Source organism: Equus caballus, chromosome 19 (genome assembly GCF_041296265.1).
Source record: "Equus caballus isolate H_3958 breed thoroughbred chromosome 19, TB-T2T, whole genome shotgun sequence".
In the NCBI taxonomy this organism is placed as follows: domain Eukaryota; kingdom Metazoa; phylum Chordata; class Mammalia; order Perissodactyla; family Equidae; genus Equus; species Equus caballus.
The window spans coordinates 68,913,910-68,985,998 of NC_091702.1; the positions used below are offsets into that span (position 1 = coordinate 68,913,910).

Consider the following 72,089-nt stretch of genomic DNA (forward strand, 5'->3'; position numbering starts at 1 on the left):
ACATAAACAAGGGTAATGCTAGGAATTAATGAATTATTACCCACACAACAAATGAAGAACAGGTCTAAGGAGCCAAGACTTTCTTTTCCATCTTTGGTACATGATTGTTTGCTGCTTGATTAAAAAAAACTCCAGTTTCACAATCCTTATTCCCCAAATATTAATAAGCATTTTGATTAAACTATATAACAGTGGAACTGAAATATAAGTTTTAGGATGAAGATATGAGCAGGTTGTTTGGTAACGTAAATGGAGGATGTGGTATAAAAATGAGCTTCATTTCATAATATGTTTTTATTCTGTATGAGATTAGATGGTTCAATGCCTTTATAAAATCATTATTATGGTAGAGATGTGGTAGTTCTTTTTGGAGCAACTTTGGCTGGAGATGGAGCACTGAGGTAGAGACCCCAGCAGGGAGGGTATAGACATTGATTCAGAGTTATCTAGGAGATAAAAGGAAGCTGGACAGTTATCCTGTCTCTTAATCTCCAAGGCATGGCCAAATAAATTAACTTCTCAATTACAAGATCTTCATAATAATTACAATGGGAGAATAATGCTGGCAACTGAGCTCCTTTTCTTGCTCTCAAAGGAGGGTTCCCTTGCGGCCTAGGCGTGTTCATCTGTAGAGATGTGGAGAACGACAGATGAGAGGTGTGATTTATCTTTGTTTATGCCTCGTTTACTGCTGGGCTTCAGATTTCAGTTAATCTTTCAAGGAAGAAATCAAGTGTGGCAAAATGACCACCCTAATATGGTGTCTGCACTAATTATGTTGGTTTTGTTGCTACTGGTAAACTTCAATAATTAAAGATAAATGAGGAGCACTACCTCTTCTCCTGCGATATCACTACCAGGTAATGCATTAAAAGGAAAGCAAATATAAGACCTTTTTTTAAATGAATTTAACCATTTATTAAAAAGCAGTTGAGACGCGTGCACACGCGCATGCAAACACACACGCACGTATTCACCAGCCCTTCGGTCTCATCTAGAAGCTCCTTGTGGTCACATATTCTGTCCTTGTAGACACTGCCAAGCATCTAGCAAGAAACAGAAGGTTTTGTTTAAGCAAAAGAATGATGTTTTAGTGGTGAAATTTAGTGAAACTTTATTAGAATCAGATCACAGTCTCTGAGTATGGGATGCCCCCGGAGGGAAGGCCCATTTTAGACCAAGGTAGTTCCCAGGGCGGGACTCAGCCGTGTGCTCTCAGCAGCTGGGGCATGGGGGCCTCTGTCCTGAAGGGAAATCGAGGTGAAACACAACAATATTCACTCCCAGCCTACGCGCTGTACCCTTAAACCCACTTCTACAGAACAACAAGTTCAGTGCAGCTGGGAAGGCAGCTCCAGGCATTTTGCCTAGTTTCTGCAAACCTGCAGTTCTCACCACCATAGCTGATTTCAAGATGCTCCTTATCTCCCTCCTCCAGTATCGCATTGAAATCCCCAATGCTAATCTCTCACCTCTGCTGAGTTGAGTGCTCACCTGGTGGAGCAGCCAGGCTCTCATCCCTCTGGTGTCTGACCACCAACCCTCCTCACACAGTGGCTGCTGCACCAGGTGATTTGAAATGAAAGTTGGTCACAGGAGTACCAGGAGGTGGCCCAGAAGCTCGCCCAGATGAATGACGTGCTGGCAAATGCTTAACAATTAGCTCTCTGGAAAGGAAGAAAATAATAGCCCTGCTTTAAAGCTTTGGCTGATTTCTGAAGTACTCCAACCATGACTGGCTTAAAGCTACCAGTATTGCATGACTGAACGAGGAGTTGGGAAGAGAGGGGCACAGCACGCTCTGATGAGCAGGCTGGGGAGCCTACACGGGCACACCACCGCCTCAATGCCAGGCACATTCCCAGCTGCCCCACTGTGTACCAGCTGCTGTACTTGCTCCTGATCATGAGAGTCAAAAATCTGCCAGTCTGATGTCTTCTCTCCCTGCCTGCTGGTCCCTTGGCACAGAGTCCAGATAATTGGGTGGCAGCCATAGAGTAGTTTAATTCTAGCTCTGTCCACTGATGGAAGAGATCCCCTAGGGAAAACTTTAAATCTTCTCAGCCCAGACAGCAAAGATAGGAAACAAGAATCCCGCAATGCATCATAGGGAACGGTGGTAAGCAGAACCTCTCCCACCTGAATCCCTCACTCACAGACCTTGTGTTCTACCTGCACTACTGTACAGTTGCCATTGAGGTAGCAGCTGATCCTCTCAAGGAATCATCTCCAAGCAGGCACCACGGCAATGTCTTCAAAAGGCTCTTCTGTTGTTCTCTCAGAATGGCAGCTTCTCAGAGATCAGCATGTGATAGTCGTGTGTTCAATACTATACCTCCCTTGAAAGAATAGTTTCCTTGCTCTATAGTTATGTTATGCAAGATGCCTTGTCAGTAGATCAAATACTCAGTAAGCTCTCAAATTGTGGTACTGTCAGAACTGTGGGAAGGAAAGTCAAATCCATATCTAGATATGTGTTAATTTTAGTCGAAATGAATCAATGCCCCTTCCAGTGTGGAAAGGATCCAGTATAATTAACTCATCAGCAAATGGCATCTTGATCTGAGAAACTGAATTGGGAGTTTACCAATTCTGTTGCTGGCAAGTTTGACATTAGACAGCAGTATTAGTTAGATCAAACTTGGTGACTAGGCTGTTAGGACCATGCATATCCTCCACCTCTGCCCCCAGAGCTACTGTATTCATGAACCGATGTAACCAGCTGGAGTGGTCAATGACACATGGCTGATGTCGACTAGCTGAGTCATTCTGTTTACTTGGTTTTTATCTGGCTCTTATGTGGTAGATGTTCTCTGGTGGGTGATAACATATGATAAAAAGATTGTCACATTTTGTTTAAAGAAACTCAAGTGCAAACATATTCCTATGTTGAAAAAACTAATAGTCTAGCTCTTTTTAAGACTTCATAGTTCAGAGTTACTAATGATACTGGCTCAACCCAAGGTTGGCATAAGGGAAGCCATATTGTAGAAAAGTGACCATATTGTAACTTTGAACACCTCGGACTAACTAACCCAGCTGGATATGCACCCTCCAGGAGATCCACCTGCTCTGTAGATGTTATGATCCCTGCTTGTGCATGTACCTTCCAGCTGCGATAAGACATTAACTTTGTTCTTTTGAGTTCCCTAGGAATGTGATGACTCCCAGACAGAGATTCTACGCTGATATCCATGATAACTGAAAAATCTGATGTGGTGACTCCCAGTCTGCAACACCAGAGGGTCAACATTCCTAAGCTCCTTCCCTATAACCCACTGACCTATATAACTGCTTCAAGATTCTGTGCCCCCTTACGATGGTTCTTTAAGACGCTAGTCCACCATCTTCCAATTTGCCAGCTTATCAATTAATAAATGCCCTTTCTCTGCCACCGTCTTGCCTCTTGAAGATTGGCTTTCGTCCTACAGTGAGCAAATCCTGCCCTTTGCATGGTAACACTAACAATTGGGTGTGTTCCTCCATAGTAGTCATACAAAATGAATCTATGTTACAAATTAAGGATATTTCTGCCAGAAAATATTAAAATTATTTTTATAATTTTGCTCCAGAAATTATTTAACTACGAGTAAGATTATAGGCAGAGTTGGTTAACTTTTTGGCCACCATCTGGAGATTTAGAAATTGTTTCAAAGCAGGAAAGATAAAATTAAAATTGGTTTTCGAATACACCAATATGATTAAAAAATTAAACAAGTAATGCTTTTTACATCATGTTAATTTTTGTAGACCGTTTACGCTTTAAAGTATTTTTCTTATTAAGCTACCTTTTCTTATATTCTGGAGAACGTAATTTATTTTTCAAGTCCCAAAGTTTTTCATTTCTTTGCTTCTTTGTTTCTCTAGAAGGGCATGAGTAGCTCGGCGTCCCTGTGCCTTGTGTGACTAGCGGGTAAATCGTCTTGTTTGCAGTGATCATGACCTTCTCTTCAGTTTATTCTTTTCTTCTCACTAGCTATCCACACTTTATTTTATTCATAACAAAAGTTTCCGTATCATTTAACTTTTCAGGCTTTTTATTTTCTGTATACCATTAAAGATATTGTAATGCAAGCTTGTTGAATTGGCAAATTCACAAAACCTAAATTTCTTCTTTATAACAATTTCCTTATAAATTCCAAAATATGATCTCTAAAATATGTACTTGGAGAATAATTCATTGCAGTGTATTACTGTTTTCTGAAATCGGTCACCCTTATTTACTAATCTGGAGATTACTCTATTTGTGAGAATAAATGTACTCAAAAGTAGGAAGATTTGCTGCAAAAATAGAGTGGGTCTGCTCCCAATTTTTTCTTTCTTTGACTTGTCATTTGTTGGTGTTTCTGTGATGCAGGTTCGTTGGTGGGATTCATCCGGACGACCTACAGCGTATGTGAAGAATTTCACATATATTATAAAACTCTCCACAAAACTGTCTCAAAAACTATAAGTCACATATTACTCATGTTCTGAAAATGCAAAGATGAATAGGACTGTTATATAGGAGGGGTTTACTTTGGGGATCAATAGCAATGACAAAAGTATAAGATGAACAACACGAGTGCACTTCCAATAGAGGTTTCTAGAGTTAATTCAGCAACAGCAAAATATAGAAATTAAATCATTGGGAATTATTACTGTATTATGTCCTGGCCATGGCCATATACAATCATATATATATATGATTTATATCATATACGTGTATACATATATATACGTGTACACACAGTATGTATACATATACATATATACATACATATATATATATATACACACAGATATAAGTATATATATATATATATATATATATATATATACCCCTCCTCCCCTGTAGGGTTTTTTATGGTGTTTATAATGACTAGAATAAGGAGACATGCTCTTTTGAAGACTAAACTTATTTGGCTATGATTAGACTCTTCATTCTTTTATGACAAAGAGAAGGTTTTTGTTTTCCAACTGTTTGGATCCTAAAAGGTAAAAAGGTGAAAAATGGGGTAAACCGGTAATGGAAACAGTTAGTGTTTTAACCTAACAAGATTCACTCCATGGGTGACTAAGAAAGGCTTGTCCTTAACTACCATACCATGTCAATGCCGTGGAAAACTGCTAGCATTAGAAAGTTGCACTGAAAACAGAAGATTGTATTGGGTATAGCCAGCTCGAAACTGAAACTTTCCATGTACATTGCTGTGGAATTTTGCAGTTATAAAGTAACATTTACTACATGCAACATACTACAGATTATTTAAAAGCTTCTCTCATAGAAATATGACCTTTGTGTAATTCATGTTATATCCATCAGACTATTTAAAATTCTAGGTAATTACTTTAAATAATATATTTCAACTAATGTTGACAAATTATTTTTATCAGAACAACATTGCTTTGCTATTTATTCATTTATTTCTTCCACATTCAAAATAGTTTGTAAAAATACTTATTAGGTGCCTTTCATATACATATGCAAAACAGTGGATTGTATTCTTGGAGGGCTACGTAAGTGGATAAACTCAGTCCCATCTCCTGTAATGCTTATGATAGAGTGGCAATTAAACAGTAGACTCTGAACTGATAGTAACACAGGTCAGAGTGTGGTGTATGTCATGCGTGAAAAACTGTAAGTAGTTGGAAAGGAAGACTCTCTCAGGAATGAGGTAAATAAGAAAGCTGTAAATGAAGAAAAGGGAATTTAATCTTTTCACTAAATAGTGGGATCACTTTTCAACTATAAAGCTGTCCTAGGACAACAGCCCCTGAGCAAATACGTGAAGATGGTAAACTTTACTGTGTTAGAAATAACCAGTTTTTCAATTTGGCTAGATTCTAAGTAATGGGCCAATTAAAAAAAAAAAACTAAATAATGGTTGAACTCTGACCACAGGTGAGAGGGAGGAGAAATTTTACTAGTAAGCTAAGGATTTATCTTTATTAGACTTTAGAAAGTCAGTGAAATATTTGAAGATAAAAGAAATATCCCTTTACAGTCCACAAATATTTATTGAAAAACTATCATATTATTAATTCTATGAAGTTTTTCAGAAGCTGGGGGGTTGGGCAAAGTAGGCAAAATATCTCCTTCCCTGTAAGAAAATCTTGCTATGGAGGGAAGGCTAAGACATCTCACAGACAACTGTAATCCATGACAGATGACAGGAAGTCCACAGAAAAGTGCAAATTCACCAGAGGAAGATTCTGGATGCTTCCTGAAGCACATGTACTTGAGATTCACCTTGAGGGTTTTGGGAGGTGTGGCAGGTGGTACACCCCAGGTTCAGGCAATCATTTGCACAGAGCAGTGGGGGTAAACTTGTAGAATGACCTTGGGGATAGTTCAGGGTTCGAGGTGTGAGCAGAGGTGTGGGCAGAGCAGCAGCTGGCAGAAGACTGCCCATGTTGGGTGGGCCATGTTGTAGGTGTACACAGGGGGGAATTTGGATTTAATTCAGCTTCTGTGACATGGGAAATCACGTATAGTTTGGCAGCGACAAAATTTAATCTGTAGTCATAAAAGTTTAGTGATCAAAGAATAAGTTAGTTTGCAGAATTCTCGTTGAAAATGGTGTCCTAAAGCTGAATCACGATGATCCCTCTTCCCAAACCAAATGCACTGATGAAAGCAGTCATACCACTGTGCTAGCAGTTGCTGTGAACATTCACCTGAATTTTTACAGAATTTGTATTATTTCATAAAAACAATAAACAAAAAAGAAGAGAAGACAGCCTGCAGGTATGAAGGCTAATTAGGAAGCTATTATTAATGGCTTGGTGGAAAAAATAACAGCCCACTCTACAAAGAAGACAGTCCACAATTTTAAAAAGTAATGTCAATAAAAAAAATAAACTTCCATTATGGATAAGCGTATCAAGAAATTTTTAGACACAGTAATAAGGAGAATTACTACTATGGAAAATAAAACCTGTGATTGTGGCCAAGTTCTTCCAGAGTGTGGAAGAAAGGGGAGTAAGCATGGAAACAGAAAGGGACCATGTGATAAATATACAGGGAGCCAACACTGCTCAAGCACCTTTTCCTAAAGAATTAAAAGAGGAGACGACAACAAAACAAAATGTTCGACTGGAACAAAAGGAAAAATCAAAGACTTAAATAAAGAAATTTTCCTGACATAAAGGAGAGGCTGAAGTGGGGAGGGACTTAGAAACATCCAGTCTGATTATCTACAAAATATGAACACCTGAGTGGTCATCTAAAAAGACAAAGGGAGAATATTGTTCCCACCAATGGTTTATCATTCAAGTTGTCTTTGTGTGTGCAATCAAGAGAAGGATGTTTCCAAAACACGTGGGGCTTCGGGAAACAGCCTGCACACAGGTAGACAGGTGAGGTCTTTGGGGCTCGGACAGGATCTATCTTATTTATCACGTTATCTGCAGTAATTAGAAAACCAACACAGAAGGGCTCTCCACAAATATTTATTGAATGAATTAAACCTTTTTTAAGGAAAAAATTAATTTGTGTGTGTGTGTTAAAAATATACTTCAGCTGAGATAAATTGAAAGTAAGTTCTGTATTTGTGGATACAGAAATATTATATAAGCATTTCAGGCCTTTTCAGCTTTGCAAAGTCTAACCCATTTAATCCATTACCAGCAAATGAGAGCATCCAGCCACAACCTTCACAATACATCTCAACTGGGAGCCCCACTGTGTCTGAGCACCGCTGACAGCAGTAACTGGTACGAGAATTCAGGCTCCACCAGGGTAAGAATCCTTTTTACATTGCTCACCATGATAGTCACAGCATTGGTTACAGATTTGTCCCAGAGCAGATAATCAATCCATACATAGAGTGACTGATCAAACAAATGAATGTTCCATAAAAGAAATGTTAACACTTGCCAGATAATTTAAATTTTGATAACAATGCCAGGAAAATTCCTAAGAAATTGTATCGATTCAGTCATTCATTTGCTAAATGTTTATTGAATTACAACTGCATGCCAGATATGATTTTTGGCACTAGGTGACAGGAATCGATAAAATAGACAAGTCTATTTGGGCTCATGGAGCTTACCTTCCAGGGCTGAGAAGACAAGGCAATAGACGTGTGATGAGTGATTTGTATTATTGACCCAGATTCTACCCCTTGCAAGGGTCCTATGATCTTGGAGTCCCATAAAGGCAGAGTGTAGGTCCCTGCAGTGTAGACTGCTTGGGAAGAGTAACCTGTGCTATTTCTCAGACTGAGCCTCCAGAGGCCTTGCATATTTGACTTGAGTGTTCTTACACATTTGCCACTCTGCTACACCATCACCTTACAACATGCCCAGGCTAGCCCAGTGGAGGAAGAACCCCATCATCACCTTAGAACACACCCGGGCTAGCCCGATGGAGGATGAGCCCCACCATCACCTTAGACCAACATTCCCAGGCTAGCGGGATGGATGATGGGTCAAGTGGAGCAAAGCCTGGTCAGCTGAGAGGCACCTGGCCACCAGACACCTGAGCAAGTCTGGCAAAGATCTGCAGAACTGCCTAACCAATTCCCGGCTGACCCAGATCCAAGAGCAATATACCCTTTGGTTGAATGAGGTTTTCTGTTGTTTGTGCTGCTTCAGATGGCAATAGATGAGTGATGCAAAGTCAATATATGATGTTTCGGGTGGTGATGACTGCCAGGGAGGAGAATCCAGCAGAGCCAGGGACTGGGGCTGCTGGGAGTTTGTATTTAGCAGAGAGCTGTTAGGGAAGGCGGAACAGGTGAAGCCGCATGTAAGTGGAAACAGGAAGAAGGTGAGAATTCCAGCCACAAAGGCTTTAACTTGCCCTCAGTTTGTCTAAACACAAGACGGGCTTCTTCCTGCCTCCAGCCCCTGAACTCCCTTTTTTAGAACATTTACTTTAGAAAACTCATAATTGTAAATCCCTTCCCTGCCTCTATGAGATGCAATTCGTTTTAAAACCTTCTAGTCAGTTTTACAACCAGGAATGTCTTTCTCAAGGACCCTGGAGCATCTCTTTGAAATGTGATCATCAAGGAAGACAGGGCCCTCCCTCCCAGACTCTGGCGGGGCAGGATCTTAATTTCACAGGCACCTTGTTCCACGTCATAAAACCGCCTCCTTTCATGAAGATACCAGAGAGTTCGTTTACTTTCCAAGGTTCTACCTGATTCGCATATTTAAATTCTTATTTTGGTATTTTGAAATCAGTGACAAATGTAAGTTAATAGTAATTCTTAAAATGCACTATTAATTTCTTAGTGTCAGGAATGTGATATCAGGATGTGAATGTACTTTTCATAGAAGGTTAAGTCTCTGAAATAAGGGCCTTAATATTAGGAAAAGACCCAAATTCAAGTGCAGGCCCCAGAAGTAAGCAGTGTGGTATCAGGACTGTTGGATTGGTTTCTGACCCAACTTTCTCCTCATGTAACTTTATGATTAAAAAAAAATTGTGAAGGGGCCGGCTTGGAGGCCTAGTGGTTAAATTCGTGCACTCGCTTTGGCGGTGCGGGGTTTGCTGGTTCAGATCCTGGGCATGCACCTATGCACTGCTTATCAAGCCACGCTGTGGCAGGCATCCCACATGTAAAGTAGAGGAAGATGGGCATGGATGTTAGCTCAGGGCCAGACTTCCTCGGCAAAAAGAGGAGGACTGGTGGTAGATATTAGTTCAGGGCTAATCTTCCTCAAAGAAAAAAAAACAAAAGTGAAGGTATCTATTGAGATACAGAGAGGGTAAAATATAAAGTAATTTGAGCCTTTCATAGGGTGACTATAGCTAAGTTTTGGTCCAGTTAAAAAGACATATAGCCAGCCCTGGGGCTCTAGGGTTAAGATTCTGTGTTCTCACAACCATGTCCCAGGGTTCCTGTCCTGGACAGGGAACCACAGCCCCCATCTGTCGGTGGTCATACTGTGGTGGCTGGGTGTGGCTGTGATGCTGAAAGCTATGCCAGCAGGATTTCAAACACCAGCAGGGTCACCCATGGTGGACAGGTTTCAGCTGAGCTCCCAGACTCAGACAGACCAGGAAGAAGGACCTGGCCACCCACTGCCAAAACAATCATCCATGGAAACCCTGTGAACAGCAGTCGGAGCATTGTTGGATAGAGCACTGGAAGGGGAGAGGATGGAGAAGAAAGACCTGGGGGGCTCCCTCTGCTGCTCACAGGGGCGCTAGGACTCAGATTCCACTTGGCAGCTCTAACAACAACAAAAGACATATGGGAAAGTGATTTTGGAAGAAAGAGAGAAACTGATATGATTAGAATATGAGATGCTTGTGGAGAAGAGACTGAGAGGGGTTACACGTGAGACATTACGAGTGTGCAAATATCGAGCTCGTGGGAGGTTGAGAGGGTGAAGCACAGGGACGGTGCAACAGGGAGAGCAGAGTCACGAGGAAACTCTCCCACGTGGCCTGTTACAGTTGTTCTGTCAAAACCCCCTACTGTCAATGTAGTGCATGAAGCCAGTCAGCATAGTTACCTTGTCTCCACTGAGGGGGCTCAGGTCAGGCTGCCCCAAAATGTGCAGAGTGGCATATTGATTATTTCGAATTAAAGTTGCTTGAGAAACAAGGGTGCAAGAAGGAAACCTGGCCGTCCTCTCTGCCCCCTGAAGGCAGGGGAGATGTCCCACAGGAGGGACCTCCCCGCAGAGGGGGAGCAAGAATCCTCATCCCCAGAAGGGGATTTAGGGCCCAGCAGCTGTGTAAACAAACTCTGCCTCCTTCCTCCCTATTTAGCACCCCCACCTAAGCTTCTTTGTCTTGTCAGTCCTTCAAAAATGTATTAGTTCTTTGTCTAAAAGGTATAAGAGCTGCCTGCTTTGGTCACTCTCCGAGCCTCATATCTTTGGGGTTCCCACAAGTATGAAATTAGACTTGTTACTCTGTCTTGTGTCAGTCTAATTATTAGACCAGCCGGAAGAGCCAAGATGAGCAGAGAGATTTTCCCTTCCTGACACCACTAACAAACAGCCTATTTGGGAAATACCAATACCCCTCTGCATGGCAGTTCCCTGAATTTCATTTTCTCTAAATTAACTAATTGGTTTTTTCTCATAATACAGGGCATTCATTGTCTCATGTATTTTCAATAATGTGTCATCCCTCCCCTCCCCCGCCAGCACAAGATTACAGGCGCCTTGTAACGATGTGAACAGCATTAGGACATCTTGTAGAACAATGATCTGACCAGACTCAGTCTAGGCCCTTAGTGCCCATGGACTTAGCCTATCTCCCCGCCTAGAGCAACCCTCCTAGAAGAAACCAGACACACCCAGACCAGTGTGTGCTGTGGGGAGGAGGGCCGCGCAGGAGCCTCTTGGAGCAGTTGTTCCCAGTGCGTTTGCGGGGCCAACACGCCTGTCCCGACTGCTGGGAGGAATGGCTCCTAGAGGCTTCTCCTGGCTGCCGCTCTCAGCCGATGGGGACCACCTCACATGAGAACTAACGCCCTCACCCCTCCCAGCACCGCCTACTGCCAAAGACGCACTGATGCATGGGTTCAAAATCTCACTCCTTCCCTCCAGGTCAGGGGCACCTGTGTGCTACTTATGGGTCCCAGCCTTCTCCTTGTGGGTCAGACCAAGGCTCAGATGCCCTCATCTCTCATCTTTCTGCTTCCATAGCCTGCTCCACTCCATAACTTAAAGGCTTACACAGAAAAGCACTCCCTCAGTCCATCTCTTGGACCAGAATTCCTATCCCAGACCCTGTTCTTGGGAACTTCACCCGAAAAGATAATGTTTCCTGTTGCTTGTGCACACAACACATAGTGCTTCACCTCCCGCCTGCAACGGGAGCCTCTCTGCTCTTACTCCCAGATTCCTCTTTTGCTGTTGGGGCACAAGATGCCGCAAGACTCAGTTACCATCTATGAGTGAAAGACTTGGAAGTAAGGAAAGTCTTGTGTGGGAACTAATGCCCCCTAGGTCAGACCTTGACTAACGGGAGAAAGCATGCTACAGGTCACTGTTCCTCCTTCCTGCTCCCTTCCCTTCTCTGCCCGTGGATGGTTGAGAAGTGAAGTCTGCATTTTGCTCCTCTAAATACTTCTCCAAACGCAGTGTGAAATCAAGCAATTAGCTTGTCAAAAAGAGGGCTATCTCAGTAATGTGCTTTCTTGCATTTGTGCTCTCTCTCTCCCTCTCTCCTTTCTCACTCTTCAGTGATGGATACTAGACTAAATCACAATGTATGACAAAATTTGGTTTTGATAAATTTTTGAATATAAAAATCATATTTTGTTCACAACAACCATTGTTCTACAGACAATAAGGAGAGTAGAAGAAGAAAATTCCAGGCAAAGGAAATTTAAAAATTGAAGAGAATTGAAGGAAATCAGGATAGTCAAGAAAGGGACACTCATGGAGAAGAGACACATATCTATCCTATAGAAGAAAAAAGCAAGAGAAACGGTTGCAGTTCTCATGGGTGGAAACCAAATTGCAGGTGAACCAGGTTCAGACGCACGTTAGCATGACTGAGGACAGCTGGCTCACTGGGACTCTGGGGAGAGATGAACTCCTGGGTGAGGACTCGTTTTTGTTGAACGAAGAATTAAAGTGCACATCGGCTGCATCCCATGTGAGAGGGCTGTGCACCTTTCTGAGCACAACATACGCCCATCACCTGACTCACAGAGCGTGCCCAGTCTTGAGAAGACACTTTCTGACACATACGGACCAGGAGCAGGACGTGGCTCTTTTCTGAAGCCTGATGGAGTGCAGGGTCACGGCGAGTTAACGCGTTAACGCGCACTGTCTCTACCTGAGGGTGACAAGTAGGGAAACGGAAAAGGAGAATTGTGAGGCTTGTAACACGGGTCCCGGAGACCCAGGGAAGCAGAGAGGGTGGAATCTCAACACAGTTTAGGGGGAAATGATTGCCACCTTTTGAATGTCAGAGGGAATGACTGGATGATTAATAGCATCTTGAGTTTCTAAGAGGTTATTTAAATATTTTATTCTAGTTGTTTTGCTGTTGTTATTTTCTTATCTGTAGTGAGCATCTTCCCTTCAGAGTGAGCTGTGTGCTAAGAATCCTTGGTCCACATGAGAGGCCTAAGGTGTCCACTAAGAAACAGGAGCCAGCAGCGGAACAGGAGAGACAGAGAGACCGGACAGAGTGATGGGATGTGATGTGTGTCTGCCAAATGCAACAGGAGCGTTTGTACATACAGTCAGACAACTCCCGAGGGTTTCAGCCAAAGAGAACAACGGTGTCCATCACGAGTGGAACTAGTGAAAAAAGGAGAAGGATGCTGTAGGGGAAAAGCCTCTGCTTTGTCACAGAAATCACACTTCTTTATCTGGTCAATTTGAAATTTTCCCTCTGTAATTTTCTAGCACATTTTGCGTCAAAGGAAGAGGATTGGATCTTGACCTAAATGAAGGAGAAGGACTTAATTGATGCGGTCGTCAGGTTTCCGTCGTGGAGTCAGAAACAGGAAACTCAGCATTCCTGTTGATCACAGATACAAACGTGAGGGAGCATGGGACGCAGGACAGCTCCTGTGCAGGACTGCCCGTGAGCAGCTGTGGGAGCTGGAAAAGGGGGCTGCCCAGGCTCGTGAGGCAAACAGAAGAAAGGCAGAACCCATGGAGGGTCCTGAACGCAGCTGCAGCTGCTGCCGTCTTTTCCCACCTGGCCCTCAGCTGCAGGTTGAATTTCTCTCTGCGCAATCTGCCTGCTTCCCTCCAGGGCCTCCTAACACATTCTGCGTCCAGGCCAAGCTGCTATTGATTATTTATTGTGAGCTCCCTGGAACTGACACGATCTGATTTTCTCCTCTTAGTGGGCCCTGAGCTGAATTTACTTGTGTTTGTCAATTCCCAAAGTCCACTCAAGAGCTGTCACACAAAGTTGTAAAAGTCCGTTTTAACTATCAAACACAACATGGCTTGAAACTACACACACACACACGTCATATATTATAAGGGGATGTGACAGACAAGGTGTGAGTTGGAGTTTTGAAGAACAATCAAATAAACATTTCTTTGTCTCTCAGATTTGGAGCAAGTTGAACAGGTGCCATACGGGAGACGAGCCGAGGGCTCCGTTGCTGTTAAAGCTGTTTGGGGACGTGGCCTTCGGTTACAGGCGTGCTCCTCGATGACGTCTGAACTGGAAGGTCTTCCCGTCTTAGTCACTTGCAGAGCTGGACAGTGCGGGTCCTCCTGGGGTTCTTTTTGGCAATTCACTCCAAAGACTGTGTGGTTTCTACAGAGAATGTGAGTAATGATCATATGATATAATAATGATAATAATACTAAGACAATAGGAACAAAATAGATTCTCGCAAGTCCCCTTTGGAGCGTAAAGTGAAGAGGGCCTGGCTGTTCCTCCTACCGTCGGAAAGAAAAGGAGACCAGAGGATTTTACCCTGAAGTAGAAATGCCTCCACCCGGAACCCAGAGGAGAAAGGACTGCCTCCCCTCCCCCCAACACGCAGGCCCCCCCACACAGAGCCAAGGACACGGGTGGTGCCATCCAGCCGGTCCAGGACGCGAGAAAGGACACTTGTACTGGCAGCTTTTCTGCCGGGCTCCCTGTCCTTGGAGTCTGGGGCAGAATGCAGACAAAGCATTGAGCAGGAGTCGCCTTCTTGTCACCTGAGCGCTGTGTCTGGTGGGATGTTTATGTGACCTGAGGAGACAGCGCAGTGATCCTGCCACACACACGTCTCCAGTCTTCCGTTAGCATTTGCTTCATCCACCCTTTGAAAAGACTAGACTTCTAGTTCGCTGGAGGGGACCGGCCAGCACATCTTGTTGCAGGGTTCTTCGTGGGCGCGGTTTCCATCTCAAGTCACGTGAATTTCCTCAGAACTGAAAGCCTCGTACTAAAATGAGTTTAATGACAGAAGCCACCTTGATTTTCCTGGATTACTTTCTTAAATCCCAATGGATGTATCTCTCAGACAAATTACTATAGTCTCTTGTTTCTAACAAGACTCCGTGCTGTTAAATATTTTAAAACATTTTAAATGTCAAATTAGTGGAATTTTTTTTGACACAGTTGCATATGACTAGGAGAATGTGAATTATTTTTCATAAGCCTAATGATTCGGGTGTAGAAAAATATAACACTATTTTTGATATTTCAACTTAAGTTGCAGATTGAGTTTCCATTGCACCTGAAGAAAAACATTGTCAGCTCCAGAAACCTTAGGCGCTTTGGTGCTGATCTGAGCATTTAATTACAGTCAGTAGAGACTTTCCCTTCTCTGCTCTGGTTTCCCAGCCTGGCGTCAGCCGTCAGGAGCTTTGACCATTAGACTTTCTGAACTACCAGTGGTCTGTGGCCGGCTCTGATGCTAAGCCTGTGAGACATCAGCTGCGTCTCTGGTTTTGGCTACAGAGCACATCATTGGTGTCCCCCCTTGAGCTGAAGGTGCCCTCCGTGGTCCACGTATCATCCTCATTTGGTCCTCAAGGCTCATGAGGGTTTGCTGGCCATGTCGCCGCCCTTCATTTTCTCTCCAAAGGATGTTTGAGAATTTTCCAGTATTCCTCTCGGCCTCGCTGGGGCAGCAGGAGACTTGTGGAACTGCCTCAGCTCTCTGCCTAGACTTTTTCACCAATATTTCACTTTTCTGGTGTCCCATACTGTGAACAGAATTTTTCTGACGCTTACTCCCTTCTCGGAAAAGTAGAAGCACAGTTATCTGAGACTACTGCTGACCATTGGGGATTCCCATTTCCCCCCCCTCCAGCAGGGTTTGGGGAGAAGTGGGAAGGGAGAGAGTGGAGAGAGAATAAAGCCCTGGATGAGCACACAACACTCATCAAAAGCCTTACATACCATGTTTAGATCAAACCTCGATTCAGAGATTATTCATGTTCCAAAAACAGACCAACAAGACGATAGGAAAGGAGAGTAGCAGCGAATGTTCAAATAAGCGGAGCAGGGGACGCTGCTTATTTTGCTTATTGAGCAGTGGAAAGAAGGTTCCAGGCCCTGGAGCACCAGGAAGTGAGGCCCAGAGGGGCCAGTGGGATGCGTCCAGAGGGCCATCTACCAGCCTGATCTACAGGAAGTGATGGATGCCCTACTGAGGCTTTGGGTGGGAGAAAAGTAGCATTAAGCTGTTCTTAAAAATGGAAGATTTGAATCTCAAATTTATAAAAGCCTTTTAAAACATAAATTGCTAATAAACCCTTTTAGTTGAGCAAATGTGCCTTGCTTGCTTCAATGAAACCTAGTGTACTTTTAATTTATTATATTTACTTTTTAAAATTACCTCATTTACTTTCAGTGGAGGAAGGTTCTGAAATTTGGTTTGCTTTGTCATTTTATAGCTGAAATCACTCTAATGATGAATTGTAAAGTAGGATATAAAGCAGAATCTTAGATCAAAAAGAAGTAAAATATTTACATCTAATCTGAAACAGGTTAAGTAGCATTTATTATTTTGCTAGTTAAAAAGGAGTACAGCTGAAGGGTACAGACAGCACAGCCAGGAACCTGAAGTTGGGTAAGCCAGCGGGTCCTGTGGCCCAAGGAGCCTTCTCTGGCCTTAGCAGCTCTGACACCATCTCACTCGGCTGAGATGAGCGCCTTTATTCAGATTATCTAGAACAGACGCAGTTCAAATGGACTTCTGGGGGCTAATCTCTTTTCAACATTTCTGTCTTTCTACTTGTGCCTTAATGTAACCCGCCTTTGGTATATGAACAGTTTGCAAACAATCTATACCAAAAAAAAAAAGTTTCTACCAACAATTTTGTAAAGCAAGAATTCAGAATTGCTAGATACCTAGATCAAACTGTGTGATGCTATTAGAATTTTGATTTTTTCTTTATAATTGTGCATAATAGAAGGAAGAAATAAAAACCATTATAAAATGGGTTGGAGAAAATAGCCCAATGGATCAGTCAATCATTTTGCCCTAATTCTTTACCTTTAAAGGAAAGTGAGTTGCGTTAGCCTGTGCTTACTGACAGAGACTGTGATAATCACGGAGAAATTGGATAAATGGTAGGAGCCACGTCATAACCCCAGACTAAGGCGTGATCTGGAGTAGCTGTGACCCGAGTCAGCCGTGTGAGCTAGCGGGCACCCTGCACAGTGCTGAGAAGCCCTTCAGCAGCAGGTGCTGGACCCGTGTCCATCCACCAAGATATTGATAGCCTCGATCGACAGAACACTGTGCTCTGCTGAGACTCGAAGTGGTAACTCAGATGAAGTATCAGAGTGAATGAAACACTGCTGGATGTTGTTATAATTTTCCAGCTTAAAGACATTTCTTAACGAGAGACAAATCAGAACCTGGGGATGGTCCCTTCAGCTGGCACTGCTCTATGTCTTAGCCGTCCCCTTCTTGCTCTCACTTCTGTCCCCAGTGGATTTTTGGTTGAGTGCAAATGCTGAGTTTGCTTTGGTGTGACGTGATTAGAGTAAGAGACAGTCTGAGAGTACTGAGGGGGATCCCAACTGGAAATTATTAGTCTTGGGGTGATGCCCTTGGCTAAATTTTTCTTCCCCCAAAGAAGTAGTGAGCAAGATTCCTGAGACTTTTCCCTCCTAGCCTCTGTGATGTTTGCCTGCCTTTCAGGATACAGCACCTCTGGGCAGCTCCTTGGCTGCTGGATGTCCACACCCATTTATGTTCCTGAGCTTCCAACATAATTAAAGATTATTGAAATTAATAGATTTTCTCTTTTTTTTGGTGAGGAAGATTGGTCCTGAGCTAACATCTGTTGCTAATCTTCCTCTGTTTATGCGGGATGCTGTCACAGCATGGCTTGATGAGTGGTGTGTAGGTCCACGCCCAGGATCTGAACTGGTGAATCCTGGGCTGCTACAACAGAGCGTCCAAACTTAACCACTACGCCACCAGGCCGGCCCCTGAGCTTAATAGACTTTCTGTAAAATAACATCAAACATGCTCATTGTAGATATTTTGAATTTGGAAAATATAAGAAAAATATTAAGTAACCTGGAATCTCAAACCAAATGTGTATGTATTTGTGTTAGTCGGTATCCGTATAACATCCCGGCTTCTTTTTCTCTAACAAAAATGGAAGTGTACTATATATATTGTTTTACAAACTACTTTTTTTATTCAACTGGATATGCAAAAACTTCTTTTCACGTCTACAAGTATATATCCAGGTTATCATTTTAAATGGATTCTTAGCATCCCATTGTATGATTACAGAATTATTTTTTCATATAGTCCTCTGTTTTTGGACATTTTTTTTTCCAATTTGTCCAGCTACTATTCAAGGCTGGAACCATTTTTCTTATAAGGTCTGTATAATTATTGGAGTATTCCCATGAACTATATTCCTAGAAAGACATTGATGGGTCAAAATATATTACCATATTTTTATTACTTCATATCACATTTTTATGGTCCACATCATATATCATTAAATTGTCTAAGTTATACTATTAGCAAATTTTCCTCTGACCTGTTCATCATCATTACTGATTTTTATGAAAGGTAATATATTATTTTATTATAATAAATCAAGAGATCCTTGTATTTTGGTTATTAGGCAGTAGATTTTTCAAGAAGCATAGTTTAACAGCCAAAAATTAGTTTATCACATCGTCCTTTCTGCGTGTACATGGAGAAGTCCACATCCCAGCACGACTGCTGGTCCCCCTGCCTGTTCCTCACTTCAGCTGTCGCTTCCGCATCGTTGCTGAGCCCTGATGACCCAACTTCCTGGATAAACTTCCCTCCACTGGCCCTAGGAGCTCTGCGTCCTTTGACTCCCTGTCTTCCTTCATCTGTTGTGTAATTAAGCCCGTGCTCTGCTTTTGGATGCTAAAGTTGTATTTATTCTAGTATGTTTTTCCTTTCAAGTCTGCTGACTTTGTATCTGTTTTTAGCGCTAATCACTTTGTGATTCTGATATCAAGATTTTATCTCTGTGGAATGGATTGTGAGGTTTCATCTTCTACACTGTCAGGAATTTAATCAACACAATAGTAACCATTTTCTTCATTCTTCACCAGATGATAGATCTCATACATCAAACTGCCCGGTCCAAATCCTTTATTTGTTTGATTATTTTTTGATATATGTTTATTTTTTACATTTATTGGTAAGTTTTGTCCATCTGGATTTTTAATCCAATTTTATATAAAACCATTTAGTTTATATTGATTTTAAACTTACATGAATGTCTACATAATATTAAAAAAATCAGGGGCTGCCCCCGTGGCCGAGTGGTTGAGTTCGTGCCCTCCATTGCAGGCAGCCCAGTGTTTCTTTGGTTCGAATCCCGGGTGCGGACATGGCACTGCTCATCAAACCACGCTGAGGCAGCATCCCACATGCCACAACTAGAAGGACCCACAACAAAGAATACACAACTATGCACCGGGGTGCTTTGGGAAGAAAAAGGAAAAAAAAATCCTATTAGCTACAATGTCACTAAATGCAATGGATAGTGTTCAATAATGTTTGGTCTCCTAGCAGAAATTGATCTCTGTAAGGCACATCCCCCTCTCGGGACACTTCCCTTGACCTTATGATGCCGTTCCTTCATGATTTTCCTGGTTTGTGTGGGAAGGATGATTCTGTGTCTTCTTTGTGGACTTAACCTCCCTTCTCAGTCTTTAACAGGTTGGCATTCTTAGGGTTTAGTACTGGGCCCTTTTTTCTTCTCCCTCTACATTTCGATGATAGGAAATCTTGTCCAGGTCTGCCCTACCCTTGTTGCAACCACCGTCTACACAATGATGAAGGAAGAAGGTGATATTGATGCCAGATTCTCCTTTGCTGCAGACTCCTGTTAGAACTGCTTTCTCAACCCCTTTCTATGAATTTTTCAAGTGTGTCAAAAACTGAAAACATAAAATTGTCCCATTTTTATGCCTCATCTGGGTCTCCAGTGTCCATATCTCAGATAATTACATTACCATCTATCTGTTTGCTCAGTCCTAAAACCTGGGGGTTATCTTTTACATCTCCAGATATTTTATAATTCTGCTATGGCAGGAAGACTATCTAAAAGATTATTGCTAGCTACCTTTCATCTAAGATGTCCATGGAACTAAATTCTGGCTGATTAGCTTTGCACTGGTTGATATTCCTGGGAATGCTTCTGAAAGTGAGCTGACTCAGCACACCTCCACAGTTTGCTTTGTCCTCCATCACTTTCCTCTTTTGGCCTAGAATTGGATTTGGGCATAGTGATTGGGGGACCAACGTATAATTCCACGTGTTGAACTTGAGAATGGAAACTAAACTAAAATGGTGGAATCAAGAGATGAAAGCTTTGATCCCTGATGAAGAATATTGCCGTTCCATCAGTCTGTGCTGCCTACCTACAGATCTGTCTTCATAATAGTTAGAAATAACTGTCTATCTCCTTTTACCATGATATCCTGGGTGCTTTCTGTACACTTGCAGCAAAATCTAATTCAACAAATATATTTGGTGCCAAAACCTAAAAAGGGATCTTGATTTGGTGATCCATGGAGGGAGGTAGGGATCAAAGATTTTGGTAGTGCAAGCAGAAAAGCTTTGACCTAGTGATTTCATGGTAAAATGCTTGTCACACCATTATCCTCTGCACTTTGGAGAACATCATTCAGTTAGAATTCAGATTGTGTGCTGATATACTTTTGAGAAGTCAGCTAAGTCCCAATATGAGAGCTTAATCAGCCTAGAAAATCCCACGTTGCAGCAAGCATGGGAGGGATTGCAAATTTGCTTAAAAGAGGGAGCTTTCTCCTGAGCGTATAGATTTGTAGGAATTTTTATGACAGTTTTTTTTATGTACATACAGTAGAATGCACTCTTTATGGAGTACAGTTGAGGTATTTTGATACATGCATAGGGCCAAGTACCATCATCAGATGTCCATCACTAAAATCAAGACACAGAACAGTGTCATTGCCGGAAGAGCTCCCTCCTGCCAGCTCTTTACAGTCAACGTTTCCCACCATCCCAAAACCCTGACAACTATTAATCTGTTCTCATTTCTACAATTTTGAATTTTATATAATGTTTTACTAGTGGAATCATACAGTTTGTAGACTTTTGAGGCTTGCTTCTTTCATTTCGTACATGTGTTTGAAATTCATCCTGTCTTGTGCACAGTCGACTCCTTTTCATGAGTGGCATTCTGTTGTACAGATACATTGCATTTCCTTTATTTATTCACTGGATGAAGGACATTTGGATTGTTTCCATTTGTTGAAATTATGAATAATGCTTCTGCAAACTTTATGATACAGGTTTCAGTGTGAACATAAGTTTTTACTTCTCAGCATATATAACTAGAAGTGAGATTGCTGAGAATATGATAAGAAAATATTTAATTTCATGAAAAATTGCCAAACTACTTTACAAAGCAGCTATTTCCATTTTGCATCCCCACTAGCAATGTATTAGCTGCACCCTTATCAACACTTAGTGCTGTCGGGTATTCCTTAACACTTCTGATAGGTGTGTGGTGGTGTCTGACTGTCCTCTTAATATGGCTCCCTAAGTTATTTCTTTCCATGTGCTTGTTTACCACCTGAATATCTTTTTTGGTGAAGGGTTTATACAAATATGTTCTCATTTTTTTAATGAAATATTTGCTTTTTATGGCTGAGTTTTGAGATTTCCTCATATATATTACAAATACAATGTTCGTCAGCTATACAATTTGCAAATGTTCTGTGCTTTCAGTGTTATATCTAAGAACTTTCCTCTTAACTCACCATAACAAAGATTTTCTCCTGTGTTTCTATTTAGAGGCTTTGCGTTTTTATGTCTTACGTTTAGATTGATCCATTTTGAGCACATTTTTGTTTCAAGTATGGGATGGGTTAAGGCTTTATAAATATTAATTTTTGCATGTGGATGTCCAAAAACTCCTAACTTTATACCTTTGCCAAAAATCTCTTGAAGTATTTGTGTGGTCTATCACTGAGTTCTTTATTATGCTCCATTGGTCGATGTGTTTATCTGCTTACTGATACTACAAGATCTTCATTAAAATTACTTTTTATTAAATAAATCAGTGTGGATCCTCCAAATTTATCCTTCTTTTGTTTTAACTACTCTGGCATCTTTGCTTTTCCATATAAATTTTAGAATCAGCTTGTCAATATCTACAAAATTTCTGCCAGATTCTTTTTGGAAGCAGGATGAATCTATAGGTCAAATGAGGGCATTGTTTTCGTAATAATTTTGAGATTTTCAACCCATGAACAAAGTGTTTTCTTATTTAGGTCTTTGATTTCCTTCATGAATGTTGTATGATTTTCCATGTGAAGAACCTGCAGATATTTTCTTAGATTTATGACTAAGAATTTCACTTTGTTTTTGCGCTGCCATTACAATTGGTACTGTTTTTAAAATTCAAATTCCAAGATGATTTCTAACATATGAAAATACAATCTATATTTTCATATTCATATGTTTCCTGCAACTTTCCTAGGGTCACTTATTAAATTTAAGAGCTCTTTCTCTTTGCAATTTTGTTGATTCTTTTTACATAGATGATGTCATCTTTAAATAGAGACAGTGAGACGGTTCTTCTCTATTCTAATCTGTTCTCATTTCTTTTTTCATTATTTCTTTTTTTAAATGACATCATGAGAAAGCAATCAGCCACATCCCAAATGTGGAACATTCTTTTTTTTTTTTTTTACAGGGGAAGATTCACCCCATGCTAAGGTCTGCTGCCGCTCTTCCTCCTTCTTTTCCTTTTTTCTCCCCTTGAAAGCCTCAGTACATCGTGGTGTATAGTTGTAATTTCTTCTAGTTCTTCTTTGAGAGCCTCCACCACAGCGTGGCCACGGACAGGTGAGTGGTGTGGTTCCCTACCTGGGAACCGAACGCAGGCGGTGGAAGTAGAGTGCACCCAGGTTTAACCACTAGACCGTCAGGGCTGGCTCTCCTGTTTTCTTTTTCAACTTATTGCCCCAGTGAGGACTTCCAGTGTGATGTTGAATAAGAGTGTTAAGAGAAAATGTCTTTATCTTGTACCAAATAATAGGTGGACTTTATTTAGCCTTGTAACTGTATGTCATTTCCTTTCATTTTATCATGAGTAGATGATAAAGTTTGTTCTGCAACTATGAGAAAATTGTTTTTCTTCTTTAGTCTCTTAATGTGGTGAATTAGAATTTTTTTTTTTGAGGAAGACTGGCCCTGAGCTAACATCCATGCCCATCCTCCTTTCCTTCATATGTGGGACGCCTGCCAGAGCATGGCTTGCCAAGTGGTGCAGAGGTTCTCACTCGGGATCCAAACCAGCAAATGCTGGGCCGCTGAAGCGGAACATGCAAACTTAACTGATAAGCCACCAGGCGGCCCCATGAACTAGATTTTTCAGTGTTGAAACTGCCTTGGTTCATCTGCTTTCTGATGGTATATTATTCTTTTTGTATATTTCTGGATTCTAACGTGCTAATATTTTGTAGATCTTTCTGTCTATCTCCACGAGGGATATTGGTCTGGAGTATTCTTTTGTTTTACTGTCTTTGTCTCTTTTTGTTGTCAGTTAATGGCTTTTGTTCCCTGGGGAGAGGATGGCTAATCTCACACATCTCCAGCGTTGTGACGCGCCTCCCTCAGGCCTGCACTCCCAGACAAGCTTCTCAGGACTGACTCCCGTTTTTATGAGAACGTGATAAAGCTCATGGATGAGAGCCTACAAACAGCTACGCATTCCCCTTCAATTTTGATCCCTGTGCTTCTATATTCTCTTGTTAGCCCACACTTGGCCTGGACCAGTTGTCTTTTCTAGCACGTTCTGGTGGTCTCTCCTTAGATTTCAGGATAACTATTTTTCTTGAAACCTCAGTTTTTGATGGTAACAGAAAAGTTGCGTGTTTTCCGTTTTCCAGCTTTGTTATTGTAAAGGATGGAGCAATGCTCTTTCTGTCTTTCTGTATCCCAGGTGTAGAAAGGAATCCTGTAAAGTGCACCTGTTCGATATTCCCAGCTCTAGCACATGCACCATTGTCGCAGAAGATTCTTAGAACAGAGAAGGTCTAGCGTGGGGAGGAGTCCTGCTCTCCTCTAGCCTGGATCTCAGATGAGCTAAACAGATATCGCCCACCCGCAGCAATACACCCGAAGGGCCCTGCATACTTATTACTACTAGGTGACATCTTTTCAGGAAAATTCTCTTGCTTTCTGCCCTGTTCATAATCACTTCTGATTCTGGAAAGTACATTTAACAGAAGAACCAGTTGGGATTTTGGGGAGAAATTTTGGGAGCATAAAGGGAATATACTCCCTTTTCTGATCGGTAAAGATCTTGTACGTCTGAATAACTATGACCCACAGATTGTCCCTACTGATAAACTCAACCATACACCACATGGAAACCAGAAAAGACTTTCCCGCCATCTTTTAGGGCCTCAGTTCTACTCTACAAAACCAACATAGCACGTGAGTTTAATCAATCTCATACAATCATATTGAAATTCTTCAGATTACATGTTATTGAAATACAGTTTAATTTTTAGTACTATAGTTTTTACCTTAAAAAATATTCACATATGTGTTTTAGAGGGAAATTGGGAAATAATGTTTTGTGAACTGACAGCCAGATGTTATTTTGAATGAGATAAATTTTAAAAAGATATCAAACCAAATTATTATCATGATTCAGTTTTTCTACTATCTTTTTATTCTCCAAATGTCAGAAATGAGATAAAATAAAAGTACTTTTATTAGTATTTATCTCAATTGATGAAACATTTTACATTTTTGTTTGAAATTATGAAAACTATTTTGAAACTTCTGAAATTTCTATAAGTATTATTTATGTATATTGAAAAATTTGAAGTCATTTGAAGCTCAGACATACATGAGGTCATCGCACACTTGGTCATTTGAGACTCAAAGGCGGGCTCCCACTGTAAAGAACGGAGGAGGGTTTCCTAACACCGGAAATAAACAGCACCCACCTCAGTTTCTCTTTCAAGATGCAGCCAGGGATTTTCATACTCACTGAAACTGTTGTAACAATATATTTCGTTTTAAAGGGTTATTGCCAGGTAGTCTTATAAAAATTATTTCTCAGCACAGAAACTGTTTTTTACCATGAAGTCCAGAAAACTGAATATTATATGTCTGTCTACTTATTTGTCTAGCTTATAAAGTTCCACAGAGACTTTGATAATTTTTTTCATGACATATTAATAAAATTTCAAAGTAAGCTTTTAGTGAGGACAATGGATTCTAGTAATATACCATAAAGAACAGGGTAATTGAGCAACCAGATTAGTGAATGCTAAAATATTCAAAGTTTTCACCAAAGTCAATCATTCTGTAGTGAATTGCTAATGTAAATTTGACTTCAATGTGGACCCCCATAAAGGATTCCTTCTTGGAACCATAGGATAATATAGAACATTTGAAATAACCCAGTATAATCTTCCATTCAGGGGAAGAGATAAATGCCCACACATTAAGAGCACAGCGGAATGCTGCACAGTTTGTCTTGGTGGGAGAGGAATGCATGAGACCCTGGAAATTCATCTCCCAAGAGGAAACTTTACAGTGATAAGGACTTAGGCTCTGAAATATATACGTTAATATATGTAGCTACATTCAGGGAATGAATATATTGACTGAACATGCCGGTAAAATCTTTCTAAGATATAATCCAATGCATCACTGGCTATTTCATCTATGACTCAGTGATTAGGATGATTAAAATTAATAACTGCAACACAACTTTTTTCATAGTAAATTGATACTATGAGCTTAATCTACAAGTGATAAGATTTACAATGTTCATAAATTTTGAAGAGTTAATTCAAGTACAAATGTTTTATATTATTACTTAACATTATTCTAAAGTTATTTTTAAGATTTAGGTAATTAAAAATAGTTTTATTCAAAGTTCTAAATATTTTCAAAAATACTTCAAATATTTGTGAATTTATCAATTATTTTTAAAAATAAAGCACAGATAAAAATTTTTCAACTAAATATGTCATCATATTGACATCAGCATGCTTAATATATACTCTAATATATGCAATAATGTGTAGTGTAATAATTACATACCATATAATAATCCATAATAATATACAGAATAATTGAGGGATTTGACTAAGGAATTCCTAACAGTGGTTAAAAAATGAAAGAAATGCTTTCGTTAGTTTACGAGTCTATATATTCACATCCTTAAATGTGTTTTGTTTGTAATTTTTAATTAGAATTTCTATTTTAGTTTAGTTTAGTTTTCCAAAAGATGTGGCAGCCTTTAATATGGTGCTAATTTGTTTGTTCTTTTTTTCAGGATGATTTGTATTTGTCCTTTGATACATTTTATCTCAACTGATAGAATTGTACAAAAAAAAGGGGGAAAAAAAAAAAACCTATTTCCGTGAAGAAATGCATGTATAGTGAGTATGAATCGTTTTCCAGGGCTATCTCATTGGATACCAACTGAAATAGGGAAATCTATCTCTTCGACAGTGTGCGAATGTGTAATGGTGGGACAAGCACTGAAGATGGGGTTGGAGCACCCTTTCAAGAAACACCTGTCACCTCCGTGTGAACTTTGGCGTACCGTGAATTCTTCAATTTAGGGTTAGTTATATAAAAAATGTATATAATGGTGCTGCATTGAGTTCCATGTTGTTGTGATTATTACATGAAATCAAGTATGTGAAAATACTTATAAGCTTAAAATCTAAAACTACATTTGCTATTAGGAGTTTTTCAAACATTAAAATTTATTCATCTATCTATAGATCTATTTATGATATTTGTACACTCTTGGTCACTGAAAATAGAACACAAGTTATATGAAAACAGTCTTCCTGGAAATGGCTGGCTTGATGGTGTTTGCCTCATAAAATAAATGGTACATTTAGACACAAAAAAATTACTGAAGCACGTGGTTGCTTTGAATATTAAGGGAGACAATGTATCTAAATTACTTAAGCCAATACCTTGCATGTATTATGTGCTCAATAAAATGTTACCATCAGAGGCCGGCCCTGTGGTTAAGTTTGCACATTCCACATCGGCAGCCTGGGATTCACCAGTTCAGATCCCAGGTGTGGACCTATGCACTGCTTGTCAAACCATGCTGTGGTAGGCATCCCACATATAAAGGAGAGGAAGATGGGCATGAATGTTAGCTCAGGGCCAGTCTTCCTCAGCAAAAGGAGGAGGATTGGCAGGAGACTTTAGCTCAGGGCTAATCTTCCTTGGAAAAAAAAAAAAAGTTACCATCATGCTAATAAATCCCAATGGAATGGAAAGTTTTTGATGTTTCTAGCATTAGTGCAAACAGGTCAAAATTCAACATTTTCTCCCTTTAATATATAAAGCACTTCTTGCTTAATAAACTTTACCCTTCAGAAAAAAACCTGAATGCTAATTAAACAAGTATGGTTGCATGTGGAAGGCAATTGAAAAATGCCACCAGTGTTTTTTGTTTTCTTTAATAGGAGACAAAAAGCAACACCAAGAATTTAAGTGACACCTGTGACACTGTGAAATTTCTTATCACCCTTGTGTCGTTCCAGAGTTCTTTGGTGATGGTCTTGCAATTTTAAGATTTGCTAGGAAAGTTAATTCTCTTGAAGCTCCTCAAACTTGTTTTTCACCTGAAGTGTGAATTTAGATGGTTGAGTTATATTGCATCATAAAAAATTTAAGAGTACCAGCTGGACCCAAAACCTGATTAGAGTTTTTCCTGAGTCTATGTTCTGTGGTTTACCTAATTATCACCATTTATAAATTCAGTTTATGCAAAATAGAAAGACATTAAAATGAAAGGCAAATAGACTTAACAGTTCTTATTACATTTTTCTCAGTGTTTGCATGCCAGAACCATAGATATTTTAGTATTTGTTAAAGGAAATGTAACATATGAAATTAGATGATATTTTAATAATAAAGTTAATCAGTTAATTTTTGAAATAAAAATGTCTAGTATATGTGAAGCTTACTTTTCTGTGGATGGCTAAGAAAATGACATATTTTAAATTCAAGCAGTATTTGAGGTAAGTATACATAAAATTAGATATGGACAAAAAACCCAGTGGATAGAAACCTCAAGTTATTTTGTCGACAAAGTTTTTCCTGTATTAAAATCGTACTACATGCAGGTTTTTTATTTACACTGTCTTTCAGCCTTTGTTAACTATTTCTACGGGGTTTCTACATATCTGCCCCTCGTGGTGGACACTACTGGCCATATTCTCCTCTCTCGTTACGACACGTACTGCAGTTGGCAGTATAAAACCTGCCATCATGGAATTTTATAGCTCAGAGGGACTTAGAAATTGTTTGATGTTGTTAAATTTTTTATTTGAATGAAAACGTCCATTGATTCAATCACAGGAAAGCAGTATAAGTCTAATTGCTCAGTTGCAACTGGGTGAGAGGTCCAGAATCCAGCCGTCATTGTTCTCTTTCTGTCTGCCTCTTTACCCTCACCAGTGGGGCCTTGGAGGCACTTGCTCCCAGAACTCTGTAGTGGATATGATAAGTCTGAAGCTCAGAGAGGGGAAGTACATGTCGATGGTCACACAGCTGTATAGGGACAATCTGGTTATCTGGTTTGGAATCCAGCTGTCCAGGGTCCAAATGTATTATTCCTGCTTCCTCACTACCCAGTGTGGGCTGGTGACGCTTTATTCTCGCAAATACATAGTTTCCCAGCAGGTGACTGCCTCCTGATGCGAGGCTCTAAGTGGGGGCACGAGCAAAGAGAAACAAGGCAGGGATGGAACGCCACATGTGGTGGAGTTGCTCATGTATTTTCTATAAAATCCCATTTTGCTGCCAAGGCTTGGGCTGGTGGTTGTAAGTTAAGGGTATTTGTGTTGACTTGTTTAGATGTATATGACACGGTTTCCCCATTTGTGTCACACAGGTGGGTTCTGCTTCTCAGGTGTTGTGCTTGAGGCCTTCGTCCATACATCCGCAAACCACGTCCCACAAATGGAACTATTTCCTTCAGTGGCAGACACCGAATTCCTTCCTACTATCTATTATCTATTTTTTCCATCTTCCTCGGTTACAGGATACTTGATTTTTTTTAAATGCCAATTTTTCTAGTAAAAGACTACACTTTCTAGTCTCTCTTAAAGTTAGACGTGACCTGTGACCTAGTTCCAGTCAAATGAAATTCCAACAATAGCTGTTAGCTAGGATGGCCAGGAGGTCTGGCTCAAAAGGAACAGAAATGTGGGGGAGGCACTGGGTCTTCTCGCCTCTGCTCCCACCCCGTGCTGTCTCCTCAGTGTGACTGTCTCTCTGTATAATCTGTCCCCAACACGGCAGCTCTACCGATCTTTCACAAGCGCAAATCCAATGGTCATCTCACTCCCCTGCTTAACCACTTTCAATAGTTCTCAATCACAGTTAGACTAAAATAAAAATCCCTTGGCCTGGCAAAGAAAATGTACGTGTCTACTCCCCTGTATGTCAGAACTCTTACTAGTCTGTCCTTTCCTCGCTCCACTAGGCATTAGAAAATCTCAGGCTTTCGAAGGGGCCCAGATCTTTTCTACTCACTTTGGCAGGAATGGTTTTCCCACTCTGTGTCGCTGGCTCCCTCTGTTCACAATCTCAGCTTAGTCACCTCTGTGAGAGACCTCCCCTAACCCAGTCTAAAGAAACCCCCCAATCCCTCTGTCCTTCACAGGCATTCTTTATGTAGCGGGGTGCTCTCCGTGAGGCACAGTCTCTCTTTATTCACTGTCTCCTCTCCAAGAGCAGAGACCTTGGCCTTCGGTCCTCTGCTGAATCTTCCAACATGGTTGGTGCTCAACAAGCAATTGTCAACACGCTGTTTGAATGAGCATCCATGTGGTTTGACATGGCACTCATCATTTCTACCTGAAGCCAACAGTTAGCCATGTACATGTGTGTCTGACCAATTCTATTAAAGTATAGACTCCAAGCTGGAGCCATGCTCCACGTCTGCTTCATTTTTCAGAGGCCAGTCTTACAGTAACCAATTGTCTTTACTGCAAGAATCACACCACAATGTCTTTGTCAGTTGATATAGGGCATGATCATTCTGTTGCCTTATTTCAATATTTTCCACTTTATACTTAATCCACACTTCCATTTTCTTCACTCTCTTGGGAACTTTTTCCCATATATTAAATACATGTCCTTCCAGTACAGCTCCCAATAGTTATATGTGTATTCTTGAATAAAGAATAGCATGATTTACATAAATTGGACTGTATTAAAAATATCTCCATTCCTTATTTTTGGTACTCAGAGCTGTGCTTGTGAGATCTACTCATGTTGCTTTGTGTGCATCTGGTTAGCGACTTTGTAATGTTCCACAGTATTACACTGTACGCAAATATCACATTATTGTAATTGATTTATCTAGTGATAAAAACTAATGTTTCTCTATTTTCTATCACCATATCTAAAATTTCATATCTAAGACTTTTTATGTAAGTCCCATAATGGACAAATCGTAACAGAAAAAATGATGAATTGACAACATCGAAATTAAAGATTGGTGCTCAATAAAGAACGCTATCAATAAAGTTAATGGACAGGTAACATACTAAAAAAAGATATTTGCAACAGCCACAATCTTCAAGAGAATAGTACTTATAACAGTCAAAAAATTTCTGCACCTCGTGGAAATTCGAATGATAAATGGGTACAGGATATGAACACAGAATTCTCTTGTCTTAGGTTTCCTGTATTCCTTACCTGACACAGTGGCATTCTTGTGTAAACATGTTACATACAACAACACACATACACACTTCACACACAACACACACACATCCCTCAGCAGTAGCAGTAACTGAGTAAAAGGATACATGAACACATTTTTATATATATACAAATGAAGAACACACGGTCTCTTACATATACACAGGTGTGGGTAAGTCAAGTCTCTTATAGGGGACCAGGAATAAATGAACTTTGACTCAACTTAAGCATATTTAAAATCAGATCTAATACATGGAGAAATTAAAAATTAAAATTTTATGATAAAATACCATTCGATTCCACAGGATCATTAACATCATGTCCACTTAGAAATTTCAATGATGTTTATTAAGGAGATCAAAACACATTCTTGAAAAATGCATTTTCAGACAATGAAAACTCATATTAATATATCTGTCTCCTTCATTATACATGGTGCTTTGCATGATCTAACACAGCTTTTATTGGATATGATATTTTAATTTTTTAAAATATTTGGTTCATATTTGATCATTCTTTTTTTCCGTTATTATGTTTATGTCTGTATTCAGCATATTTTCATTTTATTATTGATACTATGTTGTATTTCTTAATCCTCTAAATACCTTTTTTTAAAACAGGACGTCCCTTACTGTTTTCCCCTGCCCTTTGACCTTGGCTCTGCTGAATCCGTCAGTGCTGGATGCACCTGCACAGATGACACAAGACAGTCTCCTGCGGAATGATGGCCTGGGAACAAGTCTCGAAATCACAGAGCTGATTGTAGGTTATTGGACTTTTTTTCAATGTGGAATTTGCTATTAACGAAACCAAGGAAACAAACATTATTCAGTAAAAAAGAAAGAAAAATGGCTTTATCTTCAATCATGGAAAATGCCAATTTTTAAGGGAATGCAGTTATATGAACAAGGATCACAGCATCAATAGGTAATAGGGAACGGAGCAGGCCACTAGCCTTGGGTTCAAACTTGTGTGCCGCTATGAAAGTCAGTTCGTTTTAAAATTATTAACAGTTCATTTTTCTACCAGCCCTCAAAAACTAGACTGCAGGTAAACTTTATAGCATTTTTTAAAGAAAATATATCATGGCTTTAAAAAAGAATCTGGATTCTCAGGTCAGCAGTAAAGAAATTACATCTGAAGTGAGACCCATGTGGAGGTCACTAGCAATTCTCCTAGATGTTTTTCCTAAAATTAAACTACAAATACTATAAATAATCGTTCACAAAACTTGAAGGAAATATTGCTTACCTAATATGTTGACCCCTGAAGTGACATTCTAGATCTAAGTGGCACTTTATTCTCAGAAATAAGACTGAAACATGTTTGTGTTCGAGGAAGAAATAAGGTGCCCTAGAGTCAAGCAGAGCCCACTAAAGGGAACTTAGCAGTAACTGAAAATGTTTACCTACAGCACGGTCAGGTCTTCTTATCCAGCAGGTTACTTTGCATAGCATTACTTTATTATTAATTTTTAAGATTTATTTTTGTTCATTTTGTGAAAAGGTATTAGTACACATAGAACATAATTAAAAATTTCCACAAAAATGTTCACGGAAAATAAATCTCCCTCCCATCCCTTTCTGAAGCCAGTCAGCTCCTCTCTCAGAGGCAATCTCTGTACCACCTTTGTATATCCTTCCAGGGAGTCTATCCCGTATAACAGGACAGGGACATAGGGCGGGAGGAGCTCAGCACCATGCAATCCAGGCACACTAGGCACACCAGGCACACGGGCTGTGGTGGAAACAATGCCCCTCCGGTGGGGCAACGCAGACACTCTGCTGTCAGCAGAAACACATATCTACATAGACAGCAGCATAAAATAGTCCTTCTTCTGCATCTTTTTTGTCCACTTACAATATTTTGGCCATAATTTCATAGCAGTATATACAGTTACATCATTTTTCGGTAGCTACAAGGTCTTCCAGTTTATGAACATATTATAATTTATTTAAGCAACATTTATTAAAGAGGACTTATTTAGTTTCCAAACATTTGATATTTAAAGCAATGCTGCAATAAATATCCTTATACATATTTAATTTTGCACGTACACTGGTATATCTCTACTATAAATTCCAGGGATGAGAATTTCTGTGTCAAAGAATATATACATTTTTAAGTTTGGAAGATATTGCCAAATTGTTCTTAACAGTTTTCACCAATTTCAAGTTCCAATGGCCAACAGTGAAATATTTAGCTTTGATCATCAATCTAATAGTCAAGAAAGTGTATCCCAACAAATTTTTATTTTGCATTTCTCTTAGGTAAAATAAATCAATTGTTTAAGCTTGTATTGTTTTTTATGCAAAATATCTGTTGATAGCTTTTGGACATTTTTTTGCTGAGATGTTAATCTTTTCCTAATTGAAGTACATGGCAAAAAATTTCTCTCATCCCTTATATACTAAGGATAATTGCCTTTGGCCTATAATAGAGTTTCAAATAGTTTGTTTCTCATGGTGTTGTTTTTATTTTGACTTTGTGATGTTTTGTTTTCCAAAATGCTTTAATTTTATGAAGTCATAATTTTAGCTTTTGGTGGTTTTTGAATTTGTGTCACATTTAGAAAGATCTTCGCTAAACTGAGAATATAAAGGAAATATCTTTATTTTTCCAATTTTTTTTAAGATTTTATTTTTTTCCTTTTTCTCCCCAAAAGCCCCTGGTACATAGTTGTGTATTCTTAGTTATGGGTCCTTTTAGTTGTAGCATCTGGGATGCCGCCTCAGCGTGGCTTGATGAGCGGTGTCATGTCCGGGCCCAGGATTCTAACCAACGAAACACTGGGCCTCCTGCAGTGGAGCACGTGAACTTAACCACTAGGCCAGAGGGCCGGTCCCTATTTTTCCAATATTTTTATGACTTATTTTTCACTTTGAAATATTTTCTTCCTTCTGAATTTTGTTTTCAGTAAAGTCTGTTGTAGGGACCCAGTTTTATTATTTTTTTACTTATATCTACCCATTTTGCTCCCCCAAATTCATCAAAATATGTGTCTTTTCCTGACAATTATATACTTTTAAGTATATAATGTTTTAATGCATTTGATACTAGATCTAGAATTTCCGTTGATCTTTTTGTGCATTCATGTGCCGTATAAAAATATTGCCATGAATTTGTGACTTAATGTAGATGACAATGCCCTCCTCTCACTGCTTTTTTTTTTCCAGAGATGTCTTTTTTCCCTGGCATGTTTATTTTTCCATCTGAATTTTATAATTAACTTGCTTACTTCCTTACTCGTCCCAAATCTCATTGTTTTTATTACAAATATGATAACTCAGTGTAATTTAGCAGGACGGGAATCTTTATGATGTCAACACTTTCTGTTCAGAACCCGGTATGACTTTTTTTTTAAAGGAATCTTTTTTTATGATTGGCACCTGAGCTAACATCTGCTGCCAATCTTCTTTTCTTTCCTTCTTCTTCTTCTCCCCAGAACGCCCCAGTATATAGTTGTATATTCTAGTTGCAGGTCGTTCTAGCTGTGCTATGTGGGAGGACGCTTCAGCATGGCTTGATGAGCAGTGTTAGGTCCATGCCCCAGATCCGAACCAGTAAAACCCTGGGCCTCTGAAGCGGAGTGCAAGAACTTAACCACTTGGTCATGGGGCCGGCCCCCATGGCATGACTTTTTTTGTGTATCTCAGCAGCATTAAAAAAACATTTATACAGACCATCCACGTTTCCTGCAAAGTTTATTCCTAGTTATTTTCTTTATTTTTAATCTCTTTTTGTTATTCAAAGGATACCTTTGGATCGCATTGTGTGAACCAGATGCTGTTCAGGGCATCAGTAGGGAGCTGTACTTGAACAGAAGATGGACTTCTCCTAACAGAGGCTGTGCTTCAGCATCCCACGCAGCACCGCCACTCTGATGCTAAGAACAGCAGACTTAGTTATTCCCAGATTGAGAGTGTTTTAGAAGTCATTTAATTCTTTTAAATCATGGAGAAGTCAGCCCTGTTTAGGCGCTCCGCTTCTGTGTCAGCACAGGCCAAGGATGACTGGTTCAGGAGAGGACTTCCCAGAAGGGAACAGCAACAGGGAAGTAGCTTCAACTTGTGAAGGAAGAGAAGGTGAGGAATAGTAAGAAAAACCAAAAACAAGAGAAAGATAACTGACTATCAGACGAGACTTTGCCGTGATATTTTTGAGTATAGGGAGAGAAGAATTAGGAGAAAAATATGCAGTTGTTCCTCAACTCTGTAGATAAGAAAATCAGAATACCAAAAGTAATGTTCATTCCAGCTCAAGCCTAGAAAATGAGGAAGCAAGAATACATACCCTCCTGAAACAAGATGAGATTTACATTCATTTAAAGTACACGGAACATTGCTGAGTTATAATCAGCATGCACAGCATGAGTTACAATGTGCATGCACATCTTACCTCAAATGCTCCTAATAATTCTCTTAAAAAGATGCCTTTAATAGTTTAGGAAACTGAGACTCAAAAGCATTGATTAATGTACCTGAGGACATCCAGTTAAGAGTCCATGAATCAGTCCACCACACCTGGATTGTGCTATTATACTCTAATGTACTTGCTTTATCACATATTTATCCACCTATTCCTCTCTCTATCCATCAATTCATTTATTTAGTGGTGTGCTACAAATTAATTCACAATATCAGTACATGTCTTGCAAAATACTTTGCTGCATATACCCTTATTAGAGATCAATATTTGTTCATGCCTCTTTCTCTTATTTTGAATATACAGTGAAATAACTGTGGCATTTGATGAGTATAACCTTGACCTCCACTAAGATATGGAATATTGTCAGCACCCCAGAAATATCCCTTGCTCTCCTCTCCAGTAAGTCCCTACTCTCAAGGCAATCACTATTCTGATTTTTTTCATCCATGTATTAGCTTTACCTACTCTAGAATTTCACATGAATGAGAGCGTACGCTATGTATTCTGTTGCACAAAGCTTCTTTCATTTAGCATAAGACTTTTAATATTCATGGATGCTGTGGGTGTATCAGTGGGTCCTCTTTTCTTATTGCTGAGTAGTATAAATATACCATCAATTATTTATCCATCCTCCTATAGATGAAAACCTGGAGTGTGTCTAGTTTTATTATGATTAAAGCTGCTATCAACATTTTCATAAACTTCTTTTTGAGGAGAAAATTTTCACTTTCCTTGATAAATATCTAGGATTAGAATTTCTGAGTCACAGTGCAGTCATGAAAGGTTGTACTACGATATACTCTGGCCAATAACAGAGCAGAGCAAACCCAGAGCAGTACAGCATAGAGGAACAATCACAACTGTCATCCTATATGTATAACTTCCAAGTCAAAGCACCCAAATCCATTCTCATCACTCCCTTAGGACTTCCCACCAGCTGTTTGTATCCGCATTCCAACTTCCTCGACGTAAGCGCGCCTGTGGACCTGCCCATGCCCTCACACCATAAGGCCCAAAGAGAGGAAACTGTTTCTTGATGCCTCTTGCCCACTGGTTCTCAACAGTTTGCAATTTCACTCCCCAGGAGACATTTAGCAAAGTCTGGAGATGTGTTTGGCCATCATGCCCATGGGGGAAGGTGCTAAAAGCATCTGTGGGTAGAGGCCATGGATGCTGCTAAACAATAGACGTTGCGTAAGACAGCACTCCTGACTGTCAACAGTGCAGAGCCTGGAAAATCCCACTTTAGCCCAAGGCTTGTTTCTTCATAATTTCCTATCTCAACATGCCCTCTTCTCAGAAAAATTGACGTTGAAAACATCTAGTATTTCAGGGAATCCACCCTCCCCCCTCAAAGTACACACCATCTCACACTGGAGAGAATCCCGATTTGTTCCCCACAAAACAAATAACTTCAGAAACAATTCAACAGTTTGGGGTTGTTCCAAGTTAACATGAGTGATGGCGTGTAGTTCATTTTTAACGTTGTTTTCTCCACTGTGAAATAAAGAATGCCCTTCCATTTCTGTACAGTTCCTTTGTCTTCACTCGTCTTCTACTGGAAACAACTGTTCAAAGAAGAATGTAATCTTGCCAGTGGGAGAATCTTTTCCTATCACAAGATCATCTACATTTGCCTAAAGCCAAGGAATATTTCTCTCTCTTATAGTGTTAAGAACATACTTTTCCCCCAATTCAGCTCCCAAAATGAAAGAATTGGACACAACAATAAACAGACTTTTATAAAACAGTACTGAAGTTCCTCCTTTATGTTAACATAGTGATATCACAGATATTTTTTCCCCAAGAAAAGTAAATCTTGCTTTACAATTCTTTAAATGGACAGATCAAGTGATTTGTATCAGAAAAAAAGATGAGTGCATCTAAAGTGGACTTTGATCGTCTTGCTCTTTCAGACCCACGCTGCTCACAATGGCCTGATAGTCTATGCTGATTCCTGATCTTATTGGGTTTTCTCATCCATCTTTCATTGATGGAAGAGAAGCTTTGACTGGAAAGCAGACATGCCAACAACCCCTGCTGTCAAAGAGACACGCTGGTTAGCCACACTCGTTGTTCTTCCGGAAAACAAGTGCACTGGAGACACGAAAAATAATCTGCATCTCAGAGGCTGGATTCTGAGCTGTTCCCATCAGAAATGCCATTAGGCATCTGATGGCCTGATGCACTCTCCCTTTAGTCTGAAGATCTGTCTCTCTAGTTTACTTAACAATAAATTACTGAGCACTTGCTCTGCAGGGCACTCAACTACGAGTGGAGAATAAAAGTTTTACAGGCTGTACATCTAAAACCTCAGTCCCTAACTTTGACTTCTGATGTTTGTGAAAATTGCTTAATGAAACTAATTTCAGCCTTCTCTGTTCCATATACTGCTGCTCATTTTCTGTGCTCTTTCTTTCTAATTCCAGTTTGACAACTTCCAACTGTTCGTCTTCCGTCTTATTTTGTTTGTTTGATACTTTATCTTGGAATTTCAAACCCTGGTGCATAATCTGTCTTCAATTAACCCTGATTTCACAAAAGAGCCACTAGCATCTTTCCTCTAAGTTGCTAGTTTTATTTTAAAATCGTTTAGAGCATAGGTTTTTGAAGTTACCTCCACAATGGTAATGATCACACAGTATCATGCAAGAAGGAAGAAATTAATATGGGTGTTAATAAATGTACCATAGTCTTCAATGTTTTAGGAAAGTAAGGAGCAAAGGTGTTATTCAGTTTTAGATATTAATTTTGTATTAGATCTAGTTATTTTTAACTTGCTAGGTTCTGCTTGGTTTTATGATGATTCACAATCACTTATCTTAAACTGACAAGGGAAACAGATAATGGATGTGGAAATAAGTACAGATTTTTGTCCTTTACGTGTTTTTCTGAGATTTTGCTTCAGAGAAGACAACATTACCCGTTACCCACCCTACGTTGCTGTCCCCTTGGCGGATGGCAGCGTGATCAGCAGCTCTCAGTCTCCGCTTGTGATTTATGATTTGACAAAAGAGTTAGTGAAAATTAAAAGAAGTGTTGACGACAGATCCCCTTTTACAAAAGAAAAGAATACTTTCCACAGAAAGGAAAATACTAAGACACTAAGTATTTTTAGCAACAGGTAACTACAAGACTTTTCTTTAAAGCAAAAGAATTCCCTGCCCAGACAGGAAAGTAATGAACTTCAGATAGAAGACTCAAGAGAGTCTAAAATTAGCCTCATATAATTCTTGCAGCTGAACTCGATCTCAGCTGTTAATTACTAGAAAGCCAAAGACCTTCAGCAAAGGATATTAGAAAAAGGAACCTAAAAGAGAAATAAAGAACATGTATTTGTAGTCTTCCAAACATACTCCTTGTGCTCTAGACTTTCACTCACAAAGTGACCTTTTATTTCACGTTTAGTGTTCGGTAATTCACCTTGTGGGAACATGAAGTCCAATGTATCTTATGTACCTGGGTCCCGTCATGGTGACATACTCAAAAAACAAATGAGGAGCCTTCTGAAGTACAAATATTAATAATAACAACTAAATAACTAGCAATTACTGATTGCTTACTTCAGGCCTAGCACTATTAAAAATGTTTCATGTGTCTGCTTATTCACTTTTCACCATAAGCCTTGTGATAGGAACAATTACTATATGCATTTTACAGATTAGGACAGTGGGAATCAGAGACACAGGGTGGAATTCTGAGAAATTTTGATGTTGGGCTTGGTCGTTTACACAATGAAAAAGTTAAATTTGGAAAGCCTGTATATTCTAAATGTAAGATGACGATGACGTTGTTTCAGTTATATTGTTTTTTGGTTGTTTGTGCAAATGATTATCCGTCAAAGATTATTTTAAATTACTATTAATTTAATTTACATAACAATAATTGTTCTAATATAAATGTGAAGGAATCAATTTTGAAAATAATATTTCCTATGAATTAAGGTAATATACTACTTTCATAAAGATATTTTATTTCAAGAGTGAGAATCTGACTCTTCACAGATTTAAATTTTAGGAATTGGTAATTAAGATAAACTACAACTGATTGACAGTGATATCTTAGTTTTGGCTCTATTATGTATTTAACAATTTTAAGCAGTAGGTGTGATTTATTTATAGCTGAGACATTTAATATAATTAAAAATTAAAAGAGTTATAGAACAACTTAAATAAAAAGTGTCAGCACATTTCTTTGATTTTGCATTATCTTATATGATTCCTTGTTTTAATATGTTTTACTTTTTTAGTAAACAGATCCTCAGTTGGCCTTTGCCTGATTCGAGTCAGGATCAAGGACACCCCACTCTCTCCTGAGGTCTGGAGACATCCTCTGCTAACCCCCTACAGCTTCTCCTAGTTCTCATCTGCTCCCCTTGCTGAGCATCTGCTGGTTGTCTGCCTCCTGGGGACCTGAAGAAGGGCGGGGATGGAGAGGACTGGATTGGGAGCAGAAGAAGGCAGGGGACCTGCTGGGGAAAGGGGAGGGGATTACTCCTCTGGGCACTGCTCTTGCTTTGATGAGTATCCAACCGCTAGGTAAGAAAGAAACAGGTGCGATAAGCTATTGATGCTACATTGACCTACAGGGGTTTTCTTCATTCCCCTCTAACTCCTCCTACATTTCCCTAAAGGAGGCTTTTCAGGGACTTCACCACCTCTCAGATTCCCTAACTGAGCTCACTGTGCACATATGAGTTACAGACTCGGAGGTGTTCTATTATTTTTAAATTACATATTCCACGCAGACAAAGAAGCACAGGTACCAGTATAAGGAACCCTTGTGCCCACCACAGAGCTTAAGATAGTACAATTCCCGAGTTTACAGCCAGTTGATCCCATTCCTTCCCATTATTACAGTGATAGCTACTGTTGTAACTTTGGTGGCTATCACTATCTTTATGTTTTCGTGCTGTTCAAATATATATATATATATATATATATATAAAACTGTAAAATATTTGATAGTGTTTTGGAAGTTTATAAACTTCATGTAAATGAAAATCTCATATGTATGCATTTTTGCCCCTTGATATTGTCATACAGCATCATTGTATTTTAAGATCATTTTCATGTTGTCACATGTAATTCTAGTCTATTATTTTCTGGATTACATTTAAGAATATATGTCAATACTATATTCATATGATGGACTCTACAGGAATATATCTAACACTGTATTTGCTGGGTTGTCGAGTAGATTCGAGTTTCACACTGTTACTGAATTGCCTCCCAAAGTTCTTTCCCCTATATTTACTTTCACTACTGTCAGCAAGGTTGCTCCACAACCAGTCTGCAATTTCTATTGGTGGACTTTCCGATTTCTGCCGAGAATGATGGATATGAGGTGATATCTCTGGATTACTTCAACGCATATGTCTTGATTATTACTTAAGCTTTACATGTTTTCAAACTTTTATTGGCTATTTAATTTTCTCACAACTTGCCTGGTTTTACCCTTTGTTGTTTGTTATTTAGATTTTAACTAATTTGTAGAGATTAACAATTTATTTTGGATCCTATCCTTTTTTCTTGAGAGGTTTCTATCTTTATATGTATGCATGTCTCTATCAAGCTACTATCTATGTACCTCTCTATCATAAACATTCTCTCAGAAATCTGTTACTTTTCACTTTTGTGTGGTGTTTTGGTAAAGATTTAGATTTTGATTTACTCAATCTCTTCAGAGCTTCTTTCATTTAGTTGTCATTTAGGTATCGGAATGCAGTTTCAAGCACTTCATATCCTAAGGATTATCTGTGTTTTTACAATGATGAAAACACTGGAGTAAATTAAATAAAACTCTTGTCACTTCAGGACTCGGCTGTCAATCTTTCTGGTCCATCCCTTTTTGCACAATAAACTTCATGGGTGCTCCCAGAGTACTTGTTTCCTCATTCAGTCCTTCATTAATTCATTCATTCAGCAAATATAAGGGAAGAGACATGGCTAGGAGAAGGGAGCAAGGAGAAACAGCAACAGATAAATGAAGTGACTTCGAAATCCATTTGGTCTTTCCATATTTTACTTTGCATTATAGAATCAGAAGGATACATCATCATTACAGGTGCGTATTATTGTGAGCTGTAAAAGGTCTCTCTCCTCATAGACCGTCTATTCACTAACTCCCCAGACACTTGTTAGCCTATTACAAGCTTATTGGAGCTCTGGACACTTAATGGGATGATGGCAAAAAACAGCTGGCAATCTAAAATAAGTGAAGAGTTTAAGAGGAAACATCCTAACACCACCTCTGTGCTTAGACACCCCCACAGGTTTTTGAGGGCTCACTACTCTTCAGACACTATTCTTGAGGCTGAGAATACGTGAATATAACCGGTTTCTTCACTTAAAGAATTTAAATCTACTTGCAAGAATAGACTGAAGTATTCAATTACAGTTTTGCGCTTACGTTCTACTGTGGGGTTTTACATGAGGAGCAAATGACGTTTCTAAGCTAGAACAGAAAACGCTTTTGAAAAAGAACCTCAGAAGGTTCTCAGAAGAAATCACCATTGAGCTGAATCTTGAAGGACTAGTGGGGATTCTTTAGAAGTACAAGGTCAAGAATCAAAAGGAGGAAAGACATTTCTAACAGAAGTGAAAACATAAAGAGACATAGTACTTGAGTGGAACATCTTCTCACTTGAGGAGTCAGAGAGAGCCTTTGACAGAGCTCAAAAGAAAACTAAACGAAAAGTCCTGTTTGAAGTTGCATGATAAACCGAAATTAGAGAAAAATTCCATATTCAGAGTCAAGTAAGACAAAATAAAGAAGCCAAAGTGGGATTACAAAATGAATCTAATAAATATCAATAAATCAAAACCAAAGAAATTTCAGCCAGCGGTTATCAAAGGCAGGTTTACAGAGCAAAGAACCTGAACTCTGGACAGCAGAAAGGAGCAACAGCCCCACCTGCGTCTGTGAACCGTGGCGGAGAAGTGAGACGTCTTTTCTGCTCAGTCTCATTGGAGAGGAGTCACAAGGCCGACTGTGTGTGAAGGCACAGGAAAGAGTATCTGGCTAGACAGCTGCCCCCACCAACAGCTCCTCACTTGGGAAGTCGGAACAGGAGCTGTTGGTGGAGATGAATCGTCTCTAGCACGCCACCTGGCTCTGTATTTTATCTTTATTGCTTTGGAGTCTCTCTTCCCTGACAGCATAAGCTTCAAACAGTCAGGAACTCTGCCAATGACTATTTTATTTCCTCTCCGTCCAATCAGATGATTCAACCATAATATTTTTACTTGGTATTTAGCTAGGTCAGACCTATTTCATCACTTCAAAAATGACTACTAATATCTAAAAACATTTCATTCAGAGTAGCAATTTGGTCTTTCTAACAATCGTGTGACGAGAAGTGCACAGCTTCTAAACCATTGTTATTCTAACTGTGTTACGTTGCTTACATGCAAAGGCATTTTAGAGTCACAAGTAAATGCTCTGCAACAAACACAGGGGATTCTAAATGATTCTTATCAGCTGGGCCTTCAAACTCTGGTTCTCACTTTTCTGACTCTAGGGCTCCCTCTGTGGTCTTTTTGGATTTGTCAATTTATAGAAGAGAATTAGTAAAACTTAAATTTTTTATTATACATATTTGCTCCCATCTAACAATTAAACTTATAATTTGACCACTTCAAATCTTTAAGAAGGACTTACAGAAACATTAAATTAAAATTATTTAGATCATTATCATAAAAGAAAGCAAGTCCTTTAATTTATAGGTTGTTTTAATCCAGTCATACTGTCTAGTTGAGGGGAAGACACATTTGCAATTAAAAGCAAAGCAAATGTCTTTCAGACATTAGTGAACCAGGCTACTCATACCAATGAAACCGGACTGAATTTGGGTGCATTTAATTTACTTAAGTTCTATTGTTAATATAATTAAAACAAAATGAAATTAATTTTGCAGAAATAACCAATTGCCTCTGCTTATAAAGTTTACCTTAGGGTTTCTATAAAGAAGAACGTTTGGAGAGAATTGTGTGTTCAAGTTTTCCAGCATTGCTTACTCACTGAAGTACGGTGTACCTAATTTGTCTGAATACAGGAAACCAGTTAAATCATTAAAAAGATATTTTTTAATGAACAATTTTAAAAGAAATTCAGAACCTAAGGGCTTTGAATTTTGAAAGCCATTATTCTTAATGAGGCAAGTAATTTTGTTTTCTGTAAAGTAAGAAAAACTTGCTCTAGTATGCTTTCCTTTTCTTTCTCTGAAATTATTTCTTCTCCTCCAGAAATAAAGTTATATTATTTATAGGCAGAGAGAAAGAAAGCTTTTATGAAATAATCATTTCACCTTCAATATGAGCTTCACTAAGTGACATCATTGTAACCTAGTGGGTATTTTCACACAGGAATAGTTTCCATGTTGCCAAGCAGTGTCTACTAACGCTGAAGGTCACTCGATAGCCTCTTTGTGGGGTTTATGGAAAGAATTGCAAATACATGTTTTGATTATTATTACACTAAATCCCAACTTTCTTACAGTAAATTACATATGTAGTCCCGAGGATACTGTTTAATTATATTTTATAGGACTATTTTCTTCAGAACATTCTTACACTGAAACAATAGAAAGCTCATTTCAATAGTGCCAAACTACCCAGCAAGTGTCAGATGCAACTACCTCCATTTGTGAGCTGCTGTGGGGAATTCCCTCAAGGAAAATATCAATTAGATTATATAGATCTCTGTAGACTTTTCATACAAAAAGGGTTTTCTTCTCATGGTAACTTTCTGTATTTAATCCAAAAGAACGATGAGAATAAAAAGGTGCATCTTTAACAGTACTCTCAGAAGCTAGTATCAGTTTTTGCAAACCTTTGCATATCTCTGATAATCTGCTAGAAGGATGAATGAATGTTTCCATTCTCCACAACATTCAACGTATTTCCGGAAGTAGTTTAGTGATTAATGTAGTTAATTGAAAATTCAAGTAGGAAATAATTCACTCTGCCTGACCTACTACACGTGCTGCAGAACATCTTGTCTTTCCTTCAGCTTCCTATTAAAACCAAAATATAAGATACATTAAGGAATTATTGATAGTACTTTAAAAAGAAAACAGAGATTCCCAGTATATGAATTTCTACAAATTGGTTGTAAACATTAAACTGCTCTAAAATTTAATAATATTTTATCAATTGCACACGAATAATAGAATTTTTTATTAAGGTTATTGGTTTGTTGTATAATATTATAGCAGTGTCAAATTACACAAGTAAACTCTATCCTTCAACAGACACAGAATCGTTTTTTAGTAGTCATTTAAAGGGTTTTGAAAATATGCCCTAAATAAAATTGATACTTATCAGTCAATTTTCTATTAGCCAACACACAAAAGTCACTTCATTTTAAGATATCTTGATTTCTTAAAAGAGAAAACTGTATTTTTTTGAAAAGTAAGTTGAGAAAGATACATTTTAAGATCTTAGCATAACTAATCATTTGTAGTAGCCTCAGGGCACAGGATATGTAGAGTGCAGATAATATGAGTTCATGAATTTTGAGTTAGTTTGTAAGATAAACAGAAAATATGCTCTATCTACAGGATTAAAGGTCTGCGAGAATGCAGTCAGTGGATGGTCCATGACAAGAGAAGTGCAGAAAATGGTAATGTATTAACTCGTATAAGTTGTTTATTAGGGGTTCTCCCCGAAGGGTCCATAATTTGTCAAGAGTGTCTCTCGCTTCATGCTGCTTGTCAATATCTTCAAACGAACGGATGGCATCCCTGAGTGCTGACAGCACAGAAACAGATGAGAAAATCAGAGCATTACAAAGTCTTTCCACAGTTCCTTCCTTTAAAGGAAGCCTTGAAGATTTCCCAGATTACATAACCAATCATTTACTTTAATTTATTCTTTAAAGGTCAGAATAACAAGAAGGAGAATTAGTGACAAACACACCATGTAAGCAACAATAGTTGATATATTTGTCAAATCTCTATCTTCCTTAAATTCTCTCCTCAAAAGAGAAAACAAATAAAAAACAATTTTAAGGGAGTATGTCAAACAAAGGAAACAAAACATATGAAACATGTTCCTAGATATACATATTAAACGAAAGCAAACCATTCTCACCCAATGAGCACTGTCGACTAGAAATTTCTGTGATATGGAAAATCTCTATCTCTGAATGTTGGCTGTGAACACTTGAAATGTGGCTTGTGCAACTGAGGAATTGAGTTTTCAATTTGTTTACTTTTAACTAATTTTAATTTAGATTTAAACAGCCACATGTGGCTGATGGCTACCATATTGGACTGTTCAATGCGCTCCTGTGTAAGCCAATGCCCATCATCCATAATTTTAGAGGCCAGTAAAAGTAACTCAAAATAGCTGTGTTTCTAGGAATCAGGGAGGAATTCCTTGCTGTCGTCCTGGAACTGTCCTCTTTCTTCTTCCGCCTGGGTCACGGCCCTCAGCTTTGTTTTCACGTCATTCACACACCAATCACGTTTCTGTTGAGCATGTTAGTGCTCTCGAAGGCTCAGGCTTGCCTGCTTCCCTCTGGTTCTCTTTAGTCCTGTCTACCTTGGACAGCTCCTGGCACATGATAGAAACAGAGATACAGGTTGAACGTGTGGAAGAATATGAAAGACTGGACATCCTGTTTAAGTTTTAACTTGTTTTTCTAGGGAATTTAAAAGTTTTGTCTAAGATTGATTTAGTTTCTGTAAAATATATATATTTATATATAATTTATATATATGTGTGTATATATATTTATATACATTTAAGTATAGTACACATAAAGTATTAGACATTCAATATTTTATTTTCTGGGAAATTTAGCAATACTCTCTCTGTATATATGTCTATACACATATACATATACACATGTATATGTGTATATATGCTTATTTGTCTTTATAAAAATGGGATTAGAACACTTATAATTTAAGACTTTACAGTATAATTTGTGAATACATTCCAGAGGTGGAAACAGGGCACACGTACACAGTTAGAAGGAAAAATCATTCTGATTTCCTCACACACAGACATACAGGCTCATGGAGAGTGTATAGCTTCAATTCTACAACTTAAGCCATGTGTCAGTGGTAAACACAGAAACATTAAAAAAACAAACACACGTCCAGTTATCAAGTAGCTGTTTTCATTGTAATGGTGAAAATGAAATCCTTAAGAGATTTGAGCTCAAAACAGAAAAATACACAAGCAAACAAAGAAGACTGACATGCCAGATTCTCTGTGGCCTTGCCCAAGGGAAAATAGATGTCTACAGCAGAGCACACCATATGGTCTGACGATTAAACCAAATCTTCAATCATTGCTGCCACCAATGCGGAATAATATATCAGTTGTAAGTGAACCAAAACAAACACAAATCACAAAAATAGCAGAGAGAAAAACTAAAATTAGAAAAACAGAGTCATCAAAATTCTGTTCCCGCTTCGGTCAGGGGGCTGGAAAAGCTGTTGCTTGGCTCAAGCAGCCCAGGACATGTGCCACTGTGAGGTGAAGCTTGCACAGGTTTGTCAGGTCAATCTATTGGTCACCTCTGAGGGACTTCCAAAACCATCAAAGATGCATTTCCTGAAAAGGAAAAAAAATGTCTCATACAAATAGAAGATTCAAAGTGTTGAAAAGCGCAATTTCTGTAGAATCAGATGACTCTGAAGGATATGCTAAGCATTGAAGTTTTCACTGAAGGACAGTTTTTTCCGTGCACAGGTCGCCTGTCTTTGGGATAAACCTCGGCTGTGCGGGGTGCTAGCTCAGGAGACGCCATCCCATTTTCTGGAAGAGAAGAAATGCAGAGCAGACCTTCCTCCGTGCCCAGGGTCCTCATGGCCAAATTCCTTCCTCTGACCTTCTAGCCACCGCCTGGGGTCCGCCTTTAACTCAGAAGGATTACTGGTGGCCTCAGAAGGTATATTGCCATTGTTTGTTTGGGTATTTTCCACTACACAACTGACCATAAAATTAGATTTCTTAGAAATCAGCAACAAAGTGAGATCGTTTACGACATTGATCATGTTGATGTTATAATTTGGTCCTCCGACCACCCCTTCATCATTCCACACACCTGGTGTGCATTTCTTCTTATTGGCCCAACATCCTTGTGTAAACAGACCACAGAGTTGCAGGCCTGAAGGCTGAGACTGAATCAAACTCTAGTCTATTAAAGTCCTTATTTTACAAATGAAGAAATTAATTAAATATTAAAGAAAAAAAGACAATGTATTTTTCAGGACAAGAGTGGCAACTAAAGCATAATTTGTTTGTTTTACAATAGTCCATGCACAATGATAAGCACAGAATTAGACATTTCTAAAAAGTTACTCTCCCGTCATTTGAAATCAACACAGTTACTATGTGAGAAACACAAAAACAGTAAGTAAAATAGATAAATTCAACATGCTGTAGATGTCTAGTGCTGATCTCCTTCCATGTTTCTCAAGTTATTCCATATGAGAATATTGGCCTCTGAGAAACAGAGCAAAATATTCAAAGTCATGGTTACTAAGTACAGAGCTGAAATGTTATGATTCTAACCTTTTCTCACTAATCTACATTTTCTTCCTTAATTTCATTATTTTAATAATTGGAAATCATAAACGCCCAGTGCACCCATATTTTTAAACATGAAAGCCAAATTTATAATAACCAAATTTTAACACTTTGTATTGAAAATTATATAGTTAAGCAAATAAATTTTGTTGAATAAATACATTTCTCTGTAGCAATCATGACTAGCATAGCTATTATGATTCTGAATTGTACTGAAGTCATATCGCATACTACACATTGGATGCTGAGAATTAGAAACTAATTATTGCATCTGTCTAATGAATTATTTATACTCACTTTGATTTTGTTTAAAACCAGATATTTATAGAAATTTGATTTTTACTGTCATTGCATCCTTGTATTTCCAGAATTTCATAATGAAATGCTCTAATGTAGCTTATTGAGCATTATTTATAATGTGTATTCTCGTCCCAGTTAATAAGATTGTGATAAATTCAGAATAAAATGCTCTTAAAAGCTTGATCGTTAATATAGTAATATAAAAAAAGAATTACGTGAGGGGGTAAAAAAGGATAATCTGTATTAGAAACCAAAATTAAGCATATTTTGCTTTATTCATTTTCTCTGGGTTTCCTAACAACTGTGGCAAAAGAAAATTGATAGTTATATAGATGCTGTTATCAATTTTAATGAGCACATTTATTTTTCAGGATACACAAATATTTTTATTTTTGGCACTGAACTCAAAGAGGAATATACTGTATTACATTTCTTTAAAAGTTTTTAAACAATAGACTGGACCATGTGTTTAATTACAGTTTTACAAAAGATTTATAAATATTCCACTTATTTGATTTTTATATAACTTTTGATAATATCTGAGAATATGTATAATTATAATTTTCTGAAGACATTTTCCTAAAACTGTGTAGTGGAGATATGTAGTTTTGTTTGCGATCTAACTTATTAGAATGGCAGATTTAATATGATGGGAGAATTGATGGTTAGCACGGCCATTTGACGATTCTTTTCAGGGACCGTTTGTGTCTACACAGCTCTGCAAGCATGCTTTATGATTCAATAGTAGAATTTCCATTAACATCTTGTAGTAAAGATATTCATTCTAATAGAAAATTATTATTGATTCATAAGTGCAGACTTCATTATTGTCTAAAAATAGGAATATGATAAACACAAAATGTGGCCCCCCCATTGGGCCTACTTTATTGTCTCACTGGACAATAAATATGTCTGTTAGAATGTCTAATTCTGTTCTTCTAGTTCAGTTCTTTCTCCATAAATGTAATAATGATCATGACGGATCATCATAATGTCATTTATTTTATTATTTTTTAGTACAATCTTTTTTTCTTCAAATTCTATTTTTATGACCTTCTATTTACCACTTCTTTCATGATACTCATGCCCTAGCTGCTGCGGGCGCTCAGACAAATGGTTTTAATTGAAACTTTCCAGATGATGGTCCCTGAGCGGATGAGGTCACCTTTCCTGGAGGTGCCTGGGAGCTACACTCCCCCCTCCTGATGGTCTGTCTTCGGTGACCCACTGGTGCATCGACTGACTGTGCTAGGGTTACACATCCCCATTCCCTTATCTCACGGTGTGAAAGCCTGGAGCTCCCTGTGAGAGAAGAGTAAAGCTCAGCTTCACTGACATCGCTTTCCTAAGGAGCTCCTTCCTCTGTTTATTCGGCTTTCTGTCTCTCCTCAGAGGACTCTCTCAGTAAATCCCAAACAATCTCCATCTTAGGCTCTGAACCTACTGAATCCAATTTAAGACATTAAAAAAGAAAGAAGAACAAAGCCCAAAATCAGTAGAAGGAAGGAAACAATAAAAATCGAGCAGAAATAAATTAAATAGAGACTAAAAAAGCAGCAGAAAAAATCAATGAAACCAAGTGCTGGTTCCTTGAGAAGATAAACAAAACTGATGAACCTTCAGCTAGACTTACTAAGAAAAAAAGAGGGAAGGCTCAAATATACAAAATCAGAAATGAAAGAGGAAAAATTACAATGGACATCTCAGAAATACAAAAGATCATAAGGGAATGATATGAAAAGCTATATGCCAAGAAATTGGATAATCTAGAAGAAATGGATAAATTGTTAGAATCATACAACCTTCCAAAACTTATTGCAGAAGAAATAGTTTGAATAGACCAATAACCAGTAAGGAGATCAAAACAGTAATCAAAAACCTCCTAAAAAATAAAAGTCCAGGACCAGACGGATTCTGTGATGAATTCTACCAAACATTCAAGAAGACGTAATACCTATCCTTCTCAAAATCTTCCAGAAAGTTGAAGAGGGGGGGAGGGTTCCTAACTCATTCTATGAAGCCCACATTACCATGATACCAAAAGCAGACAAGGACAACACAAAAAAAGAAAACTATAGGCTAATATCACTGATGAACATCAAGGCAAAAACCCTCAACAAAATACTAGCAAATCGAATACAACAATTCATTAATAAGATCATACACCATAATCCTGTGGGATTTATTGCAGGGATGGCTGAACATCCAGGTGTATCAGCATGATATACCACATTAACAAAAGGAAGAATGAAAATCACATGATCATCTCAATAGGTGCAGAGAAAGCATTTGACAAGATACAGCATCCATTTATAATAAAAACTATGAATAAAATGGGTATAGAAGGAAAGTACCTCAACATAATCAAGGCCATGTATGACAAACCCACAGCTAATATCATTCTCAATGGAGAAAAACTAAATTCTCTCCCTCTAAGAACAGGAACCAGACAAGGATGCCCACTTTCACTACTCTTATTTAAAATGGTATTGGAAGTCTTAGCCAGAGCAATCAGGCAAGAGAAAGAAAGAAAAGGGATCCCAATTGGAAATGAAGAAGTGAAACTGTCACTATGTGTAGATGACACGAGTTTATATATAGAAAACCCTAAAGAATCCACTAAAAGCATTTTAGAAATAATAAATGAATACAGTCAAGCTGCAGGATACAAACTCAACATACAAAAATGAGTTGTGTTTCTATATACTAACAACGAAGTAGCAGAAAGAGAAATTAAGAATATGGTCCCATGGGCCAGCTCCCTGGCCAAGTGGTTAAGTTTGCGAGCACCGCTTTGGTTGCCCTGGGTTTTGCCAGTTTGAATCCTGGGTGGGGACATGACATGGCACTGCTCATCAAGCCATGCTGAAGTGGCATCCCACGTGCCACAACTAGAAGGACTCACAAGTGAAAAATATACAACTATGTACCGGGTGGCTTTGGGGAGAAAAAGGAAAAATAAAATCTTTAAAAAAAATAAGGAAAAAAAAGAAGAATACAGTCCCACTTACAATTGCAACAAAAAGAATAAAATACCTAGGAATAAACTTTCACCAAAGAGGTGAAAAATCTGTACATTGAAAAACTATAAAACATTGTTGAAAGAAATTGAAGAAGACACAAAGAAATGGAAAGATATTCCATGCTCTTGAATTGGAAGAATTAACATAGTTGAAATGTCCATACTTCCTAAAGCAATCTACAGATTCACTGCAATCCCTATCAAAGTTCCAACAACACTTTTCACAGAAATAGAACAAAGAATCCTAATATTTATATGGAACAACAAAAGACCTTGAGTAGCCAAAGGATTCCTGAGAAAAAAGAACAAAGCTGGAGGTATCACACTCCCTGATTTCAAAATGTACTACAAAGCCACAGTAATCAAAACAGCATGGTACTGGCACAAAAACAGAGACTCAGATCAATGGATCAGTATTGAGAGCCCAGAAATAAACCCACACATCTACAGACAGCTAATTTTTGACAAGGGAGTCAAGAACATACAATGGAGAAAGGAGAGTCTCTTCAATAAATGATGTTGAGAAAACTGGACAGTCACACGTAAAAGAATGAGGTAGACTATTATCTTACACCATACACAAAAATCAACTCAAAATGGATTAAAGACTTGAATGTAAGACCTGGAACCATGAAACTTCTAGAAGAAAACATAGACAGCACACTCTTTGACATGGGTCTTAGCACCATAACTGATGGGGCAAGAGGTACAACAGAAAAAATAAACAAATGAAACTATACCGAACTAAAAAGCTTCTGCACAGCAAAGGAAACCATCAACAAAACAAAAATACAACCTAACAATTGGGAGAAGACATTTGCAAACCATATATCAGATAAGGGGTTAATATCCAAAATGTACAAAGAGCTCATACATCTCAACATCAACAAAAAAACTAACAACCCAATTAAAAAATGAGCAAAAGACCTGAACAGATATTTCTTCAAAGAAGATATACAGATGGCCAACAGGCACATGGAAAGATGTTCAACATCATTAACTATTAGGGAAATGCAAATTAAAACTGCAATGAGATATCACCTCACTCCTGTGAGAATGGCTATAATTAACAAGACAGGAAACAACGAGTGTTGGAGAAGATGTGGGGAGAAGGGAACCCTCATACACTGCTGGTGGGAGTGAAAACTGGTGCAGCCACTATGGAAAGCAGTATGGGGATTTCTTAGAAAATTAAGAATAGAACTACCATATGATCCAGCTATTCCACTGCTGGATATTTATCCAAAGAACGTGAAAACATGAATGCTTAAAAATGCATGCATCCCTATGTTCACTGCAGCCTTATTCATAATAGCCAAGAGTTGGAAGCAACCTAGATGACCATCACCGGACGAATGGATAAAGAAGATGTGGTATATATACAAGATGGAATACTACTCAGCCATCAGAAAGGATGAAATCCAGACATTTGTGACAACAAGGATGGACCCTGAGGATACTATGCTGAGCGAAATAGGCCAGAGGGAGAAAGTCAAATACCATACGATCTCACTCATAAGTAGAAGATAAAAACAACAAGAAACAAACACATAGAAACAGAGATTGGATTGGTGGTCACCAGAGGGGAAGGGGTCGGGGGAGGGCAAAAGGGGTGATTAGGCACACATGTGTGGGGATGGATGGTAATTAGTCTTTGGTTGGTGAAAGTGATGTAATATACACAGAAGCTGAAATATAATTATGTACATCTGAAATTTATATAATGTTATAGACCAATCTTTCTGCCATAAGAAAAAAAAGCCATCAACGGTCTGAAAGACTTGAACGTATTTCTCTGTGACCATTTTTACTTTAGTATAGGGCCTATTTCACACATCAGGCAGAGTTATCTTTCAAAAAGTGAAATCAGAGCAGTTATTTTTCTGATTACAATCCCATTACACTGAGAATGATACAAAAATTCTTACCATGGTTTATAAGGATTGATAAAATCTGGCCCCTCTTTAATTCCCAGTGCTAGTTTCCTGCTGCTATTTTAACTCCTAAAACCCTATGCATAAGGGTTGTTGGCTGTCTCTGAAAAACAGGAAGCTCACTCCTGCCCTGGGTCGCGTGCATCGTCTTTGGTGGGTTCTTTCTTTTTTCCTCTTTTCTCCCCTCCATGTCCTTCTCAGGGTGTCTTCTCACCCTTCATATCTCTTGATCTCTTGGACTTGCTTGAGTGCAATATCTAACTTATTCCCTTAAACCAGTGATCTCTTTCTCATGTTCCCGCATTTTTTTATCGCAATTACCTCTGTTTAACAGAATAATTTACATTATTACTTCTCCCCATGAGAATGTTGGGAAAGTTGTTTATTCCACTTACACCATATCCCAAAATCCCAATTAGTGCTTTATGCAGCATAAGCAACTAATGCATTTGGTGGAATAAGTGAATGATTTAGCATCACTTGAGTCAATCAAGTAGATTTTAAATGTAAGAAAAAAAGTAAGAAATGTTCCAATGTAGATACCTGACACTAAATCAATTTTCACCCTAACTGTACTTACTATCCTCTTTTCCATTATTACCTTCCTTCTTGCTTTTGCATTTACAACTTATATCATATGGAAATGAGGAGGAATTTATTTTAGTTGTAAGAACAAATATAATAATATTGATGTATGGGTAATTATTTCTGTATCTAAACACTATACAAAGAAGGTTATAATGATAATCTGTAAAATTATATATTAACATAAATTTTCCCCCACTACTGCAGTAAAAATATCTATCAATCAGCATTTGCCTAGTTTATTTTATTTTTAAGCATTAGTAGGAAATAAAATTCGGTTATTATTTCATCAATTTGTAATATCCCTACATTTGATGAAAAAAATCTATGTATAGGATCTGTTCTTCTTTAGTTCAATTATTTTCTCTATAAATAAAATAATTATCATGATGAATGATTTGTAACCCCATTGACTGACTGTTTCTTAATAATATCTCTGTTTTTCTTTTGAATTTAACTGTTCTGGCCTACCAGTTCAAGATGGCAGATTGATCCCCATACATAACATCCAATCACTACAAAGTTAGTGAAACGATGAAGGGCAAATGAATACTTGAACATGTGTAACAACATCATACACAGTCAAGAGAAGTTGAAGAACACTTACTCTTTAGCATGGGACTTGTCCATATAATTATCTCTTTAGGTTCAGGTAACTCTTCCCTCCTCATTACCTTTTAATCCTAGGAGTGGTAATGACTCCTGGATGTTACAACCCTGAATTGCTGCACCATCCTTGTTGCTTTTCCTAAATCTTGGCTTCAACTTCATAACTAGTTTCTTTACTAATCTATCTTAAAATGATCTCACTTGAATGCACCATCTGTTTCTTACCAGGACTCTGACTGGTTACATTATCAAACTGATACTTTTTGAAATAATAGTGATCATATTTTCTCATCGACATTCAATAAAAGTAGCACTTAACAACAAAGTTATTAAAATAAACTTATTTAGAACTAGGAAAATATTTCAGAATATTGTTTGAGTCAAAGAAGAACTAAAACTGTTAAGAAAATTTGAATAAGAATGCTAAATAACAACATCTGTAAGTTGCTGCCCATCTCTATAAAGTCCTTGTCTGTTAGGGGGAGAAGTACATGCATTCTGATGCAAGATTATGTACTAAACTGAAGAAATATAATACTAATTACATATTACTAATATTTTATGTATCTATATTATTTAAAGATAGATTGTGGTAAGTTAAATAGATGTACTTTGAACTCTAAAGCAATCATTAAAGTAACAAAATAAAGAGTTATTGTCCATAAGCCAACAAAAGTGGTAAAATGGAATCACAAAAAGTGCCCAATTTTCCAAAAGAAGGATGAAAAAGAGGGAATAAAAATGAAGGAAGAACAGCTGGGAAAATGGAAAAGAAACAGCAAGATGGTAGATTGACTCAACTATACACCACCTACGAAAAGGAAATTCACTTTAAATACAAAAATAAAAATCGGTTAAAAGTAAAAGGGCAGAACATGATACTTCATGCATACCTAATCGGAAGAAAGTTGGAGTACCTATATTAATATCAGATGAAGTAGATTTAAGATCAAAGAATATCACCATGAATTTTAAAGAGTGACATGTCATAATGATGAAGAGATTCATTCATCAGGAATACCTAATTCTAAACATATCACACCCAATAACAGAGCTTCAAAAAACCTGAAACAGAAACTGATGGACCTGTAGGGAGAAAAAGACCAACCCAAAATTAGGGTTCAAGAATTTAAAACCACTTTTTCAATATTTTATAAAACAAACATGGAGGAAGTCAGGAAGGATATAGATCTGATGGACACTACCAGTCAACTTGACCTAATGGACATTTGTAACACATTCCACCCAACAACAGCAGAGGACATACCTTTTCAAGCACCCATAAATGGGTCATATTCTGTGCCATAAGTATCTCAACACATTTAAAAAGATTAAAGTCATAAAAAGTATATTATCTGACCAGAATGTAATTAAATTTGAAATCAATAATGGAAAGATATCTGGAAAATGGCTATCAATATGGTACTTAAGCCACTTTTAAGTAATCAATAGGTCAAATAGGAAATGAAAGTATAATTTCAAGTAGTTTCAAACTAAATGAAAACGAAAACATCCTATCAAAACTTATAGGATACAGATAAAAAACCATCTAAAAAAATGTCTAAAGCAATAAACACATATTAGAAAAGAAGAAAGTTCTCAAGGAAAGATAGATTCCATAAGAAATTAGTAAAAAGAAAGGAGATGAAGCATCAGTGTCATCAATGAGAGAGGTGACATCTCTAAGACATTAAGAGAATAAACAAGAATATCGTGAACAACTTTGTGTCAATAAAGTAGACAACTTAGACGAAATCGACAAATTACTTAAAAGGTGCAAATTACCAAGCTCACACAAGAAGAAATAAGCATGTATCTATGAAAGAAATTAATTAGAAAAAACATGACTAAGGAAAACCTCAGGCCAATATGGATTCTCGGGTGAATTCCACTAAAATTTTCTTTTGAAGTTTTGCATCTTCAATACTGCTTTAAATACAAATATAGGTGACTATAGGCCCAAGTTTCCTGTGGACTGGGATTATTGCCTTAAGAGTCTTTCACCTCTCCTTCTTTTTGTTTTAATTAACACGTTTTATTTTTTACAAGTTTTAGATTTACAGAAAAATTGTGCAGCTAGTAGAGAGTTCTCAGCCATGCCCTTTTCCTTGTACAATTCTCCCAATTACTAAGATTTGCATTAGTGTGGCACATTTGTCACAATTGATGAACTATTATCGACACATTATTAACTAAAGTTCATAGTTCACATTGTTTCATTCTTTGTGTTGTACATTTCTGTGGGTTTTGACAAATACATAGTGTCATCTATCCACCATGATAGTATCATTCAGAATAGGTTCACCATCCTAAATATCCCCCACGCTTCACCTATTTGTCCCTGCTGACCAATAATGTTTTTAGTGTGTGTATAATTTTGTCTTTCTATAATGTCAGATAGCCGGAATCATACAGTAGCATTTTCAGACTGGCTGCTTTGACTTAGCAATAAGCATTTAATGTTCCTCCGTGTCTTTCTGCAGCTTGATAGCTTAATTTGCTTTTTCACTGAATAATAGTCCATTTCATGGATGTACTACAGTTTGTTTAACCATTCGCTTATTAAAAGGCATCTTAGTTGCTTTCAGTTTTTGGCAATTGAAGAAAGCTGCTATAAACATTCAGGTGTAGGTCTTTGCATGAACATACATTTGCAATTCAATTGGGTTGATATGGCAAGATTATGGTTAGGTTTTTAACGGACTGCCTAACTGACTTCCAAAGTGGTTGTACCATTTTGTGTTCCCACCAGGGAGGAATGAGAGTTCCTTTTGGTCCACATCCTCATCAGCATTTGGTGTTGCCAATGTTTTAGATTTTCACCATTCCGGTAGACCTGTCCACTGATATTTTTATTTACATGTCTCCAATGATATATGATCTTGAATATTTTTTTCAGAGGCTTATTTGCCATCTGTGCATCTTCTTTGGTGAGGTGTCTGTTCAAATCATTTTTTTCCAGTTTTAAATTGGATTCCTTGTTTCCTCACTGTTGAGTCTTAGGAGTTATTTGTATACTTTGAACAAAAGCCATTTATCAGATATATGTTTTGCAAATATATCCTCCCAGTCTGTGATTTATATTTTCATTCCCTTAGCAGTGTTCATCACAGAGTAGAACTTTTTCAAATTTAATGAAACTCAAGTTATCACTGTTTGCTTTGGTGGATCAAGTGTTTTTTAACATTCAGGATGGTTCACATTCAGCCTCCTGCATTCATCAATTGCCATTTAAATGTTCCTACTAGTTACTCCTTCCAGTAGATTTCTCTCCCAGATCTTCTTCTAACTGATCTCAAAACTATACAATTCCCAGAGGCAAGCCACAGATTGAGAAAAATTATTTGCAAATATTTTCAATATTTGCAAATATTTGCATTTTGGGAATGCAAAATGGTACAGAACTGGCACTTTCTTACAAACACAACATACTCTTACTAAATGATCAAAAACTATTTTCACGCAAAAAGAAACACAAAACCCTGTACATGAATGTTTATAGCTGCTTTATTCAAAGTTGCCAAAACTTGAAAACAGTCATGATATCTTTCAGTAGCTAAATGGATAAATAAACTTGCAGACAATAGAATATTGTTCAGTTCTAAATAATAAGTGATCAAGCTCATGAGAAGACATGGAGGAGCTCTAAATGCATATTACCAAGTGAAAGAAGCCAATCTGAAAAGGTTAGATACTGTGTGATTCCAACTATATGACATTTTGGAAAAGGCAAAACTTTGAAGACAAAACAGATCAGTGATTGCCAGGGTTATGGGCGTAGGGAGTAATGAAGAAAGCATGGAGGATTTTTAGGACATTGAAAATATTCTGTATGTTACCATAATGATAGATACCTGTCATTATGCATTCGTCCAAATCCACTGAAGGCACAACACCAAGCGTGAACCATAATGTAAACTAGACTTTGCGTGATTATGACGTATCAATATAGGTTCATCAGTTGTAACAAATGTACCATTCTGGTGGGGGATGTTGATGGGAGTAAGGCTACGTGTGTGTGTACTTTTCCCTCAATTTTACTGTGAACTTATAACTGCCCTAAAAACATAAAGTATTAATAAAAGTAAATAATAATGATGACAAATTTATCATATTCTTATTATACTACTCGTATTCAAGAGAAGTGAAAATATACATCCACACAAAGAGCTGTACACTAATGTTCATTGCATCTGTATTTAAAATACCCCACATGTGGAAACAGCCCGACAAATAAGTATATTTATAAATTTTGGTGGAGCCATGCAATGGAATAGTACCCAGAAAAAACGGAAAGAACTGTTGACACAATAACGTGATGGATCTCAAAATAATTGTGCCAAGTGAACGAAGTGACAAATAGGGAGTGCGTATTCTCTTATTCCATTTATATAAATTTCCATAAGATGGAAATTAATGTAGACTGTCATCAGGAAGATGGATTGTTTTCTTGGGATGTGGAATAAGCACAATTCAAAGCGTGGATTTTAAAAAGCCACAGAACTACGTCTTGGGTTGTTGGTATGTTCATTATCTAGGTTGTGGTGATGGTTTAATGGTTGGATAAAGAAGTCAAGACATAACTGTATACTTTCAACATGTGCAGCATATTTTAAGTCAATTACAACTTGATAAAGCAGTTAAAAGTGCAAAACAGAAGGTTGTATCTGATACTGAGATAAATTAAAGTGGGAACGTGTTTAAAGTGAGGACTCCGGGTCTAGACCAGCGCTGCTTCTGCAGGCTCACCTTGGGCTCCGTGAGTCACAATGCAAGTAGCTTTAATGAAAATGATGAGGCCCAGAGACACGACGTTGAGAGTGCAATCCTGGTTTCAGAATGCAAAGTAAACTGAGTTCTCTCTGGAATGGAATGGAAGGCGCTGGCAAGGAGGCCCCCTGAACACTGAGCTTCAGCAGGAGGGAGCCACGACGTCCTCCTCACCGCGAGCCCTGCAGGGCAGTGGAATCCTGAGCCAGGCGCAGCAACAGCCTTTTCCAGAAGACCTAAGAGGAAGGATTCTTAACACAGGACGCTGCCGCTTGGATAACAGAAAAAATGTTTCTGTTTACTTCCTTACCTCCAATATTATATACACTAAAGGATAATCTGTGTATATCAGGTATGTAACGATAAATTGCTACATTGATACGAAACATTACAAATATTGGGGATCAGACTAAGTATAACCTTTTTTTTTTTTTTAACCCGAAGAGAAAACCCGATGATGGAACGTGGCGCTTGTAAAATCAGACTCTGGAAAATTGGCACTCCATACTTCAATTTGTCACTTGTCAACAGTTATGTCTCTGGCAAAATAAAATTTAAAAAACTGAAAAATATTTGTGAAAGATAAGTAAAGAATTCCAAGTTTTGTAAATTAAAAAGTTTTAAGGTTTCTTGATTCGGTAATGAGACTGCCTGAGTTATTAAGGACACATGCGTGCAGAATCGTCTTATTTATTTAATATTGTCAGGTTTGTGGGTTTAACGGACACTTTAAACGTTTATAATGCTTTTTGAGCATACCAAGTGGGTTGATTAGCATTTCCTTGAATTATAAAATAAATTTTCATAAATTTGAAGCTTTCATTGAAAAGCACATATCTCTCAATTTTAAAAGCTTTTTAAAAAAATCTCTGAGCAATTTCAAAATTTTTATTGTAAAGTTCTTGTACTATTAAATTTATTCTTTCTATTTCTATGTTCTTGTACATACACAATTTTTGATATTCAATATTTTGATGTTAGAATATATAAATATAATTGATTTTTCATATTGACTTTGTGACCTTACTAAATTTACTTCATAGTTATGATAATTTATTTTTGCATATTGTTTGGATTTTTCTGTTTATAATCATGCCATCCAAAAATGGATAGTTTTATTTTTTTCATTTCCAGTATTTATGACTTTTTGTTGCCTTATTTCACTTGCTAGGAGCTCCATTACAAATGGTAAAATAAAATCAACAAGATTGGACATCTTTACCTAGTGTCCAAACTTGGGCAAAAGAGTTCAAGTTTCACCAATAAACATGATGTCATCTGTAGGATTTTCATGTTTAATATGTTTTTTCATGAAAATTAATAAAAGACTGTAGTTATAGACAAAATTATTTTCATACAACCAATTAGAAAAGTTTCAGGATTGTAAATACGTGAAGAATTTGTGATTTACTGAAAAATAGTGTAAAGGAAAATGATATTTACTTGATCATTATTTGGCTTTTCTATGGGTAGGAAGTCTATTTCTCTGAATTTTGAGATTTTCTAATATTTATTAATAATATTATTTAATAAACCATGTATAAGCATGCTTAGTAAAAATGTAGTCCCTAATTACTTAAAAGTCTTAGTGATGGTAATCGTAACAAAAACAGCAATGTAAATTATCTCTAAAGAAAACTAAAATAACCTTCATAAGTTGGCGAATTCTGCAGTGACCCCAGCAGACACGGTCAGTTCTCCCCCATGCTCTGCAGTCACCAGTACGGAGCCTTTGTGCTGGTGCATTTACCTGGGGACACCAGAGAAGAAGTCCCTGGGCCATCACACCTTTCCACCCTGTCCCTCAGCTCTTAAACAATTCCTGGAGGGTGAGGAAGTGTTAATGTACTATTATCTTTTCCCCCCTGGGGACAGCTCTGAAGTGTGATCTCTGTGGTCTGCTGAGCTTCCAGAAGCTTGCCTCCCTGGCAATATTGAGTCCAAGTTAACCTCCGTGGTACTTTGGGTTCCTTCCCTTCCTGAGGCCCCATTTCCCTACCGTTTTTCAACAGGAGAGTTAAATCCTTAAATAAATCCTTAAATAAATCACTGCACATGAATTTTGTATCAGTGTCAATTTCTGGGGACCCAACCTGAGACTGCGGCCATCTTATACTTACTGGCTGATAAGCAGGCTGGTCATCTGTACCGACAATATTGTGTTAATCTCACTGCTTTTGCTTATTAACTTGAGTACCCAACATACCATGCATTTGTAAAAACATTAATTGGTGGTAGTGTTGGAAAAATGTGGCCATCTAATAACATTTAGATGTTAGCTAATCAACTGATGCTGTAATCGTTATTATTGTCAAGAAGTGATGTCATTTAATATTGTCAGAGTGAATGTAAACCTCAAGATCGCTGTGCTTCCAAATTGTTCTTTAAATATTTCCAGTAGGGTGTTTTTCACAGTAATTTTTACTTACCGGTTTATGATATTATTTTCTTTATATTTGACTATTAGATACTTGGAAGCGTGCATATTGTTTCATTTGTCTGGAATTCTGTACATCTGTTTTAAAAATTCTTCTTTTTTGAATGAATGAAGACAAAAATGAATGGATAGGTCAGGATCTGTGGCTTATGTAGCTTTGAGGTGTAACAGACAAAGTTGAGTCTCAAAGTCATAAATTCAGAATCAAAGCAATTTACGGTAGCTGGAGTGCTTCGTCAGCTCTTTTTTTCTTCTTCAAATAGATATTACCTAAAACTGTAATAAAACCAGAATAAATGAAATCCTTTTATCTCTTATCTTTGTAACACCCAAATGCTCAAAGGTGAACCTCATCTGAATGTGTTTTGGCTTTAGCGATTTATCATCATAGTACTTTTAGAGCTTAAAGTTGATAATATGTGGATGATGACAAATGTTGACATTTTTTAGTCTGTGACTAATGTCTGTGTTGGAGGGAATAAAATAGCAGCAATAAGCAGAATCTCGGAACGCTCAGTGCTTCCCTAGTGCGTCTCTGGTTCCAGTGATGTCTCGGAAGCATCCCGCTAGCAGACTGACAGTAAGTTAATTTTAAGCCGGCAAGATAATGTCATTTGAAAGCCAACAGAATGTCAGGATCGTTGTACATCACGAAGCTGAACTGAGTCATGGGAAGAATTCTTTAAGGGAAAGAAAGAGAAATAATTCTGAAAGTAGTATTTTAATCTTTACAAAAATACAGGATAACTTCATGGTGGGATCAGCTGTTTCTGACCTTATCTTGTGAAGGTCCACGTATGTCCATATTGTAGGCTGGAGCCCAGGGTCAGCACACGTCTTCTCTTACGCTGCAGTGACTCGATGTACTTTTCATGCAGTACACCAAAATGTCCCATTATCCACTTTCCTAATTATATTGAGGCATCACTTTCATAGTACGATTTTTTTAATACACTTCTTTATTATAGTGTAAAATTTCCATAATTAGAATACCCATTTTAACTCTAATCTTTTTTTAATTGAAAGTATGTGAACTATAAAATAGAAAAATGGAATATATCTTCAAGAAATCCTCTTTTATCTTTCTGTGCATAAAAGAGCCCTCCAACAGCCAGATTAGTAATTGTGGTAATAGTTTGGGGAATATATTAGAGCACTAAAGTTTTTGGTAGGACTCACAAATAATGGCAGCTATTTTACAAATATGTAAATTTGCTGATCAGTTTTAGATTCCAATGGATAATTCTAGTTGAGAGACTGGATAAATAATATCTGTATATTAAATAAGTTAACATTGTATTACAGAAATTATGCATACTACATAATATGTTTTTTAAACTCTCCTAAATTTTATATTTTTATGTGTAAAGGGGAGTAGTTAGCAAAATGTGTTCAACTGTGCAAGTTTAAAGGTGTGAAAACATGCATTCATCCATTCAAAATTTAAAACAACATGCTGCTTGTAAGATCAAATATTCCTAAATGCAGTAAAATTGGAAAATTCACATAAGCCTGTCTAAAGCAAAAGTCTAAACCTCACTCACTACAAAAGACACAGTGTGGTCCAGCCTCTCTCTCTCCGTAACTGCATCCCCTCCTTCTCTGGCTAGTTCTCTTGCTTGCTTCTGCCACCTCCTTTCTCTTTCTTATAGGTGCCAAAAACTTACTTTGCCTCAGGACCTTTTCACTGGCTGCCATCCTCCTGCCCATGCCCGGAATATTATTTCCTGCGGAAAAGCCACGGCTCTGGCACTTCTCCATGAAAACTTTCTCAACCTTTATATTTAAAATTACAACCTGTTATTCCACCTCCACATTTCCAAATTTTTTTGCCATGCCATTTTTTCCACAGCACTTACCTCCCCTTACACACTGTAAAACTGACGTCTTTATCATCTTCATTGATTACCTGTTTGCCCCATTAGAATGTGGTTCCAGGAAGACTGGGTTCATTTTTGAACAAATGTATCGAAACTCTGAATAAAGTGCTTGGTACACGGTAGATGCTCAAATAAATGTCAAATGAATAACTGAATAAAAAACAGATAAAAAATCAAAGTTTAAGACAAATATCAAAGATATGATCATGGCCTAGGTCTTTCTGATGCTAAGGACTCGATGTTACAGTAATTGTCTGCTTCTGTAAGGCTATCCAGGAATTAAAGCCAAATATATTTTCAGACTGAGATCATTCACTTACTTTCCTAGAAATTCATTTTTAGCAGCTTTATGATTAATCAAAGACGCACCATTGGAGAACAGTATGAGGAACAAAGTTTCCGTTTCATTGTGTTTTGACCTATAGGTTGAAGAGCTAGAGAAACTAACCATCCAAAGAGCAGTGCTCAGATACTTGAATCCCAGATCTGACTCTTCCCGTGAAGGTGAAGCTGCGTTCACATCTTTCTAATTGGAAGCGTTCCACAGTAAACGAGAGACACCCAATCTTGTTCCAATCCTATTTGTGGTTAGTGAGTGTCTGTGATTCACAGAGAGTGAACCACAAGGTGACGGGAAGTAATTTTTGATATGGATATGGAAAATAATTTTGAGATATGAGAAGACAAGTAGGTCAGTTAAAGAAAGTCTTTGAAAAGGTCTGAAGACATAAGAAGGCCTCCTGTGCTCAGGGAATGGAGAAGACTCGAGAATTAGTGCCCACGGCGGCTGCTAGGGAGCTGTGAAATCAGTCAGGAAAAGCACATTTGGAGGGAATTTTATGCCAAAGTAGCCTTGTATCGGATTTATCTGGGTGTTTACAAGCACAAGAAGGTGAGAGCTAATTGGGTAGAATTTGAAACAAAATATGTTATTTTCGGCAAGCATTGTTTGCCTGCATTTCATATATTTTATATGAGAGTTTTATTTGTGTGTGGTTGTTTCATTGTTGAATATAAAATGCTAATTAGAATAAAGATATAAAGCACATTTAAAGACAAAGTTTGAAATGTAATAAGTTTCTAAATAAAGAAATTATGTTCTTCTGTGTTTGGAAAAAAGCCTGTTTCCAACTGACAAAAATAAAACTTAAAATACTGTAGTTAGTGTTTGCTAAATTGGTACAAAAATGTTAAGAAACTCGTGTGTGATTATAAAACCATAAAATGCAGTGGGATAAACATTTAAAATTCATTATTTAGCTCAGTAGAGTGCTTTTCCATTTGATTTCAACACCAGTCAATTTGGAAAATTCACTTAAGTTGTTAAATGATGTGTTAGTTTCTCTATTCTATTTATTAGTTAATAGTGAGTATATTTACTACACACTATTAGTTTGATCTTTGGAAGTAATGGCATATTTTGACTTCAAAAAACAATTCCACGGTTACTAAATATTCAAAAACATTTTTGAAATTATTTTATTTTATCTGATATTTTTATTTCCAATATAGTTAATTTTATATTGTTTTTTTCAATATTTAAGCCAATGTATCTGTGGAAAGATGCTAAGATGAGTAGGTTTCTGCTACAACATTCAAGCTGTGGGAGCTCATGCGAATCACTGTGGATATAAAGTATAATTTTTAACTTTCAATTTTATAAGTGAATTCTACAACTGTGTGAGGTAAATCAACCTTCGATTAAATTTTCACACAAAACAGACAAGTTGATTTTTTTAAAAGAACAGCCATTTTTTTTTAACAAAAACTTCAGTTTCAGTAGGAAAGAGAATAGAGTGCCCATTTTGTATTGTCAATCCACCGTTTTCATGGTCAATCTACTTTAGGAAGTGAATTAAGATCAGATGCTATTTTATGATACAGAAGAATAGAAACAAAATGGAGTATATAGATTATGATAGCTAGCTCTTTTCTTTCTTTCTTTTAAGATATCGAATAAAACACAAACAGATGAACATTTTCAACAGAAACTCCTAATACTCTCAGATGCCAGGAAGACTTTACACTAATTGAAAGAAGTTAGGGCCCTGAAGGATAATTTGGAAGTACCTAAGAGGGGATTGCTTTATACAGTAACCAAAATAACCAGCGTTAATATAGCGCTGCGTACAGGGTGAAATCTGCAGTAACACTGACCTCCGTACATTAATTCTTCACCCTAATTTTCACTAAAGAAACATGTCTAGGTTGGAGAAGCGCAGCCATCTGGACCTGCCTTCTGGGATGTGATTTTAGGCTCAGGTTGTGGTGCAAAATGCAAAATGCAAGAGACTAGAGCACACTGGGAGTCATAAATTTTCCTTCCCTTTCCCCAAGGGAAGAACTGAAATCCTTAAAAAGTTCAGTAACAAGTACCTCTATGAGGAGCCAGAAAACCTGGCAGAAGGAGCGCAGGTCCTTCAGTGAAGCAGGGCCGGGACAGGCAGCATCCAATAGCCTGAGGGTCTGCAGCGGGCTTGGCTGGAAAGGCCCTCAGTCCACGACCTGGGAAGAGTCAGCAGAGAAGGGAGGGAAGCAGCAGGGAAACTCAAAACCCGGAGTAGGCTTTGTGGCTGACACTGTGTGGCTCTGTGTATCACACAGACAGGATGAAGCGAGATTCCCCTGGGAGGGCAGGGAATGGGAGGGTGTGCAAGGGATTGGCAATATTCCAGTTCTCTTGGGTGATACGTTCATATTGAAGAGCATTTATTACCTTACAAACCATTGCAAATATGCACTTAATTACAAAAGACAGCCGTGGATAAAACAATCATGAGAGTATCATAAATTGTGAATTATGGTTGATGTGATTCTGGGAAACTGAGATCCATAGCATACTGAGATGTAAATTCATAAATTTTCAAGCAACTGTGAATGATATAGAGAAACATGGGAAGTACTTCTCACAATAATGTTTCCTCCATTTAGGAAATCATATATATACAGATATATTTAAATGAATATATGATTTAGTTGAGTTGCTTTGGATTTTCTCCTAAGGATTGTTTTCTATCATCATAGAAAGCCCAGTAGACATACTAAAGTAGAAAAGTAAGAACCGAATTTGATACAAATTGCACAATAGCAAAACAGTGTAAAAACCACAGAGATCAACCAGATCAAACGTTTGGACGCAGCCCACGATCGTGATGCATTGCTTTTCTTTTGCTTCTAAATATCAGCGATGCAATTTCAAAATCTTTTAATGTCTTTGAAAGTAATTGTTATACAAACCAAATGACTAGTTTCTTGATTGGAGTTGATATTTCAAAAGATAAAGGCCAAATGTTTTTCCAAAATTCATCGAAACTGTCAACCTACACCAAATTTCATCGAAACTGTCAACCTACACATTCAAGAAGACTGACAAAGTCAAAACTCAGCACACATGAAGAAAAGTTCATGAAGGTGTATCATAATCAGATTTCTCCAAATAAATAATAAAGAGAAGCTCTCAAAAGCAACAGACACATTAGAGAAACAAGGATAATGATGACAGTAGACTTTTCGTGAGACACAATGCAGATGAGAGGAGAGTGGAGAAAAGAAAAGAAAAAACTGACATTCTATACAAGACATAAGCATCTTTTAAAAATATAGGTGAAATGAAGGCTTTTTCAGACATAAAAAAGCTAAAAACTTTATCACCAAGGCATCTGTACTAAAAAAAATGTTTAAAGCAAGTTCTTCAGGCCTATGAGATATACCAGATGGAAATCCAGATTGAACAAAGAAATCAACAGCTACAAATGGTGTATCTGTGAGTCTATGAAAAGTGCCAGATTTCCTTAATTTTAAATCTCTAAAGATAAATTAAAAGCAGAAATAAAGATGGTATTTTAGAATTTGTGTAATATGCAATGTAAATGTGAAACGGGAGTAAGGCTTTGCAGAGGTGAGATGGAAGGCAGACTGACTTGGCAACTTGACTTGCAAGAGTTGCTGGGGGAAGGATGTGGCCTGACAGGAGGTGCAGAACTTCCCGGGTCTACAGTTTCGGGGAGCCTCCCACTCACATCCAGAAGCCCCACGAGGTTCTCCCGCTGATGAGCCCGGGAAAACCCCTTAGCGTTTTGAACAGGGCAAGGGGAAAGCAGCCATCTGAAACGGTCCAGGGCTTTTCTCCACAGCGAAGCCTGCTGTAGCGGTGAGAAGCCTTTGCTGGAACCATTCACCCAGCCTCAGCCCCTCTAACATTCCTGTCTCAAATCCAAAGAAAAACAGCTAAGAAACATTCATGAATGTCACCATGCGGGGGCAGAGGCACAATAAAGACTGAAATTTAGCCATCGGATTACAGAAGACGTCCATCCCCACAGTTTACAGCCATGTCAACAGGTCTCCAACATAGCAGCAGTGCATGAGTGTACAGAGCCATGAGGTGCAAACTCTGTTTTAGAAGAAGTTCTTAGGGATGCAAAACAACCAAATGAGGACACTAAAGGAGAATGAAGCCCGAGGCTTCTACAGGTGTATCAAACAGAAGAGACGCCTTGTAGCCAACAGCCCGAATCCTAGCCGGATAATACAAAACCTCAAAGAAGGGCATATTGACCTCAGTTCCTATTACCAAGAAAGCATACTCAGTAGTCAACAAAAAATTACAAGCCATATTAAAAGTAAGGAAAAACAATCTAGGGAGACAAAGCAAGCATCAAAAATGGATTAAGTTATAATACAGAGTTTTAAATGATCAGAGAATGTATAATAACTATGAATAATATGTTAAGAAGTCCAATGGAAAAAGCAGACAACATGAAAGAGCAGATGGGTAATGTTAGCAGAAAGATATTTCCTATAAGACAGAATAGAAAAGGAAAAGCTAGAGATTGCACAAAATGGTAACAGAAATGAAGAAGGCCTTTCATAGGCGTTTTGAAAAAAGAATTTATCAATTATAGGTCAAGATGTGGAGAAACTGGACCTCTTATACATTACTGGTTGGAAGGTAATATTGTATACACATTTTGGAAAGCATTTTCTTATTTCTCAAAAAGTTGAAGATATTAAAGAAACACTTATAATATGACCATAATATGACCAAAAGTGAATGTACCTCTCAACACAAAGACTTTGACCAACATGTTTATAGCAGCTTTATTTGTAATATATACAAACTAGAAAGAAGTCACATGTCCACCCTATATGAATAGATAACCTCTGATATATCTACAAAAAAGAATCCTACTGAGCAATAAAAATCACTTATTGTTATATGAATAAATCGCAAAACAATTGTCATGTGTGAAAAAAGCCAGACCAAAAATACTGTACATTTTTTAATTGTCTTTATATAAAATTCTGGATAGTGCCATCTAATCTATAGTGTAGAAAGCAGATCAATGATTAACTGGGGTTGAAGAGGGGAGGGAAGGAAATGTTGGATTTCAAAGGAGCACGAGAAAACTTCTGAGATAGATGTATGTATGTTTATTAGCTTATGTGTTGATAGTTTCACAGGTGTTTATATAGTTCAAATACGTGCAGTTTATATGTTAATTATATCTCAATAATACTGAAAAAAGTGTGGAAATACAGGCATCCTCAGTCATTGTAAGTGTGAGTATAAATTGTTACATTCATGAAGAAAATTTAGGAATTTTGACCAAGGTTTTAAATGTTTATTCCTTTTGACTAGTTTTTCAACATCTAGCAAATTAATGGAAGGAGAAATAATAAATAGCCACAAGAAAAATGAGAAAAGCATGCTTTGTCTTCTCTATCTTAAAGTGTAGCCTGGCTTTCTGTGTCTACATGGTGATTATCTTTAGCATGATTATTAAGATAGCCCAAATATAATCCACTAAATTACACTCCCACCGCAGGATAGAACTTGTTTGTGTTGACTTTAAAATGCTATGTACCATTTACCTCACATTTAAATGCTTTTGGCATGCTTAGCACACACTGCAAAATTAAAAGTCTTAAAAAGAACCACCTGTAAGGGATACTGGTAAATATATTTTTCTAATGCAGATATCAAAATATTAGTATCTTCCTTTGGGTTTACGAGTACCACAATCGAGAAGATTTATTACAATTTAATGAAGACTAGAAAGAATTGTTGAAAGTAACTGCAAATTCTGCAGTGAGATATATTTCATATATAGATATACATCTGTGTAACAATATATGTTCTTCTCATTACTTTCTAAAGAACTCATGGTAGGCTCTAATGACAATGAGTAAGAGAAAATTTCTATCTGGTCTGATTTGAACCCCTCCTTGTATTGTTCCAGTTCTGTAAGTCCTTTCCTTTTTGCCCCAGTTTCCTTGCATGGTGCTGATCTGTGCTGAGATATTACTCCTGTGAAAGTGAAAAATATATGCAATGACAAAAATATTAAATATTTTTCCATCTCTGGTGTTTCTAGAGGACTTTTTATTTGTGTAGATCAGATCACCAAGCCACCTTTGTATGACACGACAGTCTGGTGTATGATGGTCAGGTGGTGAAAAGAGAAAAGTAAAGATTGATAATAACAATTAGAACAAAGGTTAGATAATTAGATTAGAAGTCTTCACTCCCATCCTGGACTAACTGATGAGCAATAGCTTTTCTTGGAGCAGTCAAGAACCGAGGTCGGTGGGTGAACTGCCACCCTAAAATCCTGAGACAGGCTCATTCAGAGAGAGACAGAAACTGAGATCACCTATCTAGAGCAGAAGCTGCTGGAAGTACAAACTGATTAGAACACAAATCACAATTCTGATGAACTACTGGAGACTGATTTTAGGCTAATACGAGAAGAAGAAACTCCCAGGGGATTCAGGCTTTGGGGCTTCCCAACAATTGTTTAAACTTTCTCTCAGAAATTTCTCCAGATCCTCACAGTGAATATCTAAGAAAAATCTCCTCTTAGCTTTAGCGGGAGAAGGCAAGAGTAAGCAATGTAAAACATGCCCAGACACTTCTCCATAACAAAGGGCCACTCAACAGGATGACGAATCTGTCCAGAGTATCCTGAAATTCCCTCTTAGCCTCGGGAAAGGAATTTCTCCCAGCTCCAGCCTCCTCCAGCCTCTCTGCCTCGCTCAAGTTGGGGGCATAGCCAACAGGGATCATGTCCTCACATGACTCCAGAGGAATAGATTGGGAATGTGGCAGCCAGGGGAAAAGTAGAGAGTGGTGGTGGGGGGGGGGGGAAACTATGGAGAAATGTTGTGAAGGACAGAACTCTGAGATGCAGGTGCAATCAGTGGCCAAGATTTAACCAGAAGTTTATAGAATGTTCTTATTTCCCCTCAAAGTACCCCCACAACACACATAGGGCTACAATGTAATAATATATAAAATAAGAATAGATTATAGCTGAAGACAATCTCTGTGTGGTGATGTACGTATAGAAGTCAACATGGGAGACAAACATGTGGATGATATAGGAATTTGGAGCATCTGATATTGTCAAATAAAAATTGCCCTGATGGAGTTAAACAGGAAAGGAAGATTTAATTTAAGACTATTACGAAAGGGGAGAGAGGTTGAACTCATCTCTGTTGAAGCAAACGGTGGGAGAGTTTTCAAGCACTGAGATGAGCAAGTGGAAAAGCAGTGCAGGATTTTATTTATTTGGGAGTTTATTCAAAGTAAGCAAGGTTGGCTTGTCATTTAAAAATCATCACAATAATCCATCATATTATATTAATTGAAATAGAATAATCCTTTGACAAAATCTAACACTCATTCATGATAAAAACTCATCAAATATGAATAAAAGGAGAGCTCCTCAGCTTGATAAAGAGTATCTACAAATCCAACAGCTAAGACCATACTTACTGCTTAGAGAGTGAAAGTTTAACACTATTATCAGGGAAAAGCCAAGGATGTGCTGTCCCACCATTGCAATTTGACATCAAACTGGAATTCCGAGCTACTGCACTAAGACACCAAGAATAAATAAAACATATACAAATTCGAAAGGAAGAAATAAAACTGTTTTCTTTCAGATGATCTAATTGTATATGTAAAAAAGGCCCCAAAATAAAAAAAAAAGATAAAGAAAAATACCCTTGGAACTAATAAGCAACTAAAGCAAGCTTACAGGATATAAGGACAATATGCAAAAGTCAATTACTTTCTTACATAATAGCAATGAACAATTTGACCTTGAAATCAAAAACACAATACCATTTTCAATGGCACCAAAAATTAAAATACTTACATACAAATCTAACAAAATGTGTATATGGTTTATAAGTGGAAAACTTCAAAACTGATGAAAGAAATCAAAGATTTAAGAAGATGCAAAAATATTGTGTTCATGTATTGAAAGGCTCAATATTGTTGAGTTAACTCTTCCCAATTTTGATTGATTGCAATCAAAATACCAGTAAATTCTTTCATAGATATTTATAAATTCTTCTAAAATTTAGATGGAAATCAAGGAGCTAGAATTGCTGAGAGAATATTGAAGAAAACAAAAGTTGAAGGACTCAAACTATCAGATTTCAAGACACAGTAATATAGACAGCATGGTATTGGTTAGACACATAAAAAATGGAACAAGGTCTATTTCTAACTAACACAAACTTAGTGAATTAATTTTTGACAAAACATAAAGGCAATTCAATGGAGAAGGAGTAATTTTTAATAAGTTATACCGGAAAAATAAGCAAAAAAGAGAGAGCCCACATACAGACCTTTCTCTTTTCACAAAAGTTAACTCAAAATGCATTATAGAAGAAATTGTAAAATCCAAAACTATGAGCTTCTAGAAGAAAACAGACGAAGATTATGTTGACCCAGGGTTTGTTGATCAATTCTTAGATAAAATAGCAAAAGCACAATCCATGAAAGAAAATAAATGATAAAATGTGATGTGCGGTCTGTGAGCCAAGGAGTCGAAAGAAAGATTTCTTAGACTCTTAAGATCTGGCAGTAGTGCTCTTTTATTTAGAGAATAGAATAGCATGGGGACAGGACCCATGGGCAGTCAGAGCTTCTGCTGCAAACAAGAGT

The 72,089-nt window shown here is 37.8% G+C and overlaps 1 long non-coding RNA gene across 1 annotated transcript; it reads left to right on the forward strand.

Annotated features, from left to right (window-relative positions):
* Positions 1-23,940: 23,940 nt before the first annotated feature.
* LOC111768992 (uncharacterized) lies at positions 23,941-31,463 on the forward strand. Its single transcript, XR_002801668.2, has 3 exons — positions 23,941-24,335; positions 26,200-26,492; positions 31,235-31,463. It is a non-coding gene; the product is annotated as an uncharacterized lncRNA (long non-coding RNA).
* The last annotated feature ends 40,626 nt before the right edge of the window (positions 31,464-72,089 follow it).